At 31.0% G+C, this 72089-nt stretch overlaps 1 protein-coding gene and 2 non-coding genes across 3 annotated transcripts; 1 reads left to right on the top strand and 2 right to left on the bottom strand.

The window, feature by feature from the left end:
- Positions 1-723: 723 nt before the first annotated feature.
- On the top strand, positions 724-29681 carry LOC129940882 (zinc transporter ZIP10). Its single transcript, XM_056049405.1, has 4 exons — positions 724-1559; positions 18525-18900; positions 27142-27453; positions 28349-29681. Exons 1-4 carry the CDS (start codon positions 1407-1409, stop codon positions 29338-29340), a joined length of 1833 nt encoding a protein of 610 aa, XP_055905380.1. The 5' UTR covers positions 724-1406; the 3' UTR covers positions 29341-29681.
- A 5003-nt stretch (positions 29682-34684) lies between these two features.
- Trnae-cuc (transfer RNA glutamic acid (anticodon CUC)) lies at positions 34685-34756 on the bottom strand. Its single transcript has one exon. It is a non-coding gene; the product is annotated as a tRNA-Glu (tRNA).
- A 23313-nt stretch (positions 34757-58069) lies between these two features.
- Positions 58070-58141, bottom strand: Trnae-cuc (transfer RNA glutamic acid (anticodon CUC)). The gene has a single exon. It is a non-coding gene; the product is annotated as a tRNA-Glu (tRNA).
- Positions 58142-72089: the final 13948 nt, after the last annotated feature.

Genomic DNA, 72089 nt, shown 5'->3' on the forward strand with positions numbered 1-72089 from the left:
ATTACCGTTTTTATGAACCTGCAACAAAAATTCAAAAAAAGATTAATTCTTACTCTTTCTCTACTAAGACTCTAGCTATGAGCATTGATTGACTGATAATTTTTATAATCCAACTTTAAATGGTAGAACAAAATGGGAGGTAGGACCAAACCTTAAAAACTAAGCTTACAAAAATTCTTCTATTATCAATAGATCATAGCTTAATAAAATTTTATGATATCAAAGAAAATTGCTTCTACTGACTGTATTAATAACTGATACAAAAATTATCCAGAACTCTCTATACTTCTTAACATTTGGGTTTATTAACCACCTACGCGTTCAAAACCGAACCGAAAATTAATATACAACTGTTCAATCATCTAATAAAAACATAATTGATCAATTTTGTCAGAATTAAGTAAAATATATAATATAAGATTATTTAAAAAAACAAAAACAACAAAATAAACTTTCCAATATGCGTCACTCAGTAAATTTTTAAATTTTAAAATAAAACCTTACTAAAAACACCTTTTTTGAAATGATGTTTATCAAGTATGGTATTTCCAAACAATAGAAACAACAACAAAAAATACTAGACAAAAGACTTAAATTACTCTCTCGTCCCAGCTCTCATCACACATCACATGCGCTTGATATCTTATCTCGAAATTAAGATTAAAATAATAAGAATAAATCTTATGGCCTGGAAAACATCAACTATATTATAAAGGTTCTCAAAGAAGATGTTTAGTAGTCTCGTCTCATCGCCATCAACATCTTCATATCAAAGTCAAGCAAGATCGGGAAAAGATTCGAGCAATAAAAAACAAATATAAAAACGAGTGAAATACTAAATTTTTCAGATAAAAATACGCCACAGCACCACCTCCGAACACCATACACCGGGAAGTGGCAATTATTGTAGTACGAGTATCAGAATAAGAATTTTTCTGTTTGCCATATGTCAACGACAAACTGTCAATCTCGCAAACCTTAAACGACTAAAAACAAAAGCTCCCCCATATAACTACCAAACGAACTCTCGGTCTCGGTCTCGGATTAGCTTGAGCTTTGCTCATTCAAATAAGAGGCCAGCTTTGGACGCACGCTTCGTAGGCAATCAAAACTCTCTGCGAGCTGTGACACTTTGAAACCTATCCGGCGTTGTCGCATCGTATTTCGTATTCGTATCTTTGAGATACATGGTCGTGTGCTCGGTTGTTGTGATAATCGAACAAAACGTGTATCTAAATCGGTTCTAAAAAAAAAGCAAAAAGAAAATAGAATTTGTTTTTGTTGATTTCCTTTTGCTTTTAATTAAGGATCATAGAGAAAGTGATCAGTTTGAAGATTTGTAAACAGTTTTTTTTAACAGTTATAAACCAAGTGGACGTGTTTTGAATTTTAAAAAATTTCAAATTATGGCTATTTTGCGAACATCGATCTTATCGATCGTTCTGTGTGTACTTCTGTTGGGTACCAATTTCGAACGATGCAATGGATCAAAGCAATACAATCGCTATTTGTCGCATTTATTTAACAAATATGGCAGCGGTGGAACAATGTCTTTTGAGGTTAGCCATAATATTATGTCAATAAAAAAACAGAACCAATAAATATAATAAATATTTTTAAGCTATAATTTATCTATTTTTGTTCTTCATGAAGAAAATAGAGGTACACTTGGAATTTTAATGTCCGCATCTTACTTATTTAAAGAAACATTTACTTTCAATCAAAATTAATTTGAAAATTATGTCTGTCCGTCCGTCGTCCGTTCATCCGTATAGACGAAACAATATATAAAGAGACTGCACAGACTTTGTGACGATCCATGCTGACTGAGTGTGATAATCACAGTGTCTTACTTTAGATGCGAGTTAAAAGAAAAAAAACATGGCAAAAGATACTTTTGTATCTTTTATAGGTATGAATTTCACTCTGTCTGGTATTTGATAAAATTGTTTATATTTTTGTTTCAGTAGTAGTTAAGTCTATTTGTTTAAGTGTGCATAATGATAGTATGTAGTTAGAGTTCCGTTATTTTTATTAACTAATTGCGAATTTAAGTGATGAACTTATCTTTCGGTGGGTCAAAGTTTTTAGCACTATGTTATATCGTATACATGTGATGTACGTATAGGTACTTGTTGCGATACTTTTTATACACAAGATTACCTTATGAAAGTAAAATTCAACGGAGAAAGTTGTTTTTGTCATCAAATATTTGTTTTTTTTTTATATTTTTGATGCAATTTATAGAGAGGTGTACAAAAAAAGTGAATGAATTTTTTAAAATAAGATCAGCTTTAAAAATAATCTATCTACTAAATGCACATGCAAAACTGTGTAGCACGATCTTGGTTTGGTATTTCAAGGCCATTAGCAAAAAATTGCAAGGTACTTTTGATTTGAAATTGGATATATTTATAACAAACAATGAAAAGCTTGTTTTAAATTTCTATTTTCCTTAGATTCCGATTTTGGGTAAAACCTAGAAAAAATTAGTCAGTTTATACAATTTATCATCTATGAGGTGTGTTAACACCTTTTGTAGTTTGTAATGATTAGATTTGCAATTGAGACATTTGTTTAGTTTTATACAATAAGTTAGATAGATTTTTCCTCTATGATTTGGTTATGTCGTTTTGTATTGGGAATTTCTGCAAATCATTGCTACATTCTAACCACACTTTCTTTTCTCTTTTAAACAAAATTGGGAAGAAACACTTATCTAAAGTCGAAAAAGTCATTTTTGCTGATTTTGACGGCACTAACAGCCCCATAAGGACAGTCGAAATCAAGAAGAATGAAAAACTACATAAACAATTCTATGGGTATAAGCATTAAAATGGTCTATCTAGAAGAGATACTGGTCTAGTAAGATACTGATTAAGATATAAAACTCTCAAAATTTTATTTAAAGAAATGTGAAAAGTTTGTAAGACAAATTCAATAATATTTTTGCTGATCTTTTTTTGTTATTAATTCAAAGATATTTAAGTTAATTGATTTCATTAAGACTTTATCAGCTCTTAAGAAGATCATGTAAGCATTACAAATTTACACAAATCATATTTCATTTGCTAACATATTTTACATATTTTGTAAAAAATAAAATAAACTTCAAGTCAGTATCTGTATTTTTAACAAGAAACTTGTTAAACGAAACAATTGTTACCAATTTTTTTAAGGGTTTTTTTTTTAGTTTTTTTTGTGAACTTTATCAGAATTCAAAAACATCATTTATGGTATCATAAAATTATTCGAAAGGTTATACAAAATTTGGTTCTCAGTTGATTCTTGTTAAGATTTATTGTAATTCTGTTAAATCTCTTAAAACGATATATTCTAGCGTTTTTGAAAACAAAATATCAAAACGTTAAGGAAGTTAATAAAACAAGTAATCTAATATTTTAGTTTTTTATCTTAATATTTGAAAACCTTAATTTTTAAAATATTTATATTTTATAAAAAAAAACAATGATCTTTTTTTTATATTCATTTTTGTTCATCTATGCTCATTTATTATTTTAATGATCTTGCCTAATATGATTGAAGTTCTTAAGAAAAGCGTTTAGAGTATTAGCGCACAAGTTCCTATTCTTAATCTAATGTATCAGCAAGGAATTGCTTGTTTGTTATTTTTATAAATCATACTAAAGTAACATATAAAACCTATACGGCCTTTTATTATTATTTGTTTATTTGAACCCATTACTTCTTTACTTGAAATGCTGTTAGTGAAGCTAAATACCTAAGCAAAAATGTCACTCTATTCCGTTTCGTCTTCATTTTTTAACTCACGTCGTCAGTTTTTCATTTAACTCCATGAAAGCTGAATTCTTTTTGACTTTATATTCATTTTTAAGAGACGGTTTAAAAAAACATATATAATAATAAAAATATACCAAACATTAATACATTGTGTTTTTGGTGTAAAAATGAATAAGGATAAGATCAAGTACTTACAAATAGGCCTGAACTCAAAGTTTGGTTATAATAAGACAAATCTTTGTACAAAGTCATAAAATATTTAAAAGTGATTTACTTGTCCTTAGAATTCAACAGCAAATTTCTCTTAAAAACACACTTTTTAAAAACTAAGTTCATGAAGAAAATGTTACGATTGATTCCTATAACAAAACCGTTTCACATTTTGTTTGCATTTTAAATTTATCAAGAAATTGATTTTATTTTAATGTCAGTTTAAAGTTATATTGTATTAAATGAAAAAGATTTTACCAAATAACCATCACACCACTGTTCTTTAATTTGTTTGAATGATTCACAAGTCCTACAATAGTAATTTGTTGTCCTTAATTTGAAATTGATCTTTAATTTCTCCAGTAATTTAAAATTTTGAAGGTTCAACCAAATTTATATTTGTTAGCGAAAAAAATTGAAATGATGGTTTTGTGAAATAATATAGCTTTTTCCACAGTATGGCAAATTTATTAATGCAAATTTTAATTACATGTGGGACAACTTTGTTGTTCAAAAGCTCATCATTCATACTTGTTTCATTTATCGAAGCCCAAGTCTGGACTCGATGCGCTATTTTACTCTCCCCAGAAATTTGTATCCCATTTTTCGTACACTGGGACGGGTGATTTCAATGTTTACAATTATTCGTAATTGCCCTATAACACCCGAGTTAAGCCATCTGACTCAGTTAGTTAACGAGTTTACACGGATTTTTGACGTTGCAGGTCAAACCGTCAACACCCTAGACTTGTTTCTTACCTCTGATCCCTAAAAATACGCAATCGGTGTATTACCGCCTCTAGGCACGAACGACCATTGTGTCATATCTACAAATTTCTCATTCCAAAAGACCCCAGTTAAAGGGAATTTTTAGTCAATAAATAAGAGAGCCAACTAAGACGGTCTCAACGATTTCTTCACGCCACTACATGCTTCCTTGATAGTGACGTGGATTTTATCGCCGATATGATTGTAGACTTAATTTTTTGTGGAGTGAAAAATTTTATCCCGAATAGGGTACAATCTATCAAACCTAAAAAAAACGAATGGTTTAATTTGAGCTGTAAAGAGGTTATTAGGAGGATCAAAGCATTAGTTTTCAGATACAAAAAGCCAACCCCACTGAGAAAAACCGAAAGCTAGAAACCTACATACATATTCTACGCATTTAATTTTTGCATGACGAGAAATTACGTCAGAAAATACTACAATATCAAAATGGCAGCAAAAATAATTATTCATTTGTTAAAAAATATGCGTAACACTACGTCTTTGTTGATTCCGCCCTCGTTTCCAATGAAATTCCTTTTATAAGCCCGATTGATAAAGCCAATTTGCGTGCAGCACAGTTTGCTGTTAATTCGATGCTAGCAATGAGAGTAAAGAGTAATAGATTCTATGGGACGTATATACTTTCGCACTTGTATAGTAGTTAGAGTACTTAAAGATTTATCTTCACATTCACAAATCCGTTGCCGCTATTCAACTCTGCAAAACTACATGCTTTTAAGCTTTTCCATCTGTCCCAATCTACAGGTCTCTTTCCGAGGTGATCGAATAGCATTTGTCCTGCCTGTCCCTAAAAAAAGGCGAATCCTTCAATTGCACTTACGTCCCTTCTTTCTTAAGTTGAAAGAAATATATTAAAGAAGGAAACTTCTTTATGACCGGCGGTACGGGATTCGTAGCAGAAGGTCTACCGGTGATCTCATTGTTTATTTCACCGAACTGTGGAAAAAAAAGGAACATAATTGCCCTTGATATCTTAAAGGCATTTGATAGAGTTCAGCATCAAGGACTCTTATCTAAAATGCGTGCTTTTCGTATTGATAATTTTCTTTTCGTAAGTGTTTAAGTTTTCTCTTACGATACAGAAGTTTTTACCCCTATTGATCTGGCTATCATCGAAAACTCGAATATAATTCTCATAATTGGGCTGGTGTCCAAATAAATCACTTGAATCTTTTGAATATAATCCAAAAATTCTCGTAAGTGTTTAAGTTTTCTCTTACGATGCAGAAGTTTTTACCTCTATTGATCTGGCTATCATCCAAAACTCGAATATAATTCTCATAATTGGGCTGGTGTCCAAATAAATCACTTGAATCTTTTGAATATAATTCAAAAGAGGGCTCTAAAAATGATAGGGGAACGCTGTCTAATAAAAACTTTTGTATCTCTTAAGCACCGTCGTAAGGTAGTTGCATTTCTCCGTTCAAACAAAGTAATACCCGGTCTTTTAGGAATCCTCATCAGTTTACCCTTGAGACCAATTTTGGACGTATACTGTAGAGTACAGAGATTCTTTTTTTAATCGCACTAAAAGAATGTGAAATGCATTTACAAACAGACATTTAAATAACATGTGCATCGGTATTTCTTTTTTAATCCTGTCCACCCTTCCTAACTACACCCACTATGTTTAATCACATAACAACGAAAAAGTGTAGTAAAAATGATATAAAAAATAATTGTCTCATTGCAAAACTGTCCGTCAACCATAAGTTATTTGAGTCTATTATTTTTCAAGTCATACCATTTAATTTTAAGTCCATAATTTGTGACAGTCAACATGGTTTTGTTCAAAATAAGTCAACAGCTACTAACCTCTTTCATTTCATTTCTTTTTGTTTAGATTCGTTTGAAGAATGGAAACAAGTTGACTGTGTCTTCACAGACTTCAGTTAGGCCATTGATAAATTGTGCCATAAAACATTAACTTCCAAACTTAAATCCCAAGGCTTTAACGAAAAATTTGTTAGTTGGGTTTCGTCGTACTTATATAATAGATCATACAGCGTTGATTTTGGGAATGAGCGGTCATCATATTTTTATACCAACTGGCGTGCCACAAGGTAGCCACTTAGGACCTTTACTGTTTATTTTGAACACTAACGACTTACCCTCTATTATAAAACACTCATCTGTTTTAATTTACGCTGATGTCATTAAAATTTTCAAACGCATGGACTCACTTGACGACTGTTTACTCCTACAAGATGATCTAAATAGTTTAAGCGAATGGTGTTTTATCAATAAGCTTTCACTAAACATAGACAAACGTAAATCAATGTGTTTTACACGCAAACAAAATGTTATGACTTTCAATTATCAATTAGACTCTTCTTATTTCTCTGACCTAGGTATTATTCTTGACTCAAAATTAACTTTTACAAATCATTATGACTATATTATTAAAAAATCAAATAAGACACCCGGATTTATAAAACGGGTTTCACATGATTTTCGCGACTCTTATATTCTTAAACTTCTTTATGTAACATTTGTAAGACCAATGTTGGAATATGGCTACAGAATATGGGCTCCCTTTCATTCAGTCCATATAAACAGAATAAAAGGAGTACTAAGAAGATTCATGCGCTTCTGCCTCCCTTCCACCGTACAATCATAGACTCACGCTCATAATTCTTTCATCGCTTTCTAAACACAGAGAGTACATTCAGCTGTGTTGTACATTACATTATGTGTTTTATAATCAATGGGTCAGTTATATCACCATCAATTTCAGAACAATTAAACTTTATTTATAGCCGTTCAAGTATTAGAAGACAAGTTTCTTTATGTCCTATATCAAGCAGATCAAACTATGGTCAAAAAAGTCCCCTCAACCAAGTGATTTTAGTTTACAAGTATTAGTTTTTGGTATATTCCGTAAGCGGTGATTTAAAAAGAAAAACATTTAAGGTACATTGTTTTTTGCAATCAATGTAAATCTATAAATGTAAGAATAAATGTAATATTAGTCTTAAGTCTTAACTTTAGTTTGTTTAACGAGTTCAATAAATTATTAAATCATTATAAGGGTATTCATATCCCTTTAAGTGAGGGAACAATATATTAAAATAAAATATAGTTTAAAACTTCTTAGGATTTCACTTAATTTCCAAACATTTCCATTGAATAACCTCGTCTTGGTCATCATGGTTTTGAAAATAAGTCAGATCAAGTTTAACAAATACACGTTTTAACTTTGTTTAAATATATGTACATTTGTTTTTTAATTAATGAAATACTTAAATACTTAACGTATAAGCCTTGTTAAACTGGATTCGTTATCAGATTTTGTCAAAAAAGTTATTGTTGTAAAGTGTTGTTAAATGTTGTTACCAAATTGTCTACTGAAAGTTCATAGCATACATTTTGATAAATTGGAATGGAAAAATAATAATAAGACCAAAATGTTAAAATATATCAATCCGAAAAACAGCAATAAATTAAATTATGCTTGCCCTGAAAATTTTTTAATTTTATTTCCAGTAAAGAAAAAATGACAAGATGCTTAGAAATGCATAATACATTCAAATTCTTGGTTAACTTTTGTTAAATAATTTGACCTCGTATTTATTTAGTATGAGAAAAATTACTTTGAGTTGAAAGAAAATTGCAGAAGTCTAAGAAAGGACGTTTCATATTAGCAGGTGATCTTTACTGTTTAAATCCATTTTGTAAATTGCATTTTTATTACTATGAGAAATATCTTTAACTAGAAGCACTTAAACACACATTTATATTAAATGTTTACTATATACATATGTATGTGTTAAATTTTGTAATGACTCAAATAATTGTATGTAAATTTTGCACACATCTACTTGAAAATAAATAATTTTGCACTCTTGAAAAAATCTAAAAATTGCTTTGCCTGAAAACGATAATCTTTTTGACGTAGCTATCCATCAAACTTAACTTTTAACATACGACTTATCTTTTCAAAAATTATAGGCTAAAAATGTTAAAAACACTTTCTTGTATTATTTTAAAAATATCTTGTTTGATAACTTATGTATGTATCTAACTTCAACAAGGTAAATGGATAATATTTGCCAAAGACTTCTGGAAGAAATATAAAAGATCAGGTTTGTCTATATTTGTGTTAACATAATTTCAAGTTTTTTTGTTCTTTATTTTACAAAACAAAAAATCCGTTAAGACAATCTACACTAATTATTGCAAAATAATTGTTCTAATAAACTTATTTTTCGAAACAAATAAAAAAGAAAAATCAACAAACAAAAAATAACGTGCATATTTACTTTGACTTAAAATATACGGAGAAATTTTATATTTGCAAGAGATCAGATAACAGTAATTATCACTTATTTGTCAAAATTTACTTACTTGCCAGTACTTTGGTGTACTTCTTTCGTACGTACGCATACAATAGTATACGTCAAAATGTTATATTTTCATGAGTAATTTGTGTTTAAGATAAAAGATTTTAAAACAAATATAAATTGTTTTAACCAGATTTTCTTTTATTTGAAAATAAAAATTCAAATATTTTTCTTGTACAACATGCGCGATAATTTTTTTCTACTGATTCCCTTAAATTTTGTTGATTAACCAGTATTTTCAAAATACTTAAACCGGAATTGAAAAATAAGGAAATGGGTCGCTAATGGCCTTTGCAGTAAGACAATAAGATTTAGTTTATTTAAAACTGCATCTATGTGACACTGCAACTATATTGCTTGTCATAGTTTTAAGTAAGTTTAGATTGTTTATAGATTTTGTTTATTTGAGCGAGATAATTGTTATGAAGAAATTAAGATGACAATAATATATTACGATTCATAGAAATTTCATGAAAATAAGGAAAAGTAAATAAATTTACTGAAAATATTTACTAAGTTTATAAAATATATAAATAAAACACCACTAGACAGCCATATCTATACACTCTGTATATACTCGTATGTATGTATGCCTGTGCGTAGATATGTTATACGTATTTTTATCTAAGTCTTTTTATTGTTAGGTAAATTATTTACTATTAATTTAAGGTATGATGAAAATGTGTCTTTTAACTGAAAATGACACACAAACCGTATTGTACTGAGTTCAGTCAAGCGTAGTAAATACAATTAAAAAATATAAGTATAACTACAGGTTCAGTGTTTGGTAGTTGAATTTCACTAGACTTTAAACTGTCAAATAAAATAAAAATTTTCAAAATTTTAAAATACATTTAAAATAAACTAAATTTAATCAAAGAATGTAAAAGTTACATAAAAAAACTAATATTTTAGGAAACGCTCTTATTAAAAATATTCTTCAATGATTGCTTTCATTCTTCGAAATTATATACTGGTATTAGTTATAACTTGTGTTAACAATAACAGCCAAATAGCCGCCTCGGCTACAGATGCAGCAGCATATTTTTCGAATTTAATGTTGGAAAAATTCAAAAAGTCTAAAGTTCGGTAGCTACTTTTGATCACTTCTTTAAGAAAAAATAGAAAAATAAATGTTTTCTTGAAAATTGCAAGAAATTCATACACCGGAAAAGTTTCACCATTCCCATTTTCATGTAGGTTAGGTCAAATCGCACCGCTCGTAACTTGTTAACCCAGAAACTGTACCAAACAGTAACAAGTTGGAAACTATAACCCTTACTTGCTTACTTAAGGTGGTGTTACGATGCCCAACAAACTTTACCATTTATAGCTGCGTCCCTAACTAGATGTCTCTAGTTGCGCATTCCAAGTTGATTGAAATCACTTTCAACTTGTGCGCCACCTGATTCGTGGTCTTCCTCGACTGCGGCGCTTTCCTGTGGGTGCGGATTTGAAGACATTCCATGCAATATACGTTATAAAGCCATCTTAGTCGTTGGATATTTATCCTTCTGGCTTAGGCTACGACGAAGCTCGTAGTTCCATCTCCTCCACTCAACTTCTATGCATACCGAGAAACAAAGAATAGTGCTTTCTTCCGCTTTTGTCAGGTTTTTGTAGGTCTTATAATGCGACAGTTTGGTCGCTCGAAAGAGGGCTTCACTACTTAAATTGTTTATTAATCCTAAGAAACAGCGGTTAACGAGAGAAACTCTTGGTTTGATATCGTTCATGGTGGAGTCTAGGTAAACGAAGTAAGACGTTTTGAACGAGACGTCGGTGTTGTTAACCGTTTAACAAATGTTTGCCGCCATTGACATCACGCTGAGCTCCTCCAATTATATGAATGGTACCAGGATATTTCAGTAATTAAACTGACTTTTAAAAGCATTTTTTGTTAGCGAAAGGTTCTGTTGAGTTGTTTCCGACCTTTATGAAGCAGTGCCAATTTTCCATGGTCATCCTGCACAAACGGACAAGTTTTGCAGGGGTGTCAAAACTCTAGGAGGGATCTATACAATTCGTCCCTGTAGATGCTGTCATACGCGGCCTTGAAATCGATGAAATTAGTTAGTTAGATGTTAGTTTTTATTGAATTTACTGTAGCCGTTATACAGTTTGCAGAAGTGATCCTTCCATATCCTCAGCATATGATGTTTCCATTTTCAAAATCTTCGACTGCAGGCATGCTTTCTCTATTTTCTTCTGCTCTTCTGCTCATAAGAGCTTGTGAGCAGCTCTAGTCCTTCTATGCAACGCCGCTTTATGTGTTTGGCTGCATTTACAAGTTACATCTTGGTTGGCGATCTCTTTCAATTGTTCAACGTTGTAACTTCTCCCAGCATCTCCCTGTTGGGCCATGGGTCTGGAAACCCGAATGGCTCCTTGGCTACAACGAGCTAGTGGTTCTAGTCGATGTAACCGCCTTTGAAAGTTCGGACATCAATGGTTTGAGATATATAGGCTTTAAAAAATAATTCTTGGATTATCCGAACACCAAATGAAGAAATAGACCTTATCACTGAAGATTATTATTCAATGAAAATCCGTATCATTTTGGTGCATAACCCAATCATTAAGAATATGCTAGTAGTTGACCAGATTGGCATCTTGTATCAACTGAACTTTGAAGATCTTTAAGATTCAACAGCAGTAGTCTGGAATACTTTGAGTACCGCATACCTTTTTGATTCTTGAGTTTTCAGTTTTCATAACCATTTAAATTTTCTAACATTATTTATAATTATTGGGCAATAAAACTTAGATTGAAAAACGTGATTAATTTTTTTCAATTTCAATGCGTCCAAAAAGCTGTTTATTCAAATGTTAAGCTATTATGGGAGAACCATTTGTTTTATAAAAAAAACCCTTTTAGAAGGTGTCAACTTTAAAATAGAACTGTTTTGTTTTAATTTGTGAACATTTTTCACATTCGTAGGGTACGGTTGAAGAACGAATCTCTGTAAGTATTGGGTATTCTTGCAATGAAGAGTAAGTGTTATTGTTGAGCTGTTTAAGACGAGGGAGACTGTTTCATTAGAGCATAGTCCTTTAAAATAATGGTGAAAAGGGAGAGGCAAGGAACTTTGCAATGATTTTCGAGCGACGTAATTGAGTTAATGATGTTACTGTCACTAATAGTTTTGAAGGCTCTTCGTTGAATACTGTCCAAGAAGCTCTAGTAAGTTTCTAGAGCACCAGCCCATTGATGGGAGTTAAACTAAAGTCTTGGCTGTTTATAAGTTTTATAAATTTTAGCCAGATCAGTAGGCGAGTAATTTTTTTTGAACAGTCTCGAACAACCAAAAATTATTTCATTGAAAGCAGTTAAAGACAAAACTACAAAATATTAAAAATGCAATATGTATTCTATCTTTAGTTTTTTAAAACCAATAATGAAAACACTTAAAAAAAAAACAGACGAAATTTCATATATACTCATTATTAATCATTTTTAAACGAACTTATTTTTCAAGATATTTAAGTTATTTGTGCTCCACCCAACCCCATTATACCTTTCTCTCAAAATGTAAAATCAAATGAAATTGTGTATAGTGTTTGTTTACATAATTAAACTTTTATTTTGTATTACCATAAAAATGTCTAACTGTAAATTCTTAAAACACTATGCAACTACTCGTATAGTTATTTAATTCAAGATAAAAATATGGTTTTGAATAATAAACATAATTATCGTTTAAAAATACAATAACTTAACGCCGTAAAACTACGTTTTTTCTTTTAAAAACTTTTATCTGATACCTTACTTAACTTATGTCAGAAGGGTGTGTAGTGTAGTATTATCAATTGTTAAGTGTTGACACATAACTTTGGGAACGCATTTCCTCCTACACTAGATCTGATTTATAATTAAAGCACTTATGCATCACGTACAATTAAGCTGCGCCTTAACATCTTTTTATCTAACATTCCTGATGGTTTTGCTTTTGTTGTTGCATTTACATTCATTTATTTTATCTATGCAAATAAATAAATGAACTGATTTGTTTAATCTTCTTAAAATGTTAATTAAATTATTTAAATAAGTTTATTATGTACATAATGTATCTTAAATTTGTATGCAGATAAAAACAATTAAAATTCGTTTATGAAGTTCTTCCTGTTATAATACTTTTAATATTTTGGATGGAATATAAACCATCGTCTGTTTGAGTAGCAATATCAACAAAGTGCGAAAAATGTTCGACTTTTTTACTTATTGTAACCTAATTACACGAAGAATAAAATTTATAATGCTGTCACGTTTGAATATAAAAAAACAAAATAAAAATAAACAAAAGTAGAAATAAAAATCTTGTTGACTGGAATTGAGTTGACTCTGATTAAGTTATAATTAATGTGGCGCTATAGACTTAATTAGTAATAAAAACTGTAAAAATTGTGCAAAATGCATTGCATGATTTGATGTAACAGGAAATTTCAGTCAAATGAAATACTTGTTAGTGTACAATTTAGAACACATGAGTGAGTTGCATAGTTTTACTTTTGATTTGCTTTTTGTTATGGATGAAAATAAAGATAATTAAGAGCTTAAAACAATGCACCTGGTAGACTATAGTTAAGGTTAACAATAGTTTATTAGGTAAGGTTAGTATTTAAAAGGTCATGCATCAGCAATGGCCGAGAAGCACCCCACCCATATCTTTGCTAATAAATTTTACTCCCAATTTCGTGATGATCATAGTTTTATCGAAATTACTCGAAAAATTACACAAACAAAAATTATTTTTTAAACTGTTTATAGATTTCCAGAAATAGTGATTAAAACATTAACTTTTATCTACAAGCCCATTTGCTTGCATCACGATTTGCTGTTAATTCGAAGCTATCAGAGATTGCTATGAGTCGTCCTGTTCTTGAGAGCTTAAACTATTTAATGGGAAGAATCTTCTTTCGCACTCTTGCAATTGAAAGAGCACTGAAATACCTGAAATACTTAAATCTGCTGGCTCGTATAGTACCCTCCCTATTGTTCTGAAAAAGTGTTCTTCAACACTGCGTAAGTTTTTCCATTTTACCTACTCCAAAGTTTTTTTTATTGGATGGAAAACAGCATTTTTCCAGCATGTCTATAAAAAAAAATAATCCTAGTTACCCTCCAACCATTGTCCAATGGCAGTCACGTCGCTTTTTTCTAAAGTCATGGAAACGCTGATTATTTAAAAAATATCTCGAAAAACGGAAGGTTCTAAATGACCGGCCATATGGCTTTCGTAGCAAAAGGTTCACCATTGATTTGGTGGTTTATATAACTGAACAGTGGACCAATATTTTCATAGTTTTCGAGAAAGTAAGATCTTTACCTCCTTGTAGCCAAGGTAGTACTTCGGATTTCCAGACCCAAGGTGCTGGGAGAAGGTACAACGTCGAACGGCTACAATCGCCAGGGATCGCCAAATCCTTTTCCGACCAAATTACAAGCAACCTCTCTCGAAGTTCTCTGCCGCCAACACAATGTATCGAAAACCAGTGGTAACATTGCCAAGATGCAATTAGAGAAGCCGCCTCTGATGTGCTGGGTTTCAAACAGCCAACAACAAGGAACCCCTGGTTTGATGAGGAATGTCGGCAGGCAAATGCAGCCAAACAACAGGCACGCAAACCGGCGCTGCATAAAAGAACGAGAGCTGCTCGTGAACTCTATGAGCAGAAGAGATGAGAGGAACGCCGACTTCTCAGAAAGAAAAAGAGAAGGCATGAGAAGCGTGCGGTGGAAGATGTTGAGAGGTATAAAAGCAGGAATGAGGTTCGAAAGTTTTATGAACAGGTGAAACGAAATTCAAAGGTACATAAACCTAGAACCGAAGGCTGCAAAGACGAAAGTGGAAACATTATAGTGGAACCGCAGTCAATGCTGAGGATATGGAAGGACCACTTCTGCAGACTGTAAAACGGCGACGAAGAACTGAATTCCGCTGTCAGGCAGGATGATCTATTCAATATAGACGACGAAAGCCAACAATCCCGTCCTTCCGATTTAGACGAAGTAAAGATTGCCATATCTAAGTTGAAGTCTAATAAAGCCGCTGGAGCGGATGTCTTGAATGCTGAGCTCTTTAAAGCAGATGGACATAAGTTTGTTAGCAGCATGCACCAACTTATCTGTAAGATATGGTCGGAAGAAAGCATGCCCGATGAATGGAACCTCAGTATTGTTTGCCCGATTCTGAAAAAAGGAGACCCTCTAAACTGCACCAACTATAGAGGAATCAGTCTACTAAACATCGCCTATAAAATCTTCTCTGCCGTAATATATGAACGTTTAAAGCCCATCGTCAACAACCTGATAGGTCCTTTTCAGTGTGGTTTTAGACCAGGAAAGTCTACAGTTGATTAAATATTCACACTACGGCAGATCCTGGAAAAAACCCAAGAACACCAAATCGACACCCACCATCTTTTCATCGATTTCAAGGCCGCATATGACAGCATCTACAGGGACGAGCTGTATAGAGGTATGTCTAGTTTTGGCATCCCTGCCAAACTCGTCAGTTTGTGCAGGATGACCATGGAGAATTCACGCTGCTTCATAAAGGTTGGAAACAACTTAACAGAACCTTTCGATGTCAAAAAACGTTTTAGACAAGGTGATGCGCTGTCATGCGATTTTTTTAACACCGTGTTTGAAAGAATAGTGCAGAGCTCACACGTCAACAATAGAGGCACTATCTTTCAAAAGTCTGTCCAATTACTGGCATATGCTGATGACATTGACATAGCGGAAGAACTCACGTGATGTCAATGGGGCTTTTGTGAGTATTGAGGCAGAGGCGGCAAAAAGAAGGGTAAAAGTCCTACGACTAAGATGGCTGGGTCACGTAGAGTGCATGGAAACCAATGCTCCGGCCCGGAAAGTCTTCGAATCCGCACCCACAGGACAGCACAGTAGAGGAAGACCGCGGATCAGGTGGCGCGCACAAGTAGAAGGTGGCCTCACCCAACTTGGAGCGCGAAACTGGAGACATCTAGCTAGGGACCGAGCTAGATGGAGAAGGGGTGAGGTCCTAGTTCACACAGACTGTAGCGCCACCTTAAGTAAGTAAGTTAGATCTTTTCACTTGATATTTCAAACGGATTTGATAGAGTTTGGCACCAAGCTCTCTTATCGAAAATCGTGCTTTTGGTATTGAAGAATCCTTTCTTCGTTAGGTTGGAAATGACTTTTCTTACCGTACAATACATGTTGTATTGCATGGTTTCAAGTCTGAAAGGCATAAAATAAATGAGTGTTAAATAAATTTTCTTCTATTACACATATGATGCCGTCAAATAAAGCCAAGTGAAATAAGACCAACCGATTTTTACGTTGGGTATAAACAAATAACACTCGTGCTCACTATAAGATTCGGGGTATGTGCGAAGTGGAGTTTATGCAAAGTTTCTTTTGCATTTATCGCATCGTATTTTATTGCGATGATTAGTGCGTAGGACTGCTATACCAGAGGTGGTTCCCTGCCTGTGCTTTCTTAAGTTTTTTTTTCACGGATGCTGCCTTCAAAACCCTCCAAAAGTAATTCTTGATTCTTGAATAATCCGCTTGGATTAAGCTTAAAACTGTCGGTCTGTCTTTGTAATGCAAAAGGCCCTATTTGGCAGACAGAATTTATTTTATATTCTGTTAAAAGTGAACCTTGTTTATAATTTACAAAAATAAAATAAGCACAAAGTTGGCATTATTTCAAAATGGCCGTATTTCATGGCAGCACCTTTACAAAGTTGTTTTATAAATTAGCGAATCACAGACCATCTTTCAAGGAGTGATCACGTATTTGACATAGCCAAAAATGCTGCTTCCGTAAATCGAGTACAATTCTCATATCTGGACACGTAAGGTGTCCATATAACTCACTCAAAACTGAAAACTTTTGAAAATTTCTAGCACCGAGTTAATTTTCATATTTAATTTTATTTAACTACTATTTTGGTGAAATAGGTATATGTGAAATGGTGTGTTACATTCTTTCTCTTAGACAATGGAAGCTTCTGATAGCAGTTTGACGATTGTTCTAAGGTAAATACTTTTTGAAATTCTGAAGTGTAAAAAAATGTATTCCTTGTACTATTAGCAATGCTTGTCAGTTTATCCTTGAGACTAATTTTCGAAATACTATTAATTTAATGTATCCCCATTAAAAAAATATAGCTATTCACCTCATTTCCCTATAAAACATTAAAGAACAACATAATGAATGATTATAAATATAGGTAAACATAACTTCGTACAGAGTTACTTTTTCAGCTACACAATACGAATGTAGACTGTTTTGTTCGGGTTGATATTTTTAACTCATTTCATTTCAATGTTCAAACATTCAAAATCAATGTGCATCAGATTTCTTTCGATGCCATGAATTCGAAAACAGAATTGTATGTTTTCAATATTGATAAAGTGGTACCCGTTGCATGAAGGTAAGTGCGTTGGACTGTCATGCGAGAGGACTTGGGTTCGATCCCTGCCTGTGCCACCTAAAAGTTTTATTCACAGGTACTGCCTTTTGCGAATAATTGACAAATTCTCCAAGAGTAATATTCTTGTCATGAAAAGTGCTTTCTCAAATTAGCCGTTCGGATTCAGCTTAAAACTGGCAACAGTACTCGCAAACAGGAAAGGTTGAGAGTTGTAAGTCACTAGGCCTTAGTTTTCAACAAACTGTTGCCTACCCAATATTAATATGGAGTAAATTATTATCACAAACTGTGTTCCCACAACCTCGAACTAGATATATTTTTTAGCAGCTGAATTTAACAATATTAAATATTAATGTAATAATAATCAAGGTCATAAGACACACTTGTCAACCTAACTTAATTTCGTACTACATTTATTTTCTGAATAGCGTTAATTAAATATACGAACTGATATTTATGAAACATGTTTTCTTAAAAAAAAAACTAGCTAATTTGTTTAAATATTTAGTATCAACATTTCATTTTACAATTTTTCTTGAGCAATTATACTGTTATTCAGAATTTTCGAAGAACTAGCTTGATGTGCTATTTGTTTTGAAACGACACCTGAAGTAATACAATTTTTAATAAGTACACTAAACTGATATACGCGTGACAAACTGATCACATTACGGCAAATATTACCTTTAAAATGTATTGTTAGTCAATTTTCAAAAATATACAATTGCAAAGTAATTGTTAATATTATATTGAAAAGGAAATCCATAAACATACAATGAACGTTATTACAGTTTGACTTAATTATACCTTCTGTATATCAATCTTTTATGGATTTAAAACGAAGCAAACTTTTTGTGTTGCAAATTTTCAATTTATAATTTAGTAGTATTACGTTGACTCATGTTCCTTTTGTTTAAATATTTACGCGATTTTTATTTTGCTATATTTTTTCAAATTTAAATTTGTTTATCTTTTTTTGAACAGGGCCTAGAACATTTGATGTACAACTTGGGACTTGGAGAACTTGAATTTAGTCCAACTCATACAATTGAAGAACATCATCCAAATGGCTATAAAATACCAGACTTTATTAGCAATCATGATTATAATAGTTTAATTGAAGAAGAATCACTTACTCCACCTTTGATGGAGGAAGAAGATGTTCGAGTTGTTACTGAAGGAACTATTCGAAAGGATGCTATGGTAGCGCCAAGAATTCAAGGAACTAAAAACACTTTAACTGCTGCACAAGTGACAGATGAAAAGAGTGGTATCGATAATGATGATAATAATTTATCTAAGAATAATATGAACTTTAGGGAAATGCATGATCCACTGCACAGACATCCGAGGGACCATGGTAAGTTTGAGTTACATTTCTATAAAATTTTCAAGAAACCTTGAACTTTCTGATAATTTATTTTTAAGTCTATTCGACATAATAGAATCTTCAATGACATTTAAAAATTTGAATGCATCATTTGAAACTATAACTCAAAAGTCACACATTTTTAATGACAATGATTTAAACGACTTTTATTGAGCTAACCTTTTATTTCTTGATCAATACTTTTTATTTTCTATTATTACAAGAAAATGAAAAGAAAAATTAGTAAATCATGTTGTATTATCATAACAATACACTCGTACATCAAATGCGTACTATAAACATTGCCACGAGACTAATCATAACGCTCGCTCTTCCATTGACGAGTTCAATAATATGTACAACAAAAAAGTAGATAAATTTGCATTTCCATCATTTGCGCCAACAATAATAATAAATTGATGCTTAAATTATTTTTAAATTAGAAACATAATTTTTATTTTTTGTTGTTGTTTGTTTGTCCGATCTTATCAATTGACGAATAATAAAGTTTACCTTGAACTTTAGGTAATTATACTTACCCTTGTGTCAATGTTGAAGGTTAGTTGTTAGTGTAATTGCAAACTCATCATCTCTGAAGGTTGGACTTGGAATTAAATTAGTACCATATAAATACAAGAAGAAGAACTTTTACTTTTTTTTGTCAAACAAAGTTCATGTGTACATTAAAAATTATTTGAAGGAGTAAATTGGCTTTTTTATAGTCAATGGCAGATATGTTCTTTTTTAAGATATTTCTCAAGAAATAGTAATTTACTTTTTCTTAAAATAATTTTTCCATTGAATGAACATGTGAACTCTGCTTCAACTAAGCTAATGAGCTTACAACAATTTTCTTTGATAGATTAGAGGAAAAGCATAAGAAGCTTGGTTCTTAAAGAATAATCACATAAAGAATTATGTAAATTGTCTTATGATAACTCATCAAAATGGATTCACAAAAACATCGTGATTATTTTCCAACCGAAAAATGAGAAGAAAAAAGGTCAAAGTGAATTCTTGAAATTTTGATATTGTAAAAATATGCTTCTGACAAATTATAAGAGTAGCTAAGTACTCGTATAATTGAAAACATTTATTTTTTTCGTTGAACATCTGCGCTATTTTTTTCCAACCATTTTCTTTAAGTTTGAAAGTTAAGACTAATGTTGGTGTTTTATAAAAACGTCCTTCGTTACTATTATATACTTGTATATATTTTAAATGAAAAGTTATTTATTTATACTCAAGTATTTTTTGAATAATTTTTTAAGTCGATATTTTTTTTAACTTCCCATAGGAAGATATTGTAATGGGTCCGATTTGTCAAATTGAAAATTTTGACATTTCTCGACGTTTCAAGGTCCCTAGAGTCGAAAAAAAAAAGATTTTTAGAAAAATGTCTGTGCGTGTGTACGTACGTTCGCGACGTTTTTTCGTCGTCCATAGCTCAAGAACCAGAAGAGATATCGATTTCAAATAAATTTTATTATACAGATAATAAGACAGTAAGATGCAGAAAGGGCTCTCAAAAAAATTGCGTGGGTGGTTTTTTTACCATAGCAGTTTGAAAAATAAGTGAACATTTTAGTTAACCCTAAATATCTTACGAACAAAAAACGCTAGAGACTTGAATTAAATTTTATATAATATATTGTAACGTGGTATCCAAGAAGTATATTTTTTGAAAAAAATCCATTTCACTTCTTTTTTTTAAATCAAAAAAACTAACAAAAACAAAATTTGTCACCTCCAAAATTTTACGACTGAAATATGATTTCATCTCCAAAACAATTTTGTGCGACAAAGAATAATGTTTTTGACATCTGATAAAATTTTGAGAAAAATCGAATTGACAGTAAAAAATAAAAATCTAAAAAAAAACATTACTCAAAGTTGGTAAAAAGTGAATATGGATTCAAATATCTTTTCAAAACCTTGAAATTTAGGCTTCAAACTTATTTTATCTTATAAGAAATATTGTTTTCAACATTCTGAAAAATGTTAAGAAAAATCGAATAGACAGTTATTTACAAAAAATAAAAACCTAAAAAAATTTTAAAAAAGTTGGTAAAAATTGATTTTCGACTCAAATATCTTTTCAAAAATTGTAGATATTGGCTTTAAACTACTTTTACCTTTTAAAAAAAATTGTTGTTAACATTCAGTAAAATTATGAAAAAAAAATCGAATTGACAGTTTTTGTACAAAAAATTAAAAACATAAAAAAATTTAACAAAAATTGGTAAAAATTTACTTTCGACTCAAATAGCATTTCAAAAATTGAAAATATTGGATTCAAACTTATTTTATTTCGCAGAAAATATTGTTTTGGATATTCAGTATTTTTTATATAAAAATCCAACAGTCCGTTTTTTCATAAAAAATAGTACTCAAATTTGGTAAAAATTGATACGAGTACATTTAGACAAACTGTTAATCAAGACAAATCGACAGACGGGGTGGGAAGTTATCAGTGTGGGTCGCATCCCAGCCTCTTTTTTGATTCTAATTTTAGTATTATTTCCAATTTTTTGTTGGTTTATAATTTTCACATCAGTTCACATAACATTGTTCCTATAACAATATATTTGTAAATGTGTAATAGTTTTTGGTCAAAAATATGCAACATTGTCGTGCTTTTTTTTTAAAACAATTAATCATTGCAGTGAATTAGCCGAAATACTTTCGTTTTTTTATTATCGAGCAAATTTCGAGAAAAAAGGTTAGAAAATAAGTAGTTTCGTCACAAAAATGTAGTCCTTTCTTGTTATTTTAATTTTGCGAATTTTCTAGGTTGTCACAATTAGAACTTAAATTGACATTACACTTTATTTTGAGGACACATAATTTGCTGTTGTCAACGGTTTTAGATTGAAAGATGAACAGATATTTTAACAGCTTTTTTTAAATTTGTGATACTTTCAATGTTATCGGGTCGTAACGCTGTATTTTAAAATACTGTATGGTCAAAATTCTGTATGATCCTGTACGATACTCTATGGTCATCATACTGTATGGTTAATATGAGGGGCGTCTTTAGACTTTTGGGGACCCTGGCCCCAATAGAATTTGGGGGCCAAACAAAGTAGGTATAACATACATTTTTGTAATTCTTTAGGTTAAAAAAATCATTTTAAAATTAATTTGTGTTTTTTTTTTTACATATTTTTACTAGAACTAAAAAAAAACATGAAACAGATTTTTTTTCTACTTTTAAAATTTTTATAATTTACCTTCAATAGTTAAACATTTTTCTTTATAGTTGATTTTGTATTAATTTAATTATTGTGTTTTTGGTTAATTTCTAATGTTTTTATAATTTTTTTTTTTAATTTGATGTAAATTGCAGTAATTTATTTTCAATTGATAAAATTAACAAGCTGTTTAGTCTATCTTGTAGCATTGTGCTTCGAAGTTAATTTTTTATCCGGTTCAATTTTGAAAATGAACGCTCTACACTGTAGTTTGAAACCAACAAAGATAAAAAAATTCTATAGGCAATTCTTACATTTAGAAATGTGTTCAATTTCATTCACTGAAATAAGACTGTACAATTTTGATATTGTAGTAAGATCTCCATTTGCAAAGCATTTCTAACTCAAGTTCATCTGCATTAACATCTCTATGGTTTTTTGAAAACTGTTCGCAAGAATTTTTCAACTCAACTGAAGTCAAATATTGCAATCGACAAAAAAGCCAAACAATATTTATTTCTTGATTGCAATTGGATCGTATTTTTAATTGCAAAGTAATAGTTGCAATAATTGGTTGTTATTTTAAACTTTTCTTTTCCAATTTGCTGGACGGAAGGTGCAGGACCATCAAAATATGTGGCACGCGAACTTTGTACTATTTTTCGTTGCAATAAGTCTTTATGATTAGCATCCGGATTCTGAATTTTGGCACACGCTTCAAATTAATCAAAATTCTCCCTTATATCATTTATGAAAGAACAAAGCAAATTGGCAGAAACGTCAATCGTTATTGTTTCTTTTTGAAGGCTTTGATGGTTTTATGAATTCTTTCTAATACTGTGCTCAAATTTCTGTGGAAATGAGGAACTCCAGTTTTGACATTTTCTTAGACATTCTTACCGCTTCGATTTTTGTGTCTGGAGCTTGCTCTGGATCTCTAGAGATAGATGTCAAGGCTTCAGTATTTTGCTTATAACCATGATGGAGCGCGTTAACTGCATCAGCTCGTGCAGACCATCTAGTTCCGAAAGGTTTTTAAGAACTCTATTTGAATCTAAACATATACATTCAATTTATTTAAGCGATGGGTAGAAGCAGAAAATCAGTTTTATATTTTTTGTTAAACCACTTGAAAAAAACTTTTTGCTTCTTGCACACAACCAGTCGCATGAAAGCCTACTAAGTTAGGAGAATGTCTGTCAAGGTATAAAGGTAGCAAATTCGCACTTCTCCTTTAATTTTCTTGCAAACCAGAATATTTTCCCGACATATTAGACGCATTATCATAGCTTTGTCCTCTACAATCCTCTAATGAAATACCATCATTTTCCAGAAATGTCAAGGTTGTGTCAGCCAAATATTCAGATTTATGCTCTTGAATAGGTATATATTTTAGGAACTTTTCGATGGGAACAAAATTTTTAACATACCGAATTACCAAAGTCAACTGGTCGATATGAGAAAGGTCGGGTTTACAGCCAACATTTGGGGACAAATATTTTGCCGATCTAATTTCACCTAAAATTTTCATTAGGACTTGTTTGGAAATGAGAAAGAGAAAATAAAAAGAAGATATAATTTATATTATTGTTTTTGCGCATTTTTTTACATTTTCAAAACGAGTTTCATTTTTTAGCCTTATATACAGCATTTTGAAATACAGAATTTTGAGATACAGCATTTTGAGATACAGTATTTTGATCCATACAGTATTTCGACCCCAATCCACTTTTACGTCTAACGACCTACTACCGAGTAGTTTTATAATTTAGTTAATTCTGACGAATTCATTAAATTATTTATTAGATAACTATTTGAATACTAACTATTTTAATAAATCAAAAAAACCTTGCTTTACTACATTTTTTTTGAAAATTGTAAGAGTGGTTTTATTTTAAAAATTATATAACATTTTTCAGTTTTAGTTTAAAAATATTTGTAGTATGCAGTACTTAAGAACTTATTAACGTACGTTTTGCATTTCATATTCGACTAAAAATATTGACCTGCTTTTAAAAAAAAATAATATTTTTTTAAAACCCCAAATTTGACATTATTTGATTATCAAATACACAGGGTTGTCCATTTTGGGGTTTAAAAAGTAAATGAAAATAAAACACATATAAAATGTTTATTATAAAGCTTGCACGTTTACATTGTGTGTGAAAGACTACATCATTTTAATCAACACTACGTGAACTGTTGCAAGCAATCCTTTTGAGGTAATTTTCGACCACTTTTTGGCACATATTGAGCGGTATCGCAGCCATAACTTGACAAATGGTGGTTTTTAAGTACGTAAACGTTAAAAAAATATTTGTATAAACACGGTTCCTTGCGTAGTCCCACAATAAATAAGTTCAGCGTTGTCAAATTGCATGATCTTGGTGGCCACGATGAGAAATTACGCGGCCAAGAAATGTCTCTTGCAATAAAGCCATATTCGTTCGAGTTGTGTTGAAACCGTCTTGTTGAAACCACATATTCTTCAAATCGTATTCATCAACAGCAGACAAAAGCAAGTCGGTCATCGTATGACCATAATGCTCCGAATTAACAGTGACAGTCGTTCCATCATCGTTTTCGAAGAATTAAGGTCCAATCACACCTCCAAAGATAGCACCAAACAGTGGCTTTTTGTGGATGTAATGGCCTCTCTATAATTACTTGAGGATTCTCAGAACCGAAATACGAAAATTTTGTTTCTTAACATACCCACCGAGTGAGAAATGTGGTTCGTACCTGAAGAAAATTGTGTTTGAAAAATCGCCGTCCACTGCCTCTTGTTCAAGCACCTATTCGACATATCTAAGACGTACGTTGTGAATGGTCAGCTGGTTTCTGTTGTTGTATACACTTTATATGGATGAAGGTGTAGTTCTATTATAATAGTCAATGTCAAATTCCAGCCTCATACTTTTGAAACCACAAAATGGGTATTGTTTCTATATTGTCAATTCGGCGGCTTCAGTAAGTTATGATCGTCTCCTTAAAATACAGCAAATCGAGACAACCACCAATTAGGCGTGAATGCACGTCAAAATGGCTTTCTAATTATATGCGACTCATCACTTTTGGAACGGGGACGAAAGCCCATACAAAAATGCCCATTCTTCTTTCTGATACTTTTAATTTTAACTACCTACGGAATAGTTTTATAATTTGCTTAATGCTGACAAATTAATTAAATTATATATTAGATAACCATTTGAATGGAAAGAAAAGACTTCTGTTTTCAACTTTTTACAAGGAATATTGAATAGAAAAAAGGAGTTGTTCTACTATGACTCTAAATGACTCGAATAAATTACAAAAGAGGAGTTCAATGTTTTAGCAATATCGCGTCGTATATTCATTTCCAAGTTATCAATAATTTATCTGCGCCGACAATAAATTTCAAATAACTCAACACCAAATTGTCGAGTGGTATCAAATGTTACGATATTGGAGCGTTCACTATTCACAACCATATTATGCGATATAATGCGCTCACCAAAAGTTTCCCTTAATTAATTGATTGTTTCGTTGCGTCGCGCGAATCAAATCATTATTTTGGTATTAAATTTGCAAGATTTGCAAAGATTTTTCAGAAGTAAGATCATTAGAAAATGACAAACCAAACTTAGCATATTCACGTGAGAGCTGTCAAAGAGATGACCAACTCTGCAAAATTATATTTAAACGTTCTAGCTATTTCTTTTATTTTAGATGTCTCTTTAAAAATGTTATGAATTACGAAAATTTTTAAAAAATAATGCTCGAAAATACCATACTTTAAGTGAAACCATCACAAAATAAGAAGTGTGAGCACTTTCCCACCAATAATGTTTTCTAAAATAGCACTCAAACTTTTCTTATTTTTATGTTTCATTCTACAAACAAAATAGGTACTCGAATTTAATATTAAAAGCAGAACAGAATTTGCAGTGCAATCATTAATACGTAAATTATTAAGATTTCTAAAAACAAATTAAAAAGAAAACATGATCTGGGGTGGAATCGGCTAAGGTGGTTGTTGATAAATTACAGTCAAAATAATCGAATTTGATCTATGTATGATAATTAAATAGATACCTAAAAAGCTGTCACAACAAAAGTTGGAGTCATTTTCCAACAAATGTGTCGTTTCTGAAAAGTAAGGAAACATGACAAGTAGATTTTTAAAATTTGTTTTTGTTTGAAAATAAAAAAGCCGATATTTAAATAACCGATGAAATTTTTGACAACTTCCGACAAGAAAATCGCTGTGTTCTAAAGTTTAACAAACGACCATGGCATCAATATAGTAAATTCTTAAACATTTGATTGACACAACCATCTGATAAATAAATACCTACACCTATGTGGGTATATAAATTTTATTAAATATTGTCATCGGTTCTCAAAAACTGACATGTCTATGTCAATATGATAATAGATCACTTATCATCTATCAATTCCACATAAAAGTAACGTGTTAATTTGTTTTTATCTTTAGATCTTGGGTCCATATAACATATGGATAGAAGTGTTTTAATAATTTATTATAAATTCTACACTTTGAATATGCGGGTGTAGTCTTCCGATAGAAGTTCTTCCTGATTTTATTATATTTTGCTGCGTCTAATTAAAAGAAGGTATGTGGGTTAGAAAATGCATAGATATTATCTTTTTTGCGTAGCTTCGCAAATAATTTTTGTCTCCCGGAAACTTGTATACAAAAAATTGTACATAATTATGGCTTGATTGGTAATCTATGTTTTCTAATTAGGCCCAGTCTACACTAAACAAAATTTAATAAAACAAAAATTGAATCTAATAAGAAAAATAAAAAACAACAACAAAAAGAAATCTAACCAAAAGACGATGTGAATGAATGCGATGACGAAAAAGTTTAATAATATTCTAGTCACGGTATTGTTTTGTTGTTCGTGCGTGACGATGCTTGTGGTATTGTTATTATTATTATTTTGTTTTAAACAAAATTAAACAAATTTAAATATTATAGATATGGGTAGTAAATAATAATTGTATTTTATTTTTTTTATTTTTCTTTCAGCTGAGCATTCTAACTCAAACGTGTGCCTTTCACCGAAGTCATTACTCCGACTTGTCATCGATCATGATGATCTTCACAAAAAGAAGCTTTACAAAACATTGAATTCAGATGGAACGAGTGACAATACTCATCATAATCATGATGATCATGATTTTGAACATGAATACAATGAATTTATAAATACTGTCAAACTTACACCTGTTGGATTTATGAAGCTTTGTCCGGCTTTGTTGGCGCAAATTGATCAGCAAGTCTGTGTTCAGCCAGTTTCATTGTCAAACATGCAAGATAAAGATGATTTTCTTTTGAATGGTGAGCCTTAGAATTTAAACAAAAACTTCAATCACGAAAAAGTGACTTAAGTTCATATTAACCTCACAAATTTTTAAGAAATTTATAGTTAAGAGCGTAGCATTTCAAAAGTTTTCAAATTTCTAAATACACTGATTTTTTTTTATTCAAAAACGATGCATCTGAACTCGTCTAAACAGTGACAGTTCGTGAAAATAAAAACAAAGCAAACAAGCTTTAATTTTGCGAAAGGAGCTTATACTTTCAAATGTCAGAAATTTTGAATAATGATATAAATTTAGGAAATTACTTAAAGTTGAAGCAGGCATTTCTTAATTTAAACTTTAATACATTTTTACAGCACAGTCAGATGCTAAAATGGTTTACAATTTAAAAATCAACCTATAAGATTCGTAACTTAGTAAAACGGTTTGACATTTTGTCTCAATGTTCTTAATTCTGTGATTTAAGACATTTAAGTTGACCCAACTTTAAACTTTAATTTCAATGTTTTCACTACAAACCTTTTCCCCTTAAAAATACTTGGATACAAATTTATTCTATCTAATGGGTTTATACGTATTCTTAATTTGACATCATTTAGTAGATAATTAAGTTAGACTATTTCAAGGCTGAATTTAGGAAAAACTAATGGAAAGTAACTTTCCTAGAAAATGCATCTTTAAGATGATGACAAGTCAGTGAAGCAACGAAAGTAAACACATATAAAATAAAATAAATCAGTTCTAAATATTGACAAAATACGCGGCAAATTATGATCAAAAATTTGAAGATCTTTTCGCTAAATTCGCTAAATTTTATTTTCTTATTAAGTTCATAGCTTTTTATACATTTTTTCGAAACTTTTTTCATTATCTTAGTAATAATGTTCAAATTTGTCTTTTTTCCATTCCAGCTTGGATCTATGCTTCAGGATCGATCTTCATTCTGTCAGCTTGTGGACTTCTTGGAATTCTCATAGTACCATTGATGAAAACGATTGCCTATCAGGAGATTCTTAAATTTTTGGTTGCCGTTGCTGTTGGCACTCTCAGTGGAGATGCTCTGATGCATCTCATTCCACATGCCTTATCAGCTGCCAGTGAATCATCATCGCACTCAGAATCATCGTCGGGAAGAGACAGCCATCATGATCACAGTGGTCCAGTGTGGATATGTGCTTGTGCGTTTGTAACTGCAGTTTTTATGTACGTTTTGGAAACTCTTCTGCCCTTGCTAAAAGGATCGGATTCAAGTCATGGCCATTCCCATGGTCATACTCATGGTCACTCTCATGGACATGCCACTGTGGAAGGCTCACCTGCGCCAGCTCCACCGCCAGTTGAAGCTGCTCCAACAGGAACCGAGTCGAGGGAGATAAATGTCATGCTCGATGAGTTGAAGAAAGACAAGAAGGGCGGTTCAAGGCCCATGACGCCTGTTGCTTTCATGGTCATTATTGGAGATGCCCTTCACAATTTGACCGATGGTCTTGCCATTGGTGCTGCCTTTGCCAGCGATCCAGTTACTGGATTGGCCACTGCCTTAGCCGTTCTTTGCCACGAATTGCCCCATGAGTTGGGTGATTTTGCTCTGCTCCTTCAAACTGGAATGAGCATTCAACGAGCTGTTCTACTCAACATCGTCTCATCGGTGTTAAGTTTTGTTGGAATGGCCATAGGGCTGTTAATTGCAGGAGTCCATACAAATATGACTCAGTGGATTTATGCAGCAACAGCTGGTTCATTCCTTTATATCGCTTTTGCGGATTTAATACCAGCGATGTCAATGGAGGGGAAGAAAAACTTGAAAAATTCTCTAATTCAAGTTGCGGGAATTTTAGTTGGTGGTGCTATAATGATGGCCATAGCTTTAAATGAAGATTCCTTACAGAAATTGTTCCAATAGTAGAATATTCCTAAGAAAATATTTGTTCTTAATTTAATTTTTATTTATATTTAGTTTCAATATTTTTTGTTTTGAACTTTTGTTTCTGTCTTTTTTTTCGAGAATCTACTATCATAGTGCTGTGAAGTTTCATAGGGTAAAATAATATATTGCCAATTTAAATATATATGTATGTCATGTCGCGTCGTCGTATTTTTAGTTATAAATTGTATAAACGTTAATATACATTTATTTTTTATGGCTGCCAAAACTATAAGAATTTATACCTATTATTATTAATTGTTAAGTTTATTGTTACATATTAGATATTTTGTATATAAATACAATTTATTTTACAAAAATTGTCTTTTATTTTTGGAAACTTACAAAAAATAGTCGAAAATGTGGGTAAGTAAAATACAAATATTCGTTTAAATCGTATTGAAACTTGTACAAGGTGTCACAAAAAAATTATTTAATTTTCAGTTGTCATAAAACTACATATCTATATATCGACTGCTTTACATCCAGAGCTCACATACTGAAGGTCTTAAGCTAGTTTTGTTTGAAAGGCTCTTTACCTTAAGTGTACACCAATACAAAAATTATTTAAATTATTAAATCTTCTGATCAGGGAATCAGCTGTTTGGTGTTGTTTTGAAAATTTCAAACATACAAAATAATTAATTGATTTGAACTAATCGTGTAAGATATGCTCCAACTTCTTGGGCCGATTTTTTCAGTGTTCAGAGTTAAACACAGAGTTAGTTAATCCTCAATTCAGAGTTAACTCACCAACAAGTTTTTCAGTGGGGTTTTAATTTTTACCTTATAAGTGATTTTAGAATTTGGTATCACTGAAAAGTTATCGATTAAGTCGACAAAAAAAATATCAAAATCGTTGGATTTTGGTTGAAAGCATCAAGTCGTTGTTTATTTCAACCAGTTAACTTACCCCCACCTAAATTCGTTTTGCCCTCAATGAGATTAGTTTTCTGATATTAGCTATGATTAAAAAACAAAACATTTCAAATCAAGCAAATAAAATGTCTCCTTCGATGTCATAATTGACTATTTTGCTCTAATTGATGATGTCGTTTTTATTGTGACAAAGGGTCTGGGGAGTATTGCAATTTGGTATCACATCAACAACCATCATAAATAAGAAAGGGGACATAAACCCTGTTCTGAATCGTTAAATTCTCAGTTTGTGTATAGAATAATAAGGTGTCCACCCTACACAGGCATATTCCAGAACTAACCTTACAAAAGAAACAAAAAGTAACTTGAGAACATGTAGTATCAATTCTTTTGGAAAGTTAAAGTTTTCGTCAGCATACATCGACACCAAGTCATTTTTTATAAATAAATTAAAAATGATTGGGCCTTGATGGTTGCCCGGAGGCACACCAGAACAAACGGAGTTAAACATTCATTATATAATATTTCACTGCTTTTTCTATTTTCAATTTCAGAAATTGTTATTAAAAACTTGAGGAAGCAGTTTAAAAATGAATGTCTTATGACACAACTTATCAAAATCAAAACAAAATCAGTAAATACGCAATCTACTTAGTGACATTTCTCAAAAATATCTAACAAAAGAAAGTAGTTGCGATTGACTAAAACAATTTTGGTATCACAGATAGCTTAGCAATGGGTCGATAGTTCATTTCATTGTTTGGACCTTTCTTGTGCAATGGAGAATAAATGAGGTTTCAAGATAATTGAACTCTTTAAAGACGTGCTAAAGGGAATATAATCGTATAAAGTATACGACAAATAAGAAGCCCTTTTTTTTAAATAGAGGAGGACACACCATCAGGACCAGGACCAAAACACTTACCTAATTTCAACATGTACTGTGCGACTTATTTTGAAATTGAAAGAACATGGTTTTTCAATAAGATCGAGTAGATGTTGAAATGTAATAAAACAATGTGTGAGGTATTAACAAAAATGTTTTTTTTTTTTGTAATTTGAAAGGTGCATGTACATACGTATGCCATTAAGTGTGGAATATGACATCATTCATAAGCCCATCTCGGCTTCTTACGGTGGCACGGATCCGAGTGGTACAATTTTCAATGACTCTTTCGCATAGATCCGGGTAAAGTTGATCCATGGCCTGTTTTATGTTCACCTTTTGGGCATCGGCCTATTTGCTAGACCTGCGACTTCAATGAACCCCATAAGAAAAAGTCTAGAGAGGTCAAATGGCATCACCTCTGCATAGATAACCTTACCCTGAAATCGTTGATGCAAAATTTCAATCGTGGGGTTTGCTGTGTCGCACGTAGCGTCGTTCTGCTGGAACCACATGTCGTATGGTTCAATTTAGGCCATACAAAATTAGTTATCATCGTTACCAATTACCAATTGCGCCCCAAATCTATACCAAACGGTAACATGTTGTAAATGAATTATCAGCTGGTGAACCTCCCGTGAGTTGGTGTCGTTGTCGTCCCATATACGGCAATTTTTAATTTAACACAGCCATTCATCTTAAAATTCGCCTCGTAACTAAAATAAATAAATTAGGTGGCGCAACAGTCCATGGAGAACTAGCGCGCCTCTTGACTAAAGATGATTTTTCGCCCAAAATTGTGGTCCTCTTCCAAACGATTTTTAGCCCAGTCAGCGAACAAACGGCGTTGTTTATGTTAATTAACTTTTAGCTCCTAGGTCAGTTGGATCTTGTACGGTTGTAGACCTAAGTCCCGACTCAAAATTCGAGAAGTTGAAGTCTGCGAAAGGCCGAGTTCTTGCGCACAGCGAGGAAAAGACTGCCTCGGATTATGCTGTACACTTTCTCGGCCAGTGTTGACTGATTGTTTATAGAACCGGTCGTCTCAAATTTGGCCACCAAACGTTAAAGAGTCGACTGCAAAGGGCCATCACGTCTACAGTGGAATGGGTGCAAAGCGCGTAACTTTTGCGTTAACGAGCACTCATTTTGATAATAAGATTTTATCATTTGAACTTATTGTTCAATGGTGTAACTTGCCATGATGATTTGGCATAAGCAACTGAATAATGAACAAAAGATTTGACAGATGTTATCAAAACAAAATGGCCACCACAGGGCTGCAAAATCTGCCCGCACCAATTGAAAACCCTTTAGTTACATTAATCAAACGCTTTTTTGAAATAGCTTGCAAATACATATGTATGTTTGCAATAACTTTTAGATCATGATTAGATGATATTGAATTTGACAAAGTGTTAGGTTAGCCACACACTTTTTTCTTGCAGTTGACAAACTACCAGAAATTATGTGGATTCTATTTAAGACCCATGTATTTCAATTCTAAAAAGTTTAAATATTCATGAAATAATTGTTTAAGGATAAGAAACGTTCTATAAAAATCAACAACAGCTCTTGTGTGATTATATTTCGCTTAAGCTTTGTTTCTTTTGTTTTGTTCATCTATTAAGGGTCTTGCACATGAGAGCGAACAACGAATGAACGAATAGACGAACAAACGTGGTTTTACCCATTTAAAAAAGTCAATTTCAAACAAAAACACATTTAAATTATAAGAAACCAATTGATTTACATTTTTTTTCTAAAACAAGACAATTTTGTAAAAAAAAAATTGGTAGTAACGAATTGCAGTGTGGTTGCTACGAACTGTCAAACTATATTCGCGTTCCACATACCATCCACACTGCAACGAAAAAATTGTTTGCGCTTAACTTAACCCCAAAATTATACCACTCTTGTATTATTTGTTGAAAAGGGTACTTATAAATTGAACATGTACTGTTCGTAGTTCATCGGCAACAGAAACAGAAAGCTCATTTAGGCTAGATGCGTTTATTGGAATGTAGAAAGTTGCCAATTTGTATCCAATTTAGATTCGGTACGTTGAAGTCACCTCCAATCAAAATTTCAAGTACTGGCTCCAAAAGAGCATATAGACATTCAATTAAGTCATTAAATTTTTCGTAAATGTCATTGTAAGAACTTTGTGATATATTTATAATAAATAAATATCCGGATACTACCTTAATTTTTATTCAAAAAAGTTCAATGTCAGTGGATCGAAAATCGTCAATCATGAATTCCTCCTCTTAAAGTGTCAGAAAGGTATGTTAGTATCATGACATCGCGTGGTAGATTTTTTATGTTTTTTGTAGCCCATGTTGGTCTTTTTCTAAAATCCATTTACATCCTGATAGTTTATAGGAATTTGTTTAAGCTGATTTGACGTCAATATAGCGTTGTCCGATTTTGACGAAAATGGTTTTGATTTATAATAATACTAAAAATACTTTTATCTCGTCTTCTATTTAATCGCTTTAAAAATATATGATGATTTTCCTGAATTGCTTTAAATTAATATAATTTTCTTTGTACTTAATATAAACTTATTTTACTGTTAAAATGGCAATAATTTGATAATTTGTTTAAAAACCATGGAAATAACTAATAAATGCCCATATTCAAAGAAATTTAATTTGCTTGCAATTATCTCAATTGTAAGATATTTATTTTTATTTGCTGTGCAATTATATAATTGAAAGTGGGAATTATTCAATAAAATTTAACTCTTTTGAGTGATAAAGGTCAATTAAGTTATTATTAAGGTATTGGTGATTATGAAATCCGTTGAATCATCTAATTTAAATCAATACAAACAAATAAATTGGGTAGGTCAACAGTCTGTAGAGAACTAGGGCCAAGCATTACTCTTAAAGGGGTTTGTCAATTCCTCGAAAGAGAAAGGACAAAGGACCCATGAAAAACTTTATGTGGTATAGGTACGGATTGACCCGAAGACCTCTAGCATAAGAATACTACGCACTAACCATCACATCACGGGTACTACAGTCAACTAATTTATTAATATTTAATTAAAATATCAATATGAATTTTATAGCTGTCTTTTTTTGAAGATCTCCAATTTTGTATGTGTACTCTTTCAAATTTTGTTTCAGGTTTCAAAATAGCTATCAAAAAATTTATTTTATGTGGACATTTAGAAAGAAAACAACTATGGTAACCCTAAAAAAAAAATGTATCTTTTACTCTAGCACCTGCTAGATGGCACTGAATTTCTTTTCTAGTAGATTGGTTCATGCATGTACTACATGAATAAAAACGGGTTTGATGATAAGTAACAAAATTCTTGCAGTGCAAGACTAATCTGAGCAATATTGAGCTACAATAATTTATAATTAAGTTATGAAACAAATATGTTTAGTGTTTGTATAAAAAAACATATAAAAACAATATATTATTAATGTTTGTGGAAATATAAAAAAAGAAGAGCTGAATATTGTTACAACTTTAAATAACCTTAAGTGAAAACATGAAAATAAGTTTACTGTCCCAAAAGTCTTAACATCAAAAAGGCATTTCCCATACCGGGAATCGAACCCGGGCCTCCCGGGTGAGAGCCGGGTATCCTAACCACTAGACAATATGGGAGTGTTAAAAACTAAGTAAAACTAAACTTATAAACATACGTCAAAATTGAAATTGTTCTGTTTATCCATCACTACATATTAGTCTTTTACTTTGCTTTGACTTCTAAATTATTATTATTTTCTTCAGAAGTACACTCCAATGTCCTCTTCACAGAGGAATTTGATTTTGAGGTTATTTTATATTGAAAACTCATGAATTAGGAAATACCCTTGATTTTACTCCCTTTTCGTCTTATGAAACGATTTTTGATAATTTTTAGTATTCTTAATTAATCTAAATTTTAAATTTTCCAAATTATAACTGATTCTTTAATTTTTTATTTTGATTTATTTAACATAGGCGGTAATTGTATTTTAATTGTAACTGTATAACTGTATAACTGTAACTGTATTTTAATTTCTTGTCGCTTTCTCTCAAGAGAATTTCTTGTAATTTCAACATAGAGAGTCAGACTTTATATGTTGGTTTGTTAGAAATGCATCTTGCATCCTGAACTAGTTCAATAGCCCAATGAAATAAATATTTGTAGCCTAAATCCGGAGCCAAAAAAGTAGCCCATATAATAGCCCAATTTTATAAAAATAGCTTCCATTATTTGAAAAAAAAGCAACAGAAAGTAAAATATGTGTACATTTTTGTTTATAAAAAAAATAGATGAAATTCACATCAATTATTAGTCCAAAGAAAAACTTCGCCCAATTCTTCATTTGGGCTTATTATAGCTCAATAATAATTGAGCAATTATTATTGGGCTACCATAGTAAAATTTCTTCAATTCCCTTTTTAGCATCGTTTTAGTTTATAGCTGCATTTGGTTTTATTTTGTCTTCACTGTACATCCTTTTGTTGCTAGTCATTTTAAATTCATGGCAAGCAGCTAACATTTGCATATCTCGATTATTACGCCAATTTAAGAATGTAATGCATCTATCCTACTATCGAGCAGTGACGTGTAATAGAAGATCGGCTCGTTTTCTGCGCATTGTTCCGCATATGTTTGTGTTTCGATTTTCAGATAAATTGCCAATCACCTAAAAGTGATTCACATAATCACATAATACAAACTGATTATCACTCATACGACCCATGTACCATATTTAATACACACATTTAGTTAAAATCCATGTATCAAAAATGACCACAGGAATAAAACACACTTTTTAATAGCAGTGTCAAATTATGTATTTAACCAACCCATTCTATGTCGAATCTTTCTGAATTAAAATTGTTGTTTGTTTGAAAAAACAAAAAAAAAAAAAACACAGGAGGTATGAGCGTTTCTAAATATATTTGTATGTAGAGAGTGAAGCCAATTTTCGGTAGCATAAGACAAAACAAATGTCTTGTATCAAATATGAAACATGGCAGGTATTGTTGTCTTTTAAGGTTTTACCTATTTTAGTAAAGGTTTTTTTTTTCAGAAACACATGTTACCAAGTTTTTTATTTATTTATTTATTTAAGTAGCAATATACATTATTTCTTTTACATTTAGTAAGAACTTGCTATTTTTTGAGATTTAGGATTAGCATTTTCCTTTTCAACTATTGATTTAAACTAACATATCATAATAATAAGTTGTAAATGAATTTTAATATTAATTATTTAAGGGAAAGCTACAATTAAAACCCTTATTCAACTATTAAAAACTAATATTGCAAAACTCCCACATTAAGTTTATGAATTATACATTTTTAAATACATTTTTTTGGCAAATTCATTTAGCCCAATTTTAAAGATTCTATCGAAAACATATAATTTAGTACAAAATACATTATATGAATATACAAATTTATGGTGGAGATAAACATTTAATCAGTCCGTTATCAGAGAAGGAACATTTTACATAACATTTTTGTGTCAAATTTTCGATAAAGGAGTCCAAAAGATTGACATTGCTTTGTTCATGAAGCCTGTAAGTTGAATAGCACCATAGTAAATCAAGCATCATTTTCAGAACATTGTTTTGACATGTTTGAAGCTTAAGTTTGTGAGTTTTGGCACAATCGCACCAAACAGGAGCACCGTGTAGGAGGATAGATTAAAAAATTGATTTGTACATTCAAATTTTATTTTATTTGCTAAGTTTAGAACTTTTGCATATTAATGGGTACAAAATTCTTTTATATAGATTTATCTTGTCAATAGTTGTAGATATGTTTGTGAAAATTGAATTTTTTGTCTACAATAACCCCAAGATATCGACAATGTTGGGACCAGTCAATATTAACAGAGCCCATTCCAAGTTGTACATTATTTGGGAGAAAACAAGATTTTCGACGCCTTGTAAACCAAATAGCTTGCGTTTTCAAAGGATTTACTTTAATCTTCCATTTAAAAAAGTATTTTTCTATTGAAGAAAGACTCACTTGCAAGTATTGCAGACGTCCCAAAAGTAAGTGCCCGATGTAAAAATAGCCGTGTCATCAGCAAACATTGCAATACCAATATTATTTCCAAGATTTGGTAAATCGGAGACAAATATATTAAAGAGGATGGGACCAAGTACTGTGCCTAGAGGAATTGCATATGGAATATTATGTACTGAAGATAAATTGTCTTCTACTTTTACTAAAAATTTTCTCCCACTTAAAAAGCTTTGAATAATTTTTACTGTCGCAATTTGAAAGTTAAATTTAACAAGTTTAGGAATCAATGCGTCGTGCCATACCGTATCGTATTGAAGGCCTTTTTAACATCCAAAAGTACTAAGCAGTCGACTCTTTTCTACAAAATTTTTCTTTTACATGATTTTTGATTCTCAAAATTTGGTGATTGGTGCTATGAATGGGCCTGAAACCAAATTGATAATCAGGCAGAATATTATTCCTAGTGAGATGATTATCAAGATTTTCCTTGATCAAGTAACTTGCTTATAGGGCTCAGCAAGCTTATAGGTCTATAGCTGGCAGCATCATATCTTAGTTTACCAGGCTTTGCAACTGGTATCACCATGGCAGTTTTCCAGCAATCTGGGAAGTAACTTAATATAAGACAAGCGTTGAAAATTGAAGTTAGGTATCGTAAGCCTGAGAGGGGGACAGATTTCAAAAGTCTATTGCTTATAACGTCCATGCCAGGGCACTTTTTATTTTTTAAGCTTTTAATCAATTTTCTTACCAAGTATTTACCAAAATTTTGTTTCCTATTGTGTAATACTTTCTTCCACAACAAAAACATTCGAAAATTTTACCATAAAAACAAATAAAATATATCAAAGATAGCCAACGTTAATTTCATGAAAATAAATTCTTTTTCAAAGTTTTCTTAAAATACATTTTTATTATGTTTTTGATTTGACTGTTTCTGGACATGTATGTGTAAACACATAATCAAACATTTTTCATTCGTTTTTATTGAAAAATTAAGATCTACATTTAAATAGTTTCGAAAAACTATAAATAAATATTTGGATAAATATAATAGGGGAAAATATTTCTCGCAGAAGCAAAAGCACTTTATGAACTAAAATGCAATTGTTTTCAACATTTAGTAAAATTGAGAGAAAATTGGAATTCACAGTTTTTTTTTACAAAGAATAAAAACCTAAAAAAACATTCCTAAAACTTAGTAAAAATTAAAAAAATTGGCTTCAATCTATTTTGGTGTTAAAGAAAATATAGTTTTCGACAAGCAATATAGTTTGTGTATTAAAAAAAATAAATTAAAATCCACGCCAAATGTGTAGAAAATTATATTCCATCTTCGATATCTCATGAATGAAAGAAGGTATAGACTTCAAAAGTATTTCAATTGGTGCTAAATTTTGCTGTTAAAATACGTTCTTAAAAAAATCTAGTCTGCATTTTTTATTTAAGAAATAAAAACTTATAAAATAAAATTGGTTTTCGGCTAAAAATCTCGGTAAATAAAAATACATTTTGAAACTATTTAATCATATTAAAAATGTAAATTAAAGTTATTTTTTTTAGTTATTTTTTTTAGAAAAATTCAACATATAACTTTTTTAATTAAGCAGGAACACCTACAAAAATAACAAAAAACTGATAAAAAGGGATTTCAGACTCTGGTATTAGGCGGATAAAGAAAGATATTAACTTTTGTTTAAGTTTGAATCAAGATATCTCAGCCGTGTTTTTATTAATTTGTGTTGCTTAAAATACAAAAGAAATATTTTTTTTCCACAAAAATATTCCAAAAAAGAGGTTAAGATGCGACCCACACTGATAACTTTCCATCCCGTCTGTCAATTTGTCTTGCTTACAAGTTTGTAGGTTTTCGTGTTGGGTTAAAAAAGTTGAATTACTCTTACACATTTTTAACTCACCATCAATATTTTTCATATAACGAAATAGTTTAGTTTGAAAATCTAATTTTGTTAAATACATCTTTTGTTGAAAACAAATTTTTACCAATTTTAGAAGCATTTCTTAACTTTTTTTATTTCCTAAATAAACGAATACAAATTGGATGAATGAAATTAATTTGAGAGATATTGAGAACCGAACATCAATTATTACCAAATTTGTATGTAAAAAACGGACTGTTGGATTTTTATAAAAAAAACTACTGAATATCGAAAACAATATTTCTGTGAAATAAAAAGTTTGACGACAGTATTTTTAATATTTGAAAAGCCATTTGAGTTCAAAGTAAATTTTGGCCAAGTTTTAGTATTGTTTTTTTTTATGTTATTATTTTTTGTAAAAAAAATAGATTTTTCTCAAAATTTTACCAAATGTTGGAAACAATATTTCTTATAAGTTAAAATTTGTTTGAAGCCAATATCTCAAAGTTTTGAAAAGATATTTAAGTGAAAAGTCAACTTTTACCAACTTTGAATAATGTTTTTTTTTTTAGGTTTTAATTTCTTATACAAAAAACTGTCTATTTAATTTTGTCAAAATTTTACCAAATATTAAAAACGTTATTTTTGGTTGCATAAAATTTTTTTGGAGATGTAATCATTTTTTATTCGTAAAATTTTTGAGATGACAATTTTGTTTTTTAGTTTTTTTTTGATTTATAAAAAAATAGTTAATTGGATTTTTTTCCAAAAATATACTGGTTTGGTATAACGTTACGATATATATTTATATAATATAAAATTTAATTCAAGTCTCTATTTGGTATTTGGGGACGTTGAAATGTCAAGAAATGTAAAAATTTTCAATTCGACAAATCGGACCCATTACAATAACTTCCTTACTTACTTAAGGTGTTGCTACAGTCCGGGGCGGACCTGGGCCTCAACCAACATGCTAGCTCGGCCAATAGCTAGCTGTCTCCAGTTTCGAATGCCAAGTTGGTTGAGGTTCTTCATCCACCTGAGTCGTGTTCTTCCCCTCGAAGACCTTCCGGGCTGGATCGTTGATGTCCATCCGCTCTACATGACCTAGCCATCTAAGACGTTGGACTTTAATTCTGCTAACCAGGTCAGTATCGCTGTACTGTTCGAACAGTTCGTAGTTGCATCTTCTCCTCTAATCTCCATCTATTCGTACGGGACCAAAAATCACAAGAAGAATTTTTCTCTCGGAGCATCCTAAGACGCTCTCATATTTCTTTGACAGGGCCGAGGCCTCAGCGCCATAAATGAGAACCGGGATGATGAGTTTAGATGCTCGAGAGAGGACTTTACTTTTCAATTGCCTTCTAAGTCCAAAGAAGCAGCGATTTGCAAGAGTTATTCTCTGTTTGATTTTAGCGCTGGTGTCGGTGTCTGTATTAATAGCGGTGCCTAGGTAGACAAAGTCCGTAACTACCTCAAGTTATAGCTGTCCATGGTGACGTTTTGTCCAACAAGTCGTTTTTCAATGTCCTTTTTTGATGACAGCGTATACTTGGTCTTCATTGGCCACTAAACCCATCTTCTTTGCTTCCGTCGCAATGCTCAAAAACGCTCCACTGACATCACGATTTGAACTTCCAATTATGTCAATATCATCTGCGTACCCGAGTAATTGGATGGACCTTTCTAAGATTGTGCCTCTAGTGTTGACGGTTAAGTTTTGCACAATTCTTTCCAGAACGATATTGAAGAAGTCGCATGATAGTGCATTGCCTTGTCTAAAACCTTTTTTGACATCAAATGAATCGGTTAGATCTTTTCCGACCTTGATAGAGCACCGTGCATTCTCCATCGTCATTCTGCACAAACGGATAAGTTTGACAGGGATGCCAAAACTAGAAATTGCTCTGTAGGGCCCTTCCCTATAGATGCTGTCATACGCGGCTTTAAAATCGATAAAGAGATGATGAGTATCGATTTGAACTTCCTGGGTTTTTTTCAAGATCTGCCGTAGTGTGAATATTTGGTCGATAGTGGACTTTTCTGGTCTGAAGCCACACTGATAAGGACCAATCAGGTTGTTAACGAATGGCTTCAGACGTTCACATAATACGGCAGAGAGGATCTTATACGCAATGTTAAGGAGACTGATGCCTTTGTAGTTGGCGCAGTTTACAGGGTCTCCTTTCTTATGCACACTATGCTGAGATTCCACTTATCGGGCATGCTTTTTTCTGACCATATTTTGCAGATGAGTTGGTGCATGCTCCGTACCAAGTCATCGCCTGCTGCTTTGAATAGTTCGGCAGCGATGCCGTCAGCTCCAGCAGCTTTGATTTACTTAAGTTTAGATATAGCTATCTTCAATTCGTCAAGGTCGGGTAGGCGAGGTTGAGTCGTTCTATCTCCCTTACAGCGGAATTCTGTTCGTCATCGCAGTTATATAATTTGGAGAAGTGATCTTTCAATTCTTTAAAACTGCTATGGTAGAAAAACAACCACGCAATTTTCTTGAGAGCCCTGCACTAAGTAATTCATTTGATTTGAACAATTATTTGGTTACAAAGTTTAAGTATTATGGTTATGAATTTGAGATAGCTTTTTCTTAGCTGTCAGCTTGAATAGCAATATATTATAATGGAAATAAAAAGTTATATAAACAATATTAAAAGGAAAATTTAACTTCAAATATACTCAGTCATTAACAAATTTCTGTATTTAATAATAGATTAAAAAAAATACACAATTCTTTCCAGTTTTTTCCGTTTTAAAAATTTGTAATGTTTCCATCATTTAAAACGTTCCTTTCCTTGATATGCAAGTCTTTGGTGTTTGAAGATTGGTCATGAAATGAAAATTGTCTTCTTTGGCCTTCATGTTGCACAGCGTGCAAAATTGATCGTATGCACCATTGTATGGACTGCCGTTAAGGTAGATCAGCTGACATCTCGATTTAAACAGCAACGATATTTTTTCGTAGCTAAGGTTGTCCTTAAAGTTGTTACTGCAGAGGTGGTAATTAAATTGTGAATATATAATTCTGCTTTCAGATTGTCGTTCTTCTTCAATCAATGCATTACGAATGTAGTCTTCATTTATTCACATTCAGGAGTAAAGTTGTTCTTTTAAGGAGTCTAGGTTACTGAAGTTCCAGTCTAAATTAATATTGCAATAAGAGACAATATTTTGCCATTTTATCATCCACTAGTCGATGTTCCTTTCTTCATAGTGCAACAATTTTTTCGTTACACGAGTATCAGAATGTGAAGCAATTTTTAAAATGTAGTCTGCTTAAGGGTATTAGTAAAAATCTTAGGCAACCCTGTTTCAACATATATTGCATAATTTTGGGGGTTTCTTGGTAGATGAAACATTTTGTTCAGAAAATTTCGATGAAATTTTTCAACCACTTCAAATTTACCTATTCCCCAAATTTAAGAAGCTTACAGTGTGTTTATTTTACTACGGTGTCGAGTACTTTATATTTAGATGAAAGATTGATGTTTTGGTTGTAAAATATTTTCACCACGTCCGTCATATTGACCAAGCTGTGGGAAGCAGCAGCAATTCCTTGGAGGTGGTTTTTGAAGTCTAGAACCGTATTCATTTTTTCTCCCAGGTACTTATATTCTTAAGTAACTTAATAATAACATTTTGAATTTCATTAACTGTTATTTCCAAATCTAGAATTTGGTCCAAGACTGAAGGTTCTGCATATGCGAATGATAAACTTGATTTGTTGAAAAGCAACCCTTTGAAGTGCAAAGCGAGATCATCTGCGGATATAGTTGCGCCTATCACGAAGTTCGACCCGTTTATTTCCTTGGCTGCTTTCCAAAACTCTTTTGGGTTTTTAATGAGTCCTTTCTTTCTGTACTACTATCTGTATACAAAAATTTATTTGAAGTCGATATCTCTTCGGGTTCTTAAGTTATGGACGACAAAAAAAATGTCTCGAACGTACATTAAAATCTTTTATATTGACTCTAGGGACCTTGAAACGTCAAGAAATGTCAAAATTTTCAATTCGACAGATCACACCTATTACAATAACTTCTTATGAGAAGTTAAAAATGTACCTGTCAATGTTTACTTTGTCAAGTTTAATGAAATTTCTATCAAATTCGAAAAAGTCTGTTAGAAGAAAACTTCAAAACACAAAAATTGGTTTTTTTCTAAAATTAACTTCAAAGTTCTGATGAACCACATACAATTAAAATCTTTTTCAATTATTTTTCTTTAATTATATCGAAAATTAACAATTTTGTTTTTTTCTGAAGATGTTTGAAGAAAAATCTATTGTAATTTTTTATTTTGTTTAGAGAAAATTGTATTTTGAAAATATTCAAACAAAAAATCAATTTTTTTTTTAAACACCCGACTTTTTTAAATATTCATACATCTGATCTCAAAAACGTTAATTTTCGTTTTCTTCTGAAGATAATATAAATTACTTTTTGTTCATAAAATATTTTATTATTGAGCTGTTAATAAAATCAATAGTTTTTTAAAAATCTTATTTTCTTGTAAAAAAATAAATACAAATCTTTTGAATATCAATACCTAAGGGTCTTAAAATATGGAAAACGAAAAGAGGAATCTTAAAGTCATCAGGCTGTTGAACTGCTTGCTTCGATTTCTGTTTTATTTGACCGGTTAAATACTTTTGTTTTAATAATTTTGACTTGATCTTTTACATTTGTCAAAAACTACACAATAAAAGAACAAACTGCTGAATCAATAAAATGCACTTCTTTCAAAACAAACATAATACATCTTTCCTTTACATACAATTTATTTGATTGACATCTTATGTACATCGTGAATTCAATAATTAAATAAGTTTACACAGTATTGTAGAAAAAAATACCAACTATTATTTGAGTATGTTTTTCTTTTAGTTCAATCTTATCCTCTTTAAAGAACAAACAACCTAAGGAAAAATAAGAAAAATGACATTAGATATGTATGTGAATTGTACAGTACACTACAAGTCTTATTTGTTCAGAATGATAAAGAAAAAGTAAAGAAAGAAACCCTCATATTTAAAAAAGAAAAATGATAAGCCAACCGATAAGACATCATATTTCGGCTTTTTGTACCTATTGGAAAAAATTCTGACAGTTTTCGTTCTTTCTTTTTGTTCGTTCGTGAAAACGAACATTTTTATTTATTTAATAAAATTTCAAAACTTAACATACAATTATACATAATCTATCTACTTAAAGTTATAAACAAACAAAAACAGTAGAAAAATATACAATTTCTCAAATTATTATTGCACTTGTAAGTTTTTTTGAAACTCGAATAATGGAAGACTTGGATTTAGTCGTTTTCGAAAAAATTTACACTTTTTTTTTATCTATCTGTAGGTATAACTTAAGTCTAATATTGCACAGGATATATGAACGCAAACAGTCCTTTGCGTGTCTGCCACCAATGATGACGAAGACGATGTCTCGCAAATTTCCGCACCCAAAACTCCTTTTCTTTATCGATCCTTGGAATCAGACGTCATCCTGGATCACGCTGATTTCCATTGGCACCACCGCTGTAACGATGACGACAACGGCGACGGTTATGGCGATGGTTACGGTGACGCAGGACTATCGAAATGAAGCCAATTAGTCCTAATTGATTTGGTGACGCGTCGTCGTCGTCGTCGTAGTCCTCGTTATCGTTATCGTCCTCGCCTTCATCCTTCCTTCCATTCAGAGATATAGAATTTCATCCTTATCGAAAAGGTCTACCTCTCCTGATGATAGGTTTCCCTGAGTGAGTGTCTGGTGTGCGTATAGTTTAGAGTCCTTATCAGGACATTTATATTTTCTGCTATCAATAATTGCACTTGAAGAATTTTAAAATATTTTGCTTTCAGCAATAAAACAAAAACTAACGATTGCATTGCACTTGTCCATTCCCGCCGTGGCTTTTAGTCTCGTCCCAGGAGATTGAGGATATTCGTAGATATCCTGCTGATTATGATTACCACCAGCGCTGGCTTGCTGTGGAACTGTGTGGTGTCCATTGCCAGTGCTGTTGTGAGTTAAACTGACTTAACATCGATTTGATCCGCGTCTTTTATAGCGTGAGTGTTTGATTCCCCAGCAGAACACATCATCAACCACCATTCCAAAAATTGTAGGTACTATCCGATCACAAAAACAATGTACACAACCAGTGATTTGAAAATAAAAGAAACTCATTTATGTACTTTGGGTCCGTCATCGTCTTGTGATCGTCTCAACTTGATCTCGTATAGGGTCCAAGTAAAGGGAGACGCACAGAGGGTACCTAGGGTATGCGTGAGTGCGTTAAAAAGGGAATCAAAACAACATTACGATCGACGATGACGACGACGGGTTGGGTTGCTTTTTAATGACGATTATACGACCACGTCGAAGACTACGACTACGACGACGACGTTGATGTTGATGACGATGACTTTCGATTTAATTCCTAGAGGGAAAGATAGATTGTGGTTATGGAAAAAACGGGAAATCGCTAGGAAAGACGATAAAAGTCAGTATTTTTTTGTATTTGTATCTTTTTTCAGCCTTTTATGTACGTTAAGAGTTTGTTTTTTAGGGTCGTCCCTCTGATAGGTCTAGCGTCTTCTCCCGTCCTTGCCTTGCCTATTTTTGTCAGTTTGGTCATTATGTGTTCATAGGGTTATTGCTAGCTGTGGGAATAGGTAGGTACATAAGATTGGTTAGTATATGACAGTAAAATATCGTCGCCTTAAGCGTAATCCGGCAGCCGAGGGGGTAAGAACTATATAAGAGATTGAGAACCTCAACCTATAGGTAGTAGTAGTACATTGTATACAATTCTCTTTTGGTCTTGTTTTATAGGGCTTGAGATGGGTACATTTTTCTTGTCAATTTTTCTTTTTTGAATGCGAAGGTATAGCTATGGTCATTTTATATAATGGGGAAAACTTGATTTGTGTGGTTTGACTAGATTCATTTATAAATGTACTGAGGGCTATGTACCCTATACATAATCTTGGGAACATTTAAAGTAGAATATTGAAGTACTCCACCGTAATTGTAATTTTGTAATGGGGAAAACAATTTATCATTTTTTTTCGTGTTGGACTATAATACAGATGACTTAGGGAAAAATTGAGATTTTGAATTGTAGATTCCCTATTGTCAAATATTATTTTGTGAGGCTTTAGGCAATTTTGACTCTTAGTTAATATAAGAAAATTTGTGTGTTAGATTTAAACAAGTATAATTTAAACTTTATTTGATTTTAACCATTTTTATGACAATGGAAAAATAACTACCTTTTATCCAAGTATTCCTGAATTGTTGATTTTGTCAATATAATCATTTCCTTTTACATCAAAAAAGTATTTTTACTGGGAAAGAGTAAAATTTTGTTTAAATGTTATTTTAAGAGTTTTTTAAAAACTTTAAACTGCTTCATAAAAAATGAGTAAAACAGGCCTTATCCACTTTTGTTTATGACCATAAATAAATCTTGGTTTTGCAGATCGTGCAAGACTAATGACCCTTACGAAACTTGACTTACGATGTTTAAGAGACTCAACCATTTTAAATAAATATAGAATTCAAATGACCTCAAAAATTGTACCAAAGAACAAAATTTTTAAATATCAGAAGAGTTTCTTTTTTTGCAATCGATGTCTGAAGACCCATACATTTTTAGATTCTCTTATTTAAGTCCTGGAATTTTGAGGATAGTTTCATACTGGTTTTTGGGTGTCTATATAAAGATATTAAATTTGAATAATTATAACCAAATATAATAATTCATTAATATTATTATTTACGTAAGACCTCAGTATATTAATGATTGAGTTTTAATTTAATATGAAAATAATTTTGAGTTTTACCCAACAATGTTTTTCAATTCGCGTATAACAATATTAATAAATCAAAGAAATTATGTTAATCAAATTGTGCTAGTGGTGTTATAAGTAGTTTAACTATATACATACGAGTACTATTTTTAAACAAGTGTTTATTTCAATATGTAAGTAGATATGAAGAGATGGCATTAATCAGAACCTGCTGACGGATTTATATTGACAAAATATAACGATTAAAACAGATATTTACCCATATCGCAAGTTAGCTATGAAGGACCGATTCCTGCTCGGCCTACTCATCAGCCCCTTCATTTCTATCAATGCCAAAATGACATCTAACCCAAATAAAAGTGACGAGTAGGTTGAAGTTGAGGCTAAATAGTTCATAACTAAGCATAGAAGATGGTGTGGCCGAATTGATAGCCATAACAGCCTGGCTGTCAGAGAAGATAGTCGTGTTTTTATTTTGGTTTGAGTATTTTACAAGCTTTTCTGATTGCTAGTAGTAGAAAAGACTAAGAGATATTTAAGGACTCATAAAAGATTCTTAACTCAACTTCACACTCTATCTTTGACCCGTCTTAAGTGAGGTTCAAGGCAGCTGTGCAGTAGTCGGTGTCTGTCGCAAAAATATGATCTGGAATGTCTTTTTTTAATCCTTAGCGGGATGTATGATACTAAATACTAGTAGGAGGTAGGATCGAAGGTCCCCTGCAATGCAAACCCTAGCTATTCTTTGAACCTTCTTATTAGTTGGTGGATGTTGATTGCAATATATTAGAATGTCTATGATTTTTGTGCCGAAGATAAAGACAAGGTTTGACCTTTCAGTCAGGATAGTGCGTAGGGCAGTTTAGTTTTGCTCTAATTAACACTTACTCCACTTTTTTTTAAACGGTGAAGAACTTTCCCCTACACCAGTAAAACCAAAACATCAGCATAAGCTACCGCCTTCACTTCACAACTTTTTAACTTTATGAGTTTTTATTCCGCTCTGGGGTGTTCCTCTATACTCACTTGATTGGAAGACAGTCCATTTCCATAGAGACAACTTTTTTGTATTACCAAATATATTCTGTCTGTCCAACTGTATTGTAACTGAGAGCTTACGAGATAATTGTACACCAACAGAAACTTAGTTTTTAGCTTTTTGCAAAATGGTTTCTTTTTCAATGAAAGTATTACATTTTTTGTTATAAATACTTTCAAATTAACAAATCTCAAATCAAACACTTAAAGCTATTTTTATGTTCCACACTCTTATACAATATTTAATTCTTCGTTTCGCCCATGAATTTACCAAAACAAATCGATAACAGAAATTCAAAATATCTAAAACAAAAAAGGTAATATTTATATTATACCATGCCCGTTTTTCTATAAAGCCTCATTGCACGATGACCATTAATAAATGAATTGTTAATGAAGTATTTTCATATAACTTTTTTGAAAGCCAGAAACCAGTTCTTTTGACCATTTTTTAGTATCTCAGTAAATAATATTTTAGATGTCAAATTTAATAAAAAACAAATTATTACAATAAAAACTTTTTTTAAGCTTTGCTGTCATTGAGCAGGGTATTTTTTGTTAGTTATTAATGTCCTTGCTAATTGATGGTTAAACCCAAAAGTAAAATATTAAATTTTTGTTTGCTTTTAACAAAAACTGGAAACAATCGAATCTACTGTCCTTATTTTAAGTCAAGTAGTCTTGGCTGTCTATAAAAAGAGCCCTTTATTAAATCTCATGTAGATCTATTTTTGCTGTTATTGATCTTATTATATAATCCAACTCGTGGTCTGAAAATAACATGGCCAAAAATTGACAAAACCGTGATTTTTTTTAATTTTTTGTGTAATTGCCGATTTAAATCCTAAGAGGCTATTTTCTTTACATGACAAACACCCTTTACAATTTAAATTTTTTGTACCAGGTCCTAAAACCCAAGTGTAGAATTTTGTTTATACTGTTGATTTGGTCTCATTCTATTCATATGAAAATTAGTGGACTAAGGTTTTTTGAATTTTATTTTTTTAATGTTTTAATATAGCGATGGATGTTTACATGTATTTAAGTCAACTAGTTTTTGAGCACGTAGAAACCTTTTACGACATGAAGTCGAAAATTTTAAAAACATGGTTTATAATTGATGGTTAATAGAAATTAATTTTATTTGTTTAACGATATTTACTTCGTTAAAATTGCAGCTATTGAAATGTTGGACTGATATTAAACATAAAAAATGCAATTCCAAAGATTTTGGCACTAATATTTTTTATTGACTCTTGCATACAAAATTGAATATCTCAGTTTTTAAAATAATTTTATTCTGATAATCCAATTAACTAATTTTTTTTTAATTAAACAAAAGAACAGATCTAACACTTTGGCTTTAAAAATTAACTATGTAATATGTTTAAATTTCGCAAAACTCTTAACTTATAAGCACTGACTTTATTAAAAAATTAAAAAATTTGGAATTTAAAATTATCTGCTCAAAAATTTAATTTGAGTATTTAGAATTTTAATGGATATTAAATTGATTTTTCTCAGATAAAGTCTTAATAAGGTGTTGAAAGTTACGATATTCCACGACTTTTAGTAGTACATTTGCTTCCTTTTTCTTAAAAAAGTACATTATTTATAAACATCTTTGGATCTATTAGTTTTCTAAGTTATATTAGTATGTGAGTACTTTTTTATGATTTTTTCAAAACACGAATCAAAAAACAAAAATAATAATAAAACAAAAATTCTTGTTTGAAAAAAAAAACTGATTAAGCTTAAGCTTAAGGTTCTAAATTAATAAAGTTATCCTTATAAACGGTGCTAATATTTACTTTTCCAGAATTTATTTTTAATCGAACAAAGCTGTAGGTAAAATTTTAGGAAATAATTTAAGACTCTTAAAAAATGTTGGTTGAACAAACATCTCAAACTTTAACTTTTACTGTTTGCCTATTAAAAAAAATGTTTGGACAGCAATTGTGGTATTAATTTGAATGTAATTTTAAATATTCGATCACAGATTATTGAAAATAAAAATTAAATTTCAAAAAAAAAAATTAACTAAGAACATTATTTGTATACATGTGTATTGGTGACGTACGGTCTTTATATACAAATTCGGTTAAAAATAAATGTTAAAATAATTCCCCTCTTAATGGTGAAAACATTGGAAAAAAAATCATCTATAAAATATATATTATTAGTTATCGACGGTTCATTGATGCTAAAACTAAAACTAAGGCGTTGGTTAAAAATCCTTCTTCAATTTGTTTTCACAAAATTAATAAAATTTACGACAAACAATTTTTTAATTTAGAGCCATTTTGATAATAGTTTATCGACATGTGAACAAAATGTTAAAAATCATTTAGACGAATTTTCAAAGAAGACAATTTTGATTTAAAAAACTAGCCTCAAGTTCATTGACTTTAGGGGGATTTGACTTATATAATGATTTATTTAAACTGTTTAATTTTTTAATATTTATTTTAATTCCAAAACCTAAGACGATTTTATATCTGGTATGAAAGAAAAAATTATTTTGTGAAGATAAATAATACTGATTAATCAAATAAATACAACAAATTGCGTATACGCCCAAGTGTTCTTTATTACTCTTTTAGTATTGTGATTATAATAGCACACGTTCTCTCTGGAATAAGACTGCTTAATCTTTAACTTTTCCTACTTTTATAACATAGTGCATAAATAAATAAATTGGGTGGCGCAACAGTCCGTTGAGAACTAGAGCCTAATGACTAACAACTCTCAACCTTTGCTCTAGGAGAATTTGTCAATTCCTCGCATAAGGCAGTACATGTGCAAAAAAACTTTAGATGGCACAGGCCGGGATTGAATCCAATACCTCTGGCATGACAGTCTAACACACTAACTATCATGCATAGTATTGAAAGTATTAACAACTTTTTTCAAATTGAATTCTACACGAATATTGAGTGGTTATCTTACTACAATAGGTGAATAACAATATTTCGTTAGGTTAAAATCGGCATCTTTAAATCGTCTGTAATAATCTCGGCATTGTAGAAAATATATTTTTGTATACAGTTCTGCAATGTTCTGCAGTTGCTCTTCAAGCCTCTTTCTAAATATAAGACACTGTAAACGTCATTTTTTTGGATTTTCCATTGCAAATTCTACCATTGAAAGTGTGTAGAGAGACTGAGTGTGAAGAGTGATATCGGAGGCAACGTTTGGTAGCTCTTTATTTTAGATCCTTGCATTACTGAAAATTACAATTCGGTCCAAGATGCAAAGTATCAAATGATGCTTTCAAATTTTGTTAAAAAAGAGATTTATACCAAAAACGCACCATAACACCTTTAAGTAATATTAACTTATGTCTATGATTTATTTTTTGAAATTAAATATTTTCTACAAATCTAAAACGTTGATCTCTTTTCTGTTTAAAGTAACTAATACAACTTCTTATTTAATATAACCGATTTTATGAAAAATCATAATGTTGGACTCTATTTTAAAAAGAAATTATAGTAAGAAACTCCGTATGCAAATGTCTTCTAGCTCAAAATCGCGTGCTGAAATCTTTTTGAACCCATTTGCCTTTGAGCTCAGAAGCCATACACACTAAACCTGGTCTTTTCAAACAAAAACCACAACCATACAAACTCATTGGAACCAACCAAACACAAGACATGCCCATTATAAGCATACCTACATCTTACAAAAGTATCTCAAATCTGTGATCATTGTTCCAAGACAAGAAACCGGCACGAAGCACGATGAAGATGAAGATGAGCTCACGCACCACCAACTACACGTGAGAAGCTCGCGACTGACCCTAAGCCTGGTTTCAGGTTCCGCTTTACACAAGCCAATCCACAATCAACACCGAACACCAAACACCACCCCATGACGCATGCATCCGTGACGTGTCTGCCTCTGCATATAAAAGCCAACCAAAGACGACACAGTGCATATACCTTTCCTACAAGAATCGACAGGCATGTCGTCACGACTCACGAGTGAAAAGTGCGCCTTTTTTGTATTGAAATTACTTTGCATCGACGAAGACGACGACGACGTTAAAAATATTTTCCCAGGATCCGCAAAAGGACAAGTGTTTCATTCCAATGCACCCGCTCAACCATACGCGCACCTGAATTCCCTTCGAAAAATATGATTGTTTAGAATAAATCACCATTTCACCCCTCCGAAATGCATAAATGATGTGCAGCACCCTTAAAATGCATGCAGATCAAATTTCAAAATTCCAATCGTATCACAATCTGTTCTATCGATCGTCATTCTTATTCTCTCCTTAATAAAAAGGACTTCGTTGTTGTTCGTTCTGCGTTCTGTCGTCCTTATACTGCTCTGCTATGCTGATCACTATTCTTTTTTGTGCTTGCTTTTATCTTAATGCCTTGCAGGCTGTTTAAAGAAGAAGACCTTCAACAAAAGGTCCTGAAAACCGTTTCCCACGGTTTGCACAAGGAAGAAAAACACGGAACGCATGTACATTGTATATACGTACGTAAGGTAAGGTCTCTTGGTCACATATTGACGAGAAGTCCTGATATGATGGGTGCTTGTGCTACGCACGTACATATCTGCAAGGTCCTATCTCGTTGTTCGTCCCGTATCTCGTGATATGCGCATGCACGAAGTAAGTTCCAGAACGATTTGTATAAATAAATACAATTCTTTCTCAGAGGATTCTCATGGAAAAGAAAGGTTTCTCGCTCAACACCTGCTCCCAATTTTGTAGGTTCCTTGTTCCTTCCACACAAAATCTAAGGAGCTAGATTTGTGTTTTGTTATTCGTAATGTTTTTGTGAGTGAATAAGGTATCCACCATCATGCACCCTGTTACTCGAAAAGTGTGGGAAATATTTCCGTTACAAGTCTGTTAGTTTGTTATACAGTGTAACGTTTATTTATGGGCTTAAAAAAGGAAGAAATCGTATTGCATTTTCGAAGGACTCTTTAATGGGTATTGCTTTTGCCTTTTAAGCGAGTTGTTCCTTGAGGGTTAATTGGGTGCGCATTTAAGTGTGCTTCTGCTTGTTGTTGGATTTCTGTTACTGTATTTTTTTTATTTTAGGTTCCTCGGGCTCTCAACTCCTTAGTAAATTTATTTTATATTCCTTGTGTGTGAGAAGACTTGGGATTTTGGGGATATTTGGATGACCGTTTTGTGTTAATCGACACAGAAAAAAAGGGAAGGACATTAGGGAAGCAATTGGTGTGTGGTGTGGACGCAGCGGAATTTAATCACTTGAGTAATTTATTGCTTTCAAGCTTATCAGAGGCAGAGTGTATAATTCCAGTTGAAATTTGGTATGGAATTAATTTACGGAAGGATTTATTAGGATCAATCCTTTCGGGTTGATGATGTTGATACTTTAAGAAGGAAACCAAACAAGCACCTGATGGCGGGGGTTCCCACGCTGCTGATGTACTGGGGATGATTTAAAATTGGGTATATAGTATTGGGATTATATGGAGGTCTCATTAACAACCCTTTAATTAAGTTATTGGTATTTTGAGTTTGGGAAAGATTTAATGACAAAAGATTGATTGTTGAAATATGACTATTGATTTTTTTTAATGTGTATTTAATAAAGAACATTTTAATACCTGAAAGGATATGTAGGTAAAACTTGAAGTTTAAATTTTAATTTTTATAGTATTAAAATTTAGTAGAAAAATAGCTAAGCGGTATTCAAAAGCTTCCTTAGACTTTTCAACAAAACTAAAATTGATTTTTAATGCAAAAATCAAGTAATAATTTTCCAAAAATGTTGTTGTTCTGAAGTCGAATTATAATTTCTAAATCAAGTAAGATCTTTGAAAAATTTTACTTAGTTTGAAGATTAAGTAAGTTATTATGGTTTATTATAAAACCTGTTCTCAACATTATTAACTTCCCATAGGAGGTTATTGTAATGGGTATGATTTGTAAAATTAAAAACTTTGAAATTTCTCGATGTTTCAAGGTCCCTAGAGTCAAAATGAAAGATTTTTAGAAAGATGTCTGTCCGTACGTGTGTACGTACGTACGTACGGCCGTACATTCGCGACGTTTTTCGTCGTCCATAGCTTAAGAACCAGAAGAGATATCGACTTTAAAATGCATTTTGTTATACAGATAATAAGGCAGGAAGATGCAGAAAGGGCTCTCACGAAAATTGTGTGGGTGGTTTTGTTCCCATAACAGTTTGAAAAAAAGGTTAACATTTTGTATAACCCTAAATATCTCATGAACCAAGAACCTGTAAGATTTTGAGAAAAATCGAATCGAGAGCTTTTTTATATAAAAAGTTAAAAACCTAAAAAACATTACTCAAAGTTTGTAAAAATTAAATTTCGACTCAAATAGATTTTCAAGAATTTGTTTTCAACATTCGGTAAAATTTTGAGAAAAATCAAATTGACAATTTTTTTACAAAAAATAAAAACCTAACAAAAAAACAATACTAAAACTTATTAAAAATTTACTTTCGACCTAATAGCTTTTAAAAAATCAAAAACATTGTCTTAAACTTTTGTATTTCAAAGAAAATATTTTTTTCGGTACTCAGTATTTATTTTTTTTATAAAAAATAAAATCTCAAATTTGGTAAAAATTGATGTTCGGTTCTTGATATCATTGATCCAATTTTTTACAAATTTAAGAAATGCTACTTAAAATGGAAATAATTTGATTTGACTAAAAATCCATTTGACAAAACTAGATTTTCAAACTAAATTATGAAAAATGTTGTTTGTAATTTTAAAATTTTGAAGAATAATTCAACTGACAACTTTTTTAAGCCAACACGAAAACCTACAAACTTTTAAGCAAGACAAATCTACAGACGGGATGGGAAGTTATCAGTGTGGGTCGCATCCCAGCTTCTTTTTGTATCTGTTTTTCAATATATTTCAAAAACTTGATATGAAAAACAAATTCCTCATACGAACAAAAAAAATTATTAATTCTTTATGTAACGTTTTTTCTGCGTTTTCTTTTCTAAACCCTTTTAACATAAATGCTTCAGAGTTACTCTGAGGCTTATGTAGTTCAAGGAAATAATAAAGCAACAACAACCAATTTTTAAAACAAAATAAGATACCGCATTATCGAAGAAAGCGATCATTGCATTGGTTTAAAAAAATCATCAAAAACTGCATTGAAAAAAGTAGTTCATAACTATTAATTTTTTTTATAAACAACAATGTTTTGGAAATTTTTTTCCAGGCAGTTTGATATTTTTCTAAATGTCATCTTGACCCTTAGACCTACGTTAAGGAAAACCGACTAATCTTACGTTAACGGGTCGTTTTCGACCTTCATATATTTCTAAAGAGAATAAAAACAATAATGAATACTTTTTACAAAAACAAACTTATTCTCTTCAACGTTTAGTGGCCAAATTTGAGACGACCGGTTCTGTAAATAATCAGTCAACACTGGCTGAAAAAGTGTATAGCAGAACCCGAGACAGTCTATTTCCCACCGCACCGTCCACAAGAATTCGGCCTTTTGCAGAATTTAACTTGTTGAATTTTGCGTCAGGGCTTGGGCCTACATCCGTACAAGATTTAACTGACCCAGGAGCTCACAGTTTATGACTATAGGCAACGCCATTTTTTGCTGACTGGGCTTCGAATCGTTTCGAAGACGACCCCAATTTTGGCCAAAAAATCATCTTTAGTGACGAGACGCATTTTTGGATGAATGGCTATGTTAAGAAGCAAAATTTCCGTATATGGGACGACACAAACCCACGCGAGGTTCACCAGCTAATAATGAATCCTCAAAAAGTTACAATTTGTTGTGGATTTTGGGCTGGTAGTGTAATTGGTCTGTACTTTTTTGAAAACGACGTTAGTGAGGCGCTCACCGTCCAAATTGAACCATATGGACCTAGACGACATGTGGTTCCAGCAAGAAGGCGCTGCGTCCCACACAGCAAACTAAACGATTGATATTTTGCACGAATGATTTGAGAGTAAAGTTATCTCTCCCAGGGGAGATGTGAAATAGAAATCATGCGATCTGAACCCGCCAGACTTTTTCCTGTAGGGTTTCTTGGAGTCGTAGGTCTATGCAAATAAATCATAATCCGATGCCCTAACGGTGAACATAACACAGGCCATCGCTCAAATTCAGCCGGATCTATGCTGAAGAGTCATTGACCATTGGACCACTCGGATCCGTGCCACCGTAAGAAACCGAGTTGGACATTTGAATGATGTCAAAATCTACAGTTAATGGTATACATGCGCCTTTTAAGAAAATAATAATAACCTCACACACAGCTTGTTTTATTCCATTTCAACATCTACCCGCCCTTATTGAAAAACCCTATACTATGGTATAATTGTTCTTCTTCAAATGTCGATTAAAATAAAGGCTGTTTTTTTCAAGAAAAGGTATGGTGGTATACTCCTTTTGTTCTTCCTAACTGTGCCAAAAATAGACATGTTCTTTTGTAACAGTTTTTGGCCAAATTCACTTAAATTTTTCTACTAAATCTAGGACGACACGATAACCTTGGTTGCGTTTGGCAAAACCTCCAACTTCTTTTTCTGGCTGCATTTTCCTAACATAGGAATTTTCGGCACAAGTACACACTCACAACGTGAATCCGTCCCTAGAATGAACATGTAATATGAAAACCAAGAATTTGCTCATCGACAGTAACACGGGACGATGAGTTACAAAACAATTGCAGCAATTAAATCTATTTGTCCCATAAACTTCTATCTGGGGTAAATTTGTCATTGGCTCCTTGTTGGTTTTGTCTTCAACTAGTGGGATCATCGAATCGCAAAAGTTTTGTAATGTATTGGAATATCTCTTCGGACACTATTGCTCGGACTATCGGGCGACCAAAATCTGTGTCAAACAAATCTTCAATTCGTTCTGTTCTAGAATTGTCGTCGAAGAGAGCCAAGAGTGTGATCAGTACTTATAATACTCAGGTTACTTAACAATAAACTTTTTTTCTAACGGCGTTATTATTTTACAACTGAATTGTTTGAAGGGCATGGTTTTTAAAATTATTACACGCAGCATTGACATTAAATCCAAATGCCTTATGCACACAGTGTATGTATAATGTATATACAATTGTGTAACATTGGCATAGCAAAGAAATAAACACATATAAGAGTGGGCTGCCAATATGGGGAACATAAATTGTATGGTCGATTGAGTCGAATGAACTTGCTCTTATAAGTGTGATGTTAAGTGTAATAGATTGAAGTGTTTCTACTTTTTTGAAAAGCAAAAAAGTTATTTGGCACTACATACCACCATTAACATAAAATTCTAGAAAATATTAGTTCAAAAACTTTATATATTTCTTCATTTTATTAAAACAACTTAAATATGTTGCCACCAGGCGTTTTTTTTAGAATCTTGGACCTTTTCACAGGTATACCTCTTAAACTAGCTGTGATTCTTTAAGGTCACGAAATTTGGTTCCTAATAAGGCCAACAGATTCAATTTTCCCTATAAAACGGGCATTATTATAAGAAAATAATAAACAAAATAATACCACGATTTTTAAAAAATGTTTGTGTATAAACTTGTACCCTACTATTCTTTTATTGAGATTTTTACGTCAGTTATAAGTAATTGTATAGATAGTGCAATCAAAAAATGAATTGAAGAATTAAGTCATTTTAAAAGGAAACTTACGGTAAAGATTTTCAATAACGATTTGTCATAATTTTATTCACATACATTTGTATGCCATTCGTTGAAATTGTTTAAAAGAATATTTAAAACAATGTTCGATTTAATCAACTTTTAAAATAGTTTTTGGTTAATATTTAAGACGGAAGGTACTGAAATAAAGACAATATTGAGTGAAATTAATTGTTTTAATTTTTTGTTAGCGTTATAATGTCAAGTCAGTTTAAAATCACATTTAAATCTACAAATCCGAAACATAGCCTTTACACCTACAAACTATAAAAAAATATCGCAAGTAAAATAAATTAATTAATTCGAAGCACAAATATCCACTCCCACTGTGCAATTATGATCTCATGATTCAGTGTGTAGGTTTAAAAATATGATCTTAAATTTAACTAACTTAATTTCTGCAATTGAGAGCAGATAAATTTAAACATACCAACAAATTTCTTGTGGAAATCAAAAATAAAATTCTTTAAATAGAATTTTACTCCATATTTGCAAGCTTTCACTTAAACAAAACAAAAAACTTTCCCATACCGGGAATCGAACCCGGGCCTCCCGGGTGAGAGCCGGGTATCCTAACCACTAGACAATATGGGATGAAATCTTAAGATCTAAAATTTATTTGTCTAGTGTGCGATTTCTAATAATAGTCCACGACTTGACCATGGACATTGGATAATTTATTATAAGCAAATAATTTGTATTCAGATTAAATGGTTATATAAAGGGTTATTGTTATGAAGTGCACCAAAAGGTTAGAGTGAAGAGGTTGTCTAAAACCCGGAAAAAAACACATATAAGGAGTAATATTCTCGACCGTTTTTCTGAAAAAAATATTTTGTATAAGATACAAAATTTGAAGTCAATGGGTCATAGTTCCTTGATAAGTTCTGAATTTGTATTTGCTAAAGTAAACTTCAGTTTATATTATTCATAGACAATTTAAACCTTTTTTTAAAACGATAATCTGGAGTCTAAAAATAGACACAACGGAACCCATGTTTATTGTTTAAGCTGTTCTAATAAACATCAAAAATTAACAAACTGATGAAGTAAATTAAGTTACGAGACATTTTATTTGAAAATTAAAAAAAAAATTAAAATGTCAAAAGACTTAAGCATAATATCAACACATCAATATTTTGATATTTTGCTGGAATTTGAAATGCTACCAACTAACAAAAAACGAAAGCCCTACTTAATCCGACTGAAATAGATGAAAACGATTTGTATGAAAGGTATCACTTTGAAAAAAAACTGTCAAGTTTATGATTGACCTTCTAAATATTATATATCGAAATTCAATAAAACATTTGCTAATATCTGCTTGCTTACAAGTCTTAAAACCACCGACTTCATAAGATTTCTCAACTTACAGAAAACAAAATAGTCTAAGGGTTTCAAAGATTTTGGCTCTCCATCTAACGCGATTTTTTTTGTTACACTCTACAAGCCATTTTGTATAGGTTTAAGTGAAATTTTTCCAAATTGTAGTAGAATATTCCTTAAACCTGTTTCTAACTAAACAGAGCTTGAAAATTCTTAATGAATAGCAGCTTCAGTTTCAGATTAAGCATTTCATGATATTTAATCAGGTTTTTAAAAAAGCTTTCAATTTAATTTTTCTAAAAATTTACTTAAAGTTAGCAACAATATTTTGCATAAATGATAAGAAATGTTTGGGTTAAATTTCTGTTTACAAGATTTTTTTGATTTTTTTTTTGAGATGAAACTAGTTTAAAGGCAATATCTTTAACTAAGATATCAGAATCGAAAATCAATTTTTATAAGCTTTTAGAAATGTTCTACATTTTGATTTTTTTCAAAATTTTGCCAGACATCAAAAACTTTTCCTTACATTTTTTTTGGAGTTAAAATTCATTTTTTTTCGTAAAATATGTTAATAATTCTGTTAAGCTTTTTTAATATTTGAAGTCGATTTCTCTACTGGGTTTTTAGATATGGAAAACAAAAAAAGATATCCCGAACGTACAGACATGTCTTTAAATATCTTTCATTCAGATTCTAGGGACTTCAAAACTTCGATAAATGTTAAGATTTAAAATTCGACAAATCGGACAAATTACAATAGCTTATTATGGAAGTTAAAAATGTATTTCGAGTTTCAATAAATTATTTTTTCAAAAATTATTTACTCAAAGAACTTTTTTAAAAAAGAATGAGTTTTTGGTTTACCAAAATGCTTTAGCATAATTCTATCTGTATTTGTGTAAATCATTTATTTTACACAATGCATCTCTCGACTATACGGAGGCAAAGTAGACCTCTAGTCGAAAACCATTCCTTACTAGCCCTAACCCAACCTCCTCGTTCTAGTCTTTTAGTGCATCTTACAAATTAATATTAATCACCCTGAATAATATCACAATTCACTTTCACTTTCATTGCTTTGGGTGCGATGAAATACAAAATTAATTTTTGTCGTTCCGTCCTTTTTTTTATTGTCTTATTTAAAACATTTAATTAACTAACTAATACATTGAAAACACGAAAATGTCACCTAGGATTCTCTTATTTTAAAAATTACCTCATCACAATAAAGTTAAAAAGAATATTGAAATATATCTTACTAGAAATTTAGATCTACTTGGTTACTGAACAAAAATATTCCTAATATATGAAGACAAGATCCTGGTTATAATAAATATCAAGTTGTTTTGGAAGAGACAATTAATAAAGGCTACTCTTTTTTACAATAAACATAGTTTTAAACAAAGAATTTAATTTTTTTAATTTTCTGCAGCTTCTCTTTTATTGATGAAACGCCTACCATTTTTAAGAGTTTGCTAGAATAAACTATTGATCAAATTTAAATTTCGAACTGATCCTTGAATCTTTTTTATGTTATCAATTATCAAAATCTTAAAGTTGTGTCCACACCAAAGAAACATTTAAGGAAATATTGTCTTAGAAGTGTTTCTAAATGTTTGCCATTTGTTAAAAAAATATTTGAAATTTTTTTAAGAAAAGTTTCTGATTTACTTAACGGACAAAAAACTTAAAACAAATTGTAGAGATTTTTTTAAGGGAGGAAGGACTGATATGGAAGTCAAAAGTGGTATGCACATTGTTAGCTAAGTGCAGAATTCTTGTTATAAGTTCAAGAAGGCCATTATTTGTGTGGTGATGAATTAGGCGAAAGAGAGGGGTCTGTCTGACGTTCCTTGGATTATTATAGATATAAATCTTTCCTAAAAGAAATGGTGAGTCTATCAGCGACTTCGCGGCATTTTTGGAGGGCTTGCAGATTTATAATTCTGAAGCAATCTTCAGAAGGAGGTAGGAATAGAATGTCACCCCAAAGAAGACAGCGGAGAGCAAATAAGAGAAATCTGCGTTGTATAGATTCAATGATTTGAGAGTGAGAGTTCTAATGGGATTTAGTGACCTATGGGCTCAAGAATTCTTCAGAATAAGGTTTGATGAAGTCAAGGGATGAGTTAGTATTGTGAATAATATAATCAAAATGGGTTCGAGTATCACAAATAACACCTAGGTTGCAAATAGAATAGACACACCTTTCACAACACTTTCTATCTATGTTCATTGTTCATAGCAAACATTTTTGAAATGTTTTTCAATTTCTGAAACGTTTCTCAAATGTTGTATGAAATGTTTCTTAAATTTATATGAAATTTTTCTAAAATGTTATTTTGCCTATAGACATCTTAAGGAAGTATTGAAGAAATGAATTTCACGGTTTCTAATACTTCTTTTATCATCACCGATAAGGAAATGATTATGGTGATTTTTGACAACTTTTTTTTAGATTATTAAATTACATATGTATGGACATAGTCTTACGATTTTAGAAAAAAGAGACTCACACTGAAAACTTATCATTGATATTTTTTTAATAATCAAAATTACGAAAAAAAAACATATTTATTGGAAAACTTTCTACCGGCACTTAGATTAGAATCTTGGCCAAGTATCTTCCGGATAGTTAAATTTAAGCCGTACTTGCTTTTGCACATATATATTACAATATGTCATTTTTGTAGTAACAAATTAATCAGAAGAACATATCACTTTGGTTCTCACAAAATTCCAGCTAAGAATGTATTTCGAAATTCGAAACAATGGAAAAACTTAACCTGATCCTTATTTATATTTAAATATTTAAAACATTTTTTGAACACTATTCGCTTATTCAAATAATTTTTTGTTTTTTAATTTTGGAAATTTAAGACCCTACAGTAAGAGCTAATTAAAAAGGAAATCGACATTTCAAGAAGTAAAAAGTACATACATAGATTATGTATGTAGGTTATGAAAACAATAGCTTGTAATAAAAATGAAGAAGTTCCTACTTACATCATACATATTTCTATTGTATAATATTCTCAAATCTACCCACCTGATTTATATTCAAAACCAATTTTCTCGCCCCTCACTTAAAAACAAAAATTCATGACCAACCAGAAATGAAAAGACAAACAATTCAGGTGTTCACCCCAAAATAAAATAAAAATAAAACATGAATTCCAAAACAAAAAAGGTTCCTGTTTTGTCATCATAACACTATACAACAACAAAAAACTACTTGTCGATCAAGACCCTTAGGGTTAATTTTCACTCCTTGGTAAAATGGTAAAAAAAATGATTTCTTGTGTAATTTAACGTTCCTCTGATTGGACGCGAAGAATTCCCAAAATTTTAAATTCCATATCCAGAAGGGGGAATCCAAACCAAACCAAGCCATGAACCATCATCATTGTTGTATAAAAACTGAACATTCAAAACATAATCTGCGTTTCGTGATGAGTTAACAAAGTAGGGTTGATTGGTAATTTCGTTGGTTTTGAATTTGGGGTCTTCAAAAAAATTACCCTATTCCTGTTTTGTATGTTGAGACACGCCAAACAACCAACAACATAAAATGAATACAAAATATCCTTGATGCAATATAACCGAGAGTGTCTTGGTCTTTTTGATTGATTCCATTGCTCCTGCATTGCAACGCTACGAGTATATCGTGGGAAAATAGTTTCCTTACTTTGCACAGGTGTTCATATCATGTTAAATCCCAACCAAGTCGAAGTCGAAGTGGTTTCTTGAATTTATCAGAGAGATCTTTTTTGGAGAGAGAGGGATTGTTTATGTTGGAATTATGAGATATGAAAGTTGTGTGATGTGACGGTGAAGGGATGGGTACATTTAGGGACATATATAGGGATAGCATCTCTGAACCAAGTTCGTTGTACTTTTGTTGGCGTGTCATTCGTGCGCTAGGAATGATGTCGACGTCGTCGTGGTCTTTTTTTGGATTGTGCTGGATGACGAAGGGTCAACTTATGTGTACAGATCCTTATTGCTTCTTTTTATTTTTTTGTTTGTCCTCACTTCAGGCGCACTTGGAACTTGTGGATATGGATGGACATGGACATAGTAGAGAACAACACTTTTGTTTGGTTTGTTGTTTATCCTGTTTTACTGATTTTGTAATGTGGTCCTTTTAAGTATGTGGAGTTGGAATATTTTATCGCTTTTATTTATTTTATGGAAATAAGATTTTTGAAAGGTAATGGAATGGAGATGGAGATGAAATTGACGGGCACTTAAATTTAAAGTTGATATTGTACATAATGATGCTGGAAAACATTAAATACAGGGTGCGTCAATTGAGATAGGAAAACGAATCTTGCGGTGGCGTTGAAAAGGGAAAAGAAGCATAACTTTTCTGAATACAAATGTATTTAAAAACTTGTGGGTTTTAAAAATAAGGTTATTTAGATGGCAGCTTTGAGTTCCTGTACATTGACCCAAACATAACACAAAATTTTCGTAGACATTCCTTAACCCTTGAAATGGTCGCAGATTGCTATCGAGTTAAAAATTTGAGTCTCGTGGGTTAAAAAATGTTCTTACAAAAAAGTTGCACAACCATTTGCAGTTAACCATTCTGTCAAAAAATAAGGACCGATGTTCTATTATTATACAATCGATTGCCTTAGAATAATTACGTAGTGGTTCTCCTCACACCACTAACAAAGGTTTTGTATATTAACGTCACCGTTCAGCAAAACGTTATCATAATATTTTCTAATGTAGTTTCACGGTGTAAGAATCACTTTAATGCAAACAAATCACTCTTTTGCAAATACACGGTGGTTTGTTAGAATTCTGAAAAAATGATGAAAAATCCTTTTTCTAACTACATTACGATGGTAGAGAATTCGAAAAAAGTGGGTCCCCAGATTCCGTCCGTCTGTTTGTTTGTTTTTTTGTTTACGAAAATCAAATTTAAAACGCATATACTGATAACTGCATACCTAACTAATTTTAAAGCTCAAATTGAAGAATTGTGTGTATTTAACATTTTTTACAAAAAAACCCACTTTAACGATTTTCCAACAAACTTCTTTTTGCAGGTACATTTATAAATCATAAAATAAAGGAAATATTTTCAAAGGGGCACTTTGGATACATGAGCAGGTTCGTGTGACACAGTCATTTATTTTATTTTTAAGCCTTTCCAATTCTCTGATGCAACCTGTATACAAAAATAAAAATAGATAAGTTTTAAGCCGAATCCGAACTGCTTATTTGAAAACAAACACTTTTTATGTCGACGCACCCTGTACAGACAAATTTAATAAGATTAAAATGTAATGGTAAAAAAAGTAAATTATACAGTTTTTTAAATAAAAAAAAACATGCCCTATCTTAGATCTTCTAAAAAATTTAACTACAAATTTTGTAATTCAAAAGAATTTTTAAAACAAACTGTGGAAGAAAATTTCGGCCGTAAACATTTTTCGGTGAAATCTCACTTCAAATAAAAATGTTCTAAAATTTTTTAATGTCAAGTTTAATATACGGAGGCATAACTTTATAGTTTTTTCATAAGTAAATTTGAAAATAAATGTTTAAATATACAAATAATTAAACAAATAAAACAAATTAATACCCGCGTCGTGATAGTAAGTGCGCACGACTGTCATGCATGTCAAATTTGCCGTTCGGATTTGGCTTAAAATTGTAGGTTCCACTCATCTCTGGTATGCCTCCACATAGAATTGGCTGAGAGTTGTAAGTCCCAGAGATGCTGACTATTTCGCCACCTAATTAATTTATTTATGAATAAATTATAAATAAATTAATTTATTTATTTATGAATAAATTAGGCTGGAATACGAGCCACACTGATAACTTCACATTACGTCTGTCGATTTGTCTCACTTAAAAGTTTGTAGGTTTTCGTGTTGGGTTAAAAAAGTTGTCAGTTGAATTATTATTAAATAGTTTAAAATTACCGACAATATTTTTCATATCGAGAACAAATTTTTACCAACTTAAATGGTTATGAATCGGATGAATTCAATTAATTTGAGAGATATTCAGAACCCAAAGTTTTCAAAAGATATTTGAGTCAAAAATCAATTTTTACCAACTTTTGTTAAATTTTTTGTAGGGTTTTATTTTTTGTAAGAAAACTGTCAATTCGATTTTTCTCAAAATTGTTCAGAATGTTGAAAATAATATTTTGTATGTGTTAAAATTAATTGGAAGCTATAATCTCGAATTTTTGAAAAGATATTTGTTTCGAAAATTAAATTTTAATAACGTTTGTTAAATTTTCTTTTAAGTTTTTATTTTTTGTAAAAAAAACTGTTTAATTTTTCTCAAAATTTTACTAGATGTTGAAAATGTTATTTTTCGTTCGAAAAAATTATTTTGGAGATGAAATCATTTTTATTCGTAAAATTTTCGAGGTGACAAATTTAGTTTTGAATTTTTTTGATTTATAAAAAATACAGTAATTGGATTTACGAAAATATATTGGTTTGATATCACAATACAATGTATAATATTAAATTTAATTTAAGTCTCTAACGTTTTTGGTTCGTGAGATATTAAGGGTTAACCAACATTTTTACCTTTTTTTTAACTGCTTTGGTAAAAAAACACATACGCAATTTTGAGCTACGGATGACGATAAAACGCCGCAACGTACGGACGTACCAACGTACTTTTACACGCACGCACAGACATCTTTCTAAAAATCATTTATTTCGACTCTAGGGACCTTAAACATCGAGAAATATCAAAATTTTCAATTTGAAAAACTGGACTCATTACAATACCATCCTTATTTGAAGTTAATAAAACAAATTAGTACCCGTGTCGTGATGGTTAGTGCTCAGGGCTATCATACAAGTGGTCTTGGGATCAATTCTTGCCACCTAAAAGATGTTTTTACGGGTACTGCTTCTTGCGAGGAGGTGAAAATTCCTATAAGAGTAATTCTTGCAACGAAAAGTTCTTTCTCAAATTTGCCGTTGGGATTTGGCTTAAAACTGTAAGTTCCCTCCATCTCTGATATGACTATACACAGGATTGTAAGTCAAAAGACCCTGGATCTCTGTTGACTATTTTGCCACCTAATTTATTTATTTATAAACAAATAAAACAAAAAATACATGAATAAGAATAAGTAAATAAATAACAATATAGTAAATATTCAATTGAAAAATTAATAGTTTAATAAATAAATAAAAAAGGACATAATAAAATGGTTTGGTAAAAAGTTATTAAGGACATTAATAGGAAAATAAGTGACAAAAAAAAACAAAAACAAATTAAAAAACCAGCAAGAATTAATAATGGATAAATAAATAAATGAAAACAAAACAAAACAAAACAAAAGCAAAAATGACTAAAAACATGAGTATTAAATAAAGCTAAATGAATAAATAACTTAGTAATTTAATGAAAAATCTAATAAAACATGACTGATCTTAAATAGTTTAAGCAAATTTAAAGCTAAGCTAAGAATTAAATTTAAAAATTCTAAAATCCTAAATAATATTTGTCAAAAAACTGTTTTATTTAAAAAAAATTACTAGTACATTTACTTTATGGTGATAAGTATATGCACATTTAAAAAGACATTTCAAAGTACCCATAGTATATTTTCAATTCGGAAGTAATTATTATGCATTTCTTCCTATCCATGGCAATATCATCACCAAATCGAGAATTAATTAGGCAGACTACTTCCTTCCGATTTCCAAATCAACTGTACGTTGATCATTTTACATAATTAACAATTATTTAAGTTTTCATTTACCTCAATTGAATTACCATAAAAGTTAATCTTGATATTCTGTTCGTGAGTTCCTTTTTGTAATGACATGATCGTTCAATAAGGTAACAAAAATCATAGATTTTTAAAACCAATTTAATAACAATGAAATACAGATGCAGACATGTATTATTTCTAAAATATCGTTAAGTATTCTTTTTGAATCAGTGAAGGCTATGTCAGTAATTAACATGTAAGTACCTGCGTATAGTCTGAGTTTGATTTTGGAATATACAACATTTATTTAGACGAATTTTATACAATCGAATTTTTGAAATAGAAAATAATATTTTCAAATTAGTTGGTATAAAAGATTTAATTATGAAAGGTAAAAAAGTTATTAGTTTTTAACTAAGAACTTAGAAAAAATAACAAATGTATGGAATATTTTCCATAAAGACTGAATGTGAAAAAAGGCTGAGTGAGAGACCAACTTTTAAAAATCGGAATGATTGAATTTAACAGAAGTGAATTAATACCAATTTTCAGCGGTTGGTCATATTGCACTTTGACAAAGTGAAAGAAAAGAAGCAAATTATTTTGAAAAATAAGACCTTATAAGTGAAGGATGCTGCCCACCTGCAACCCCCCTACTTGGGCACACTAAGTATGTCCAAGATTGGGTGTTATCAAAGTTTCTTTCTATTTATGAATTAAAAATAATTTGACCAACTGTTGGAAATTGGCTTTATACACTTTGCAGAAGTGTTTTACTTCAGGACACCGATTTTAAAATAAAAAAATTATTCGCAAATAGTATTTTTTTAAACTATAAATTTGTATTTCTAGAACTTTAAAAAGTATACTAACAAAACTAAAAGTTAAGTTCTTTTCTTTTAAGGATATCGGGAAGTTAAATTACGTCTGGCGATTTGCCTTGCACAAAAGTTTGTAGGTTTTTGTTATGGGTTAAAAAAGTTGTCAGTTGAATTATTTAAAAAAAAAATTAAAATTACCAACAATATTTTTCATATAAAGAAATAGTTAAGTTTGAAAATCTAGTTTTGTTCAATAGATTTTTAGTCGAAAAAAATTTTTTTTCCAATTTTAGTAGCATTTCTTAAATTTTTACAAATTGGATGAATAAAATTAATTTGAGAGATATAAAGAACCGAACGTGAATTTTTATCAAATTTGCTTTTTTGTAGATTTTATTTGTTTATGAAAAAATAGACTGTTGGATTTTTATAAAAAAAAAAACTACTGAGTATCGAAAACAATGTTTTCTGTGAAATAAAAAAGTTGAGGATAATATTTTTAATTTTTGAAGAGCTATTTGAGTCGAAAATAAATGTTTACTAACATTTATTAACGTTTTTTAGTTTTTTATTTTTTGTAAGAAAACTGTTAATTCGATTTTTCTCAAAAATTTTCAAAATATTGAAAAAAATATTTCTTATATAAGCTAAAATTAATTTGAAGCCTCAAATTTTTGCAAAGATATTTGTGTCGGAAATCAATTTTTATTAATTTTGTTAAATATTCTTTTAAGTTTTAATAACTGTAAATTCAATTTTTCTTAAAATTTAACCAAATGTTGAAAACAATTTTTCTTATGAGACAAAAGTAATTTAAAGTCAAAATCCCAAGTTTTTGAAAATATATTTGAGTCGAACTTCATTTCTTACCAACTTTGAGTGGTGTTTTTTTAACGTTTTTATTTTAAATAAAAAAGAAAAACTGTCAATTTGATTTTGTCAGAATTTACTAGATGTTATAAACGTTATTTTTCGGTGCATAAAATTGTTTTTAAGATGAAACCATTTTGTATTCGTAAAATTTAAGAGGCGAAACATTTTCTTCAGTTTTTTTGATTTATACAAAAATCGTTTATTGAATTCTTTCCCAAAAATATATTTGTTTGGTATCACATTACAATATATAATATACAATTTTATTGAAGTCTCTAGCATGATTGGTTCATGAGATATTTATGGTTAACCAAAATGTTCACCTTTTTTTAAACTGCAATGGAAAAAAAAAAACAACCAACGCAATTTTCTTGAGAGCCGTTTCTACATCTTTTTGCCTTATTATCTGTATAATAAAATTTATTTGAAGTCGATATCTCTTCTGGGTCTTGAGCTATGGACTATGAAAAAAACGTAGTGAACCTACAGACGCAAGCACTTACATCTTTCTAAAAGTCTTTTATTTCGCCTCAAGGGACATGGAACGTCGAGAAATGTCAACATTTTCAATTTGACAAATTGGACCCATTGTAATAACTTCCTTTGCGAAGTTAAAAATTGACACGTATTGAAAATGACATTTCACACAATACACAATTTTTACTAGCTGACATTTTCTTTAAATTTTTTTAATTATTTATTTATACAAAAGTTCACTAGTTAATAGTTGTATAATTCATACTAATTGTGTGTGACGTCATATTTTGTAAAATCAAATTTTGTTGGAATCGATGTTATAATTGTATTACTTTATGATTGGCATTATAAGAATACTTAATGGGATATTTTTAAAACACCTTTCAGCATACTTTCGTATTTTTATCTGTAAAAACATCTCTCTAAAACAAAGGATTTAGATTTTATGGACCTTTAAATGTCGATAAATGACAAAATATTCAATTCGTTAATCGATCTGATCGCAATAACGTTTTATTGGAAGTTAAAAAGTTAAGAACAAATATTGAAAACAGCTTGATATGAACATAATTTTAATTAAAATCTAAAAAAAGGGTTTAAGCTTTTAGAGGTACTAATATTGTTGAGATAACATAACTTTTATTTGCTTCACTAAATTTATTCATAATAATTATAAGAAACAGGATACATGTGTATGTAAAACAAATATTTATATAAGACAATGAATTCCAAAACACAAAATGTTTCAAATTTAAGAGTTATATGTTTAATTTTAATTTGTTTACCCATCGCTAAAAGTATTCAAATATTAGATATACAAAAATAAAAATGTTGGTTTTTAACTTTGAAAGATGTAAATAATATTTGTAAAACTTTTGTTTTTAAATTTTTGTTCTATAAAAATTAAAAGTTTGAAAAGTCTGAGTGGTAAAAAATATTAATATATGGTCAAAGCGGTCGATTGGTCATAATTGTTGGCAGATATACCCATATGTCACCAATCCGATATTTTAAAGAATTTGAAGACTCCATAATCATTTTGGTGATAAGCCCCCAAAAAAGATCACGTTTAAAGGGCTTGACGATTTATTCTGTGTGATTCCGCATTTTCATGCTTATAAAAACCCTGGTTGGTCCTCAATCGAGACACAAATGAAAACAATAATTTTTGGAATAACTCTTTGAAAGCAAATTTTATCGAAACTAATAAAAAATCAATATAAGGACCTAAAGTGGTGGCACGATCAATTTGACAATAGCACATTGACTTCATGGTATTTAAAATTAGACCTGATTTTGAAAAATTAATTTTTATTCTAGTATTTATGCTTAACTATAACTACGAATTGAAGTAGTTGTCAGTAACTTTAAATCATTTTAAGTATTAGATCATTTATAGCACATATTATTATTATTTTTGTTTTTATTGTTTAATTTGTAAAAACTATTAAAAAAATTGTATTGCTATAAACAAAAATTTAAAAATTTAAAAAAATACAAAAGTTTATAAGGTTTTTACCTCTATCTCCATTTTAAAATGTATCAACTATTTAAAAAAATACTGAGATTTTTGTACGAACCTCCTTTTTAATAAATAAAGATATGTAAGAAAATTCACCCTAGTTGAAAACTAAAAACACCCTCTGCTCCAATAGAAACGTTGTTAATTTCGTTTGTAAACCTTCAAAAATGGTTTCTATCAAAGTATCCCTCGTCACAAAATTCTTCCCCAAATTCTTCATCGTTTGTACCAACCTACCTCATAATAAAACTCACTCATGCATTGATATTTTGAACACCTGCCTCAAAAAGATATCTTCTGTATTTCCATTGGTTCGTTATCACCCCTATTTACTGACTTATTCCTTATATATGAAGAACTTCCAACTTTTTTTTGCTATATAAATGCGAATGTCTCACTCGAAATTCACATCATTACGTACCATAATTTCGTTCTGGAGTCATCATTCTTTCTCGCTAATTTGTTCATCATTACCTTAATTTAAAAAAATAAATATAATCTCTGGAGTCGCAGTTTGTAATAAATTAAAATCGCTATTATGAATTTCAATTGTTTAAGTGAAGGGAGCCATTTCCTAAAGGTAAGCAAATATTAAATTCAAATAAATTGTAATATAAGTATTTCCAAGTATATTTTTAATATTTACAAAATTATTGTTTTTTGCAGGTTCCCTAGTAAAGTGCAATTTGAAAAACGAATAATGTGATATGCCAACTGTGATATTTATATATCAGGGCGTTTTGACCCAAGGACGTTCTACCAACCAACGGCCGATAAGTGCAATAACCATGAGCTTTATAAAATGTGATCAAATCACTGCCAAACTTTCTTGTGATACTTAATAGCTTTATTTTTATTAAATAAAATTCTTAATTAATTTTAAGTCACTTAGTAAGATTAAGACATTTTCTTAATACATTCATTTATTGACCACAAAGTGGAATTTCCGAAATTATTATTTAGAACAATGTGATATTTTTAAATGTAATAATATAGGGCAAACTTTACAATAATTTACTTTGAAACAACTTTCATTTGAAATATAATAAAAAATAGTTTTTTATCAAAATCAAAAACTTAGTTATGTGTTTTTATTTAAGTTGTAGAGACTTTTTTCTTGAAACATTGAGGTTATAAAATGAAAGCTTTGTTATTTTTTTTTAAATAAAATAGGAATTTTAATTTAAAGATCTTACACATCGATAACCTTAAACATTTTTAAGAAAAATACAACTATGTAATAGACTTATTTTTTCTCCATAAAACCGAAACTACAATAATAAAAAATCTTGTATTTTGTCTAAAATCATAAAAGTTACTTTCTTTTATTAAAGTAATTCAAATAAAAGTACCTTAAAACTTAAGTTGAAATACTATCTATCAGACTTACTTTTAGGTGAGAATTTTAAACTTCCCGTAGGAAGTTTTTGTAATGGGTCCGATTTGTCGAATTACAAATTTTGACATTTCTCGACGTTTCAAGGTCCGTATGTCCTTACGTTCGTGAAGCTTTTTTCGTCGTCAATATCTCAAGAAATAGTAAAGATAATGACTGCAACTAAATGTTGTTATACAATAATATATAGACAAAAATGCAGAAACAACACTCAAAAAAATTTACATTTTGGTTAAGCCAACGAACTAATAACGTTTGCGACTTGAATTCAATTTCATATCTTAAAATATGACGTGATACGAAAAACTAAAAACAAAAATAAAATATAACGTGTTTTTTACAAGTCAAAAACACTGAACAAAAATAATTTTTACCCCGAATATTTTAAAACAAAAGTAATTGTGTAT

This window comes from Eupeodes corollae, chromosome 1 (assembly GCF_945859685.1).
Source record: "Eupeodes corollae chromosome 1, idEupCoro1.1, whole genome shotgun sequence".
NCBI lineage: Eukaryota > Metazoa > Arthropoda > Insecta > Diptera > Syrphidae > Eupeodes > Eupeodes corollae.

Coding starts and splice junctions, on each gene's coding strand:
- LOC129940882 (XM_056049405.1), top strand. CDS start 1,407: ATGGCTATTTTGCGAACATCGATCTTATCGATCGTTCTGTGTGTACTT. Junction 1,560..18,524: donor GTGGAACAATGTCTTTTGAG/GTTAGCCATAAT, acceptor TTTTTTGAACAG/GGCCTAGAACATTTGATGTA. Junction 18,901..27,141: donor CAGACATCCGAGGGACCATG/GTAAGTTTGAGT, acceptor TTTTTCTTTCAG/CTGAGCATTCTAACTCAAAC.